This window comes from Cherax quadricarinatus, chromosome 85, assembly GCF_038502225.1.
Source record: "Cherax quadricarinatus isolate ZL_2023a chromosome 85, ASM3850222v1, whole genome shotgun sequence".
In the NCBI taxonomy this organism is placed as follows: domain Eukaryota; kingdom Metazoa; phylum Arthropoda; class Malacostraca; order Decapoda; family Parastacidae; genus Cherax; species Cherax quadricarinatus.
The window spans coordinates 15,404,700-15,476,788 of record NC_091376.1 but is presented as its reverse complement, the minus strand read 5'-3'; the positions used below and the strand labels follow the sequence as shown (position 1 = coordinate 15,476,788).

Below are 72,089 nucleotides of genomic sequence, written 5' to 3'. Positions count from 1 at the left end.
ACACGTACATTGCTTCAAAACAACGATGAGGAGACAACTCAAGAATCCAACTCCGGGTTCTACACCATTCCATATCCGGGATGAACTAAATATTTCGTTAAGGAGGAAACGCTTCAGAACTTAAAAAACACAAATAAAAATGCTCTTTCCAAGAAATTGCTTAAATCTCTGTACCATAAACCACAACACCAATAAACATCTCATGAAATTCCTGGAAGCAATGCTTGTTACCATAAATTTCCAACACTCTTAACACTGGTAATTCTCAGGCTGCCTGATGGCTGCCGTGTCTTAACTCACCACACACAACAGGCCAAGTATCTGCACACAAGTGCCTGACAAGTATTAACTATCTTGCAGTGAGGAATAGATTTTTATATTGGATCACAGTTCGTCTTATGTAGGAAACTATAAGTATTTATATTCGAAATACGAAATCAGATCTAAAAGAATCTTTTTCATCTCGTTTCTGAGACCATTTCACCAGTCTTATACTGTGTGATACATCCTACCAGTTTTATACTGTGTGATACATCCTACCAGTCTTATACTGTGTGATACATCCTACCAGTCTTATACTGTCTGATACATCCTACCAGTCTTATACTGTGTGATACATCCTACCAGTCTTATACTGTGTGATACATCCTACCAGTCTTATACTGTGTGATACATCCTACCAGTCTTATACTGTGTGATACATCCTACCAGTCTTATACTGTGTTATACATCCTACCAGTCTTATACTGTGTGATACATCCTACTAGTCATATACTGTGTGATACATCCTACCAGACTTACCCTGTGTGATACATCCTATTAGTCTTATACTGTGTGATACATCCTACTAGTCTTATACTGTGTGATACATCCTACCAGTCTTATATTGTGTGATACATCCTACCAGTCTTATACTGTGTGATACATCCTACCAGTCTTATACTGTGTGATACATCCTACCAGTCTTATACTGTGTGATACATCCTACCAGTCTTATACTGTGTTATACATCCTACCAGTCTTATACTGTGTGATACATCCTACCAGTCTTATACTGTGTTATACATCCTACCAGTCTTATACTGTGTGATACATCCTACTAGTCATATACTGTGTGATACATCCTACCAGACTTACCCTGTGTGATACATCCTATTAGTCTTATACTGTGTGATACATCCTACTAGTCTTCTACTGTGTGATACATCCTACCAGTCTTATACTGTGTGATACATCCTATCAGTCTTATACTGTGTGATACATCCTACTAATCATATACTGTGTGATACATCCTACCAGTCTTATACTGTGTGATACATCCTACCAGTCTTATGCTGTGTGTTACATCCTATCAGTCTTATACTGTGTGATACATCCTATCAGTCTTATACTGTGTGATACATCCTACTAATCATATACTGTGTCATGCATCCTACCAGTCTTATAATGTGTGATACATACCACTAGTGTACTTACCGTATTCTCCGGCATATAAGGCGCGCTTTTTTCCCACAAAATTCTTGAAAATCATCCTGCGCCTTATATGCTCAAGGTCAGGGTCAAGAGCCCTTGAATGTGATTACTAATTTACCCTCATACTTCTGTCTTGCGCCTTATATGCCGGAAAGCACGTTATATCCAGGAGTGATGCACAGTTGTCTTCTTCAGTGAAATATAAACACATATGCAGTATAATGTGATCCTTTATTGACTACGTTTCGCCCACACAGTGGGCGAAACGTAGTCAATAAAGGATCACATTATACTGCATGTGTGTTTATATTTCATTGTGTCGGTATTTTATACCATTTATTTCCACCTTGTCTTCTTCAGGTATTTCTTCAATTCAGCTGATAGTGTGAGGCAATGTCAGACGATAAATCCTTCTGCCGACTATTGTAAAGGTCTCTGCAGCCCGTGTGTCATCCAGTGTGAGACTCCAGGTCAGGATGGTCACGTTATCTTACAAGCATTCTAATATGTTTTTATTTCGTTATCTGTCTCTGTCTGTATGTCTCTCTCTCTCTCTCTCTCTCTCTCTCTCTCTCTCTCTCTCTCTCTCTCTCTCTCTCTCTCTCTCTCTCTCTCTCTCTCTCTCTCTCTCTCTCTCTCTCTCACTCTTTTTTACACAGGGTTTGACAAGGTTAAGGATCCCTAGCATTATTGACAAGCTATTTACAGGTTAAGGATCCCTAACTTTATTTACAAGCTGAGAGCTGTTACCTACATCAGCTTATTTGAAAGCAGTTTTACTGTTATAAGACATACAATTAGGGAAAACAATGATGTTGGAGTCATTAGTGGGCCAGCTGAGGGCCATCTGTGGGCTAGCATTTTCATTTGATCAACTGACTTTATCTCGTTGACATCATTATGTTCTACGAATGTGTCCCATACTCGAGTCATCCTGGGTATATATGATCTCAGGTGCAGTGATATTCTGGAGAAGGGTACAGCCAGAGTGAAGTTGCTGCTTTCTGCCCGTCTTGTGGCATAAAAGCTTGTTTCTCGCTGTCCTCGAAGTGGATCCAAGTGTGGTACTTTGACAATATTGGCCTTGTACATAACAGTAAGGCCACCCACATCCCTCCTGTGTTGAAGGCTCTGCTGAAATAAAAGGTCTATCCAGGATGGGTCCAGGCGAGAGATGAGACGTCTTGCTCTGTTCTCTACTCTGTCAAGCAGTCGCAGATGAGAGGGGGGGGGGCAGGCAAACCAAGAAAGTGGAGCATACTCAAAGTGTGTGCGTACTTGTGCCTCGTACAGAATCTTGCAACCCCTACTGTCAAGCAGATGCGAGATACGGTGAAGTGCTGTAAGCTTCCTGGCTGCCTTGTTTGCAAGATTTATAACATGGTTCTTCATGGTTAGTTTGGAGTCAAATTTCACCCCTCAAATATCAACTTCTTCTCCAGGTGCCAACACCCTCCCATTCATCCTTACTACTGCACCAGCATTACCATAATTGTGCCTAGAGACCATCATCATTTGCGTTTTCTCAGGTGCAAATGTTTCTTGCCATCTATTTTCCCAAGCTGATATAGCTCTTAGCTGGTGATTGATGTAGCTTAGAGCAGCATTTCTTCTCTTGGATAGGTGAATCTCAGTGTGCAGTCGTCTGCATATGCATGGGATTCTGGGATGAGATGAAGAAGGTCGTTGAAGTAGACATTCCATAAGAATGGTCCCAGCACACTTCTTGTGGAGCACTTGCCCCAATAGGATGTCTTGCTGATTCCGTTCCATTGAGAACTACACTTAGAGATCTACCATGAAGGTAATCACTGAGGAGACATAGCGTAGAGCCTGCAATTCCCAGAGCTTGCAGTTTTGCTAAGAGGCCCTGGTGCCACACCCGGTCGAAAGCGCCAGCAATGTCCAGTGCTACCACACAGCTGACTTTGGATTCATCCAGTGACTGGTGCCACTTAGTGGAGACGTTTAACAACAGATCAGCAGCAGAGTAGCCTTTCTCTCTCTCTCTCTCTCTCTCTCTCTCTCTCTCTCTCTCTCTCTCTCTCTCTCTCTCTCTCTCTCTCTCTCTCTCTCTCTCTCTCTCTCTCTCTCTCGCTCTCTCTCTCTCTCTCTCTCTCTCTCTCTCTCTCTCTCTCTCTGTCTCTCTCTTGCGCTCTCTCTCTCTCTGTTTCTCTATCTATCTATCTGTGGAAAATAATGTATTTTCCAGAAAAAATATTGTATTTTTTATGTCAATTAGTGTAACATACTATATTTAATAAAAATTTATGTCATAAAAAATGGGTAGCCCGCACCTGCGCAGAAGGGACTCGCCATTGTTGTTTGAATTGGACACAAACGTTAGTGAATACTGGGAAGAATTTTCGTGCTCTAGAGGTAAATTTGGGCTGACACCTCTCAAATAGGAGATGAAATTGTTGGATGTGCATTCCTGCGTAAATTGAAACATCATACGACTGGACAAGACAGCTTCAGGAGCCTCAGATAAGCTATCTAGATTTGTGTTATAATTCTGGCCAGTATTTTCATAAATTTAGTTAGTGAGGTTTTCTGAGTATGATACACCTTGATCTCCAGTCAAATTGGTGAGTGATTTTAAGATATTCTCCTTCTGTTATGTAAATTGTATATATATAATCAATTATTAATTTTAATGGTATAAACCTTGGTAATAAATACCGACAAGTTGGTTTAGAAAGACACTTAAGCAAACACTATGACATATTTATTAGAAAACGTTTCGGTCCTGGGACCTTGATCACTTCTAGAAGTGATCAAGGTCCCAGGACCGAAACGTTTTCTAATAAATATGTCATAGTGTTTGCTTACGTGTCTTTCTAAACCAGTAATTTTAATATACAGTCCACAAATTTATATATTTACCAGAATTCCTGGTGATGTATATTTCATTTATAATTAATAGGTCTAGAGCAACTTGTGGATATGACAGTGGTAGGTATCGAAGGGGGACATTTTTTGTGACCTAGGTGTCCCAAATTCTTACTTCTCTATGTAACTCTGATAAATAATAATTATCTTTGTTATTTACTGGTATGTACATTATGAGTTACATACAGATAAATGTAATTTTCCACACTATCTCTCTCTCTCTCTCTCTCTCTCTCTCTCTCTCTCTCTCTCTCTCTCTCTCTCTCTCTCTCTTTTACACAGGGTTTGACAAGGTAAAGGATCCCTAGCTTTATTGACAAGCTATTTACAGGTTAAGGATTCCTAACTTTATTGGCAAGCTAAGAGCTGTTACCTACATCAGCTCATTTGAAAGCATTTTTATTGTTAATAGACATACAAGTAGGGAACAGGATGAAGTTGGAGCCATCTGTGGGCCAGCATTTTCATTTGATCAACTGACTTTATCTCGTTGACATCATTATGCTGTACGAATGTGTTCCATACTCGAGTCATCCTGGGTATGTATGATCTCAGATGGAGTGATGTTCTGGAGAAGGGTACAGCCAGAGTGAAGTTGCTGCTTTCTGCCCGTCTTGTGGCATAAAAGCTTGTTTTACGCTGTCCTCGAAGTGGATCCAAGTGTGGCATTTTGACAATATTGGCCTTGTACATAAAAGTAAGGCAACCCACATCCCTCCTATGTTGAAGGCTCTGCTGAAATGACAGATCTAAACAGGATGGGTCCAGGTGAGAGATGAGACGTCTTGCTCTGTTCTCTACTCTGTCAAGCAGTTGCAGATGAGAGGGGGGGCAGGCAAACCAAGAAAGTGGAGCATACTCAAGGTGTGAGCGTACTTGCGCCTCGTACAGGATCTTGCAACCCCTACTGTCAAGCAGATGCGAGATACAGTGAAGTGCTTTAAGCTTCCTGGCTGCTTTATTTGCAAGATTTACAACATGGTTCTTCATGGTTAATTTGGAGTTAAATTTCATCCCAAGGATATCAACTTCTTCTCCAGGTGCCAACACCCTCCCATTCATTCCTACTACTGCACCAGCATTACCGTCATGGTGCCTAGAGACGATCATCATTTGCGTTTTCTCAGGTGCAAATGTTACTTGCCATCTATTTCCCCAAGCTGATATAGCTCTCAGCTGGTGATTGATGTAACTTAGAGCAGCTGGCATTTCTTCTCTTGGATAAGTGAATGTCAGTGTACAGTCGTCTGCATATGCATGTGATTCTGGGATGAGATGAAGAAGGTCGTTGAAGTAGACATTCCATAACAATGGACCCAGCACGCTTCCTTGTGGAACACTTGCCCCAATAGGATGTCTTGCTGATTCCGTTCCATTGAGAACTACACTTAAAGATCTAGCATGAAGGTAATCACTGAGGAGACATAGCGTAGAGCCTGCAATTCCCAGTGCTTGAAGTTTTGCTAAGAGGCCCTGGTGCCACACCCGGTCGAAAGCACCAGCAATGTCCAGTGCTACCACACAGCTGACTTTGGTTTCATCCAGTGACTGGTGCCACTTAGTGGAGAGGTTTAACAACAGATCAGCAGCAGAGTAACCTTTCCTGAAGCCATATTGACGATATGGCTGTCTGTCTCTGTCTCTCTCTCTCTCGCTTTAATAGATAAGATAAGATTTCGTTCGGATTTTTAACCCCGGAGGGTTAGCCACCCAGGATAACCCAAGAAAGTCAGTGCGTCATCGAGGACTGTCTAACTTATTTCCATTGGGGTCCTTAATCTTGTCCCCCTGGATGCGACACACACCAGTCGACTAACACCCAGGTACCTATTTGCTGCTAGGTGAACAGGACAACAGGTGTAAGGAAACGTGTCGAATGTTTCCACTCGCCGGGAATCGAACCCGGGCCCTCCGTGTGTGAAGCGGGAGCTTTTGCCACCAGGCCACCGGGCCACCCCGGTGTTCCCTCTGTACTTACTATTTTTAATAATAATAATCATGATAATAATAATAATATTAATAATAATAATAATAATAATAATAATGAATAACAGGAATAATAATAATCATCATCATCTTAAGATTAAATGATTATACAAAATTCTGCAGTAATTTGAATGCCTATAAAATGTTCAATATTTCTGGTTCTTTTTGAAAATAAATAAATAAATAGGCAACTAATGTGAGAGAATTATTTCCATAACGTGTGCCTTTTTTTCATTACCATAACTGCATACATTTTCTGTGTATTCCAGGCACGTTAATTCCGTCAACACTGGATTGTAGCAAATATGAAATCTGCCTTGAAACAGGTCCTCTGGAAGTAGAATGTCCGACTGGTACTCCGTATTTCAACTTCGAGACGGGAACGTGTTCTGATGACCCTACTGTTTGCTACGAAACTTGTGACCCCTGTGACGTGTACTGCGTGGCTGATGGCAGGATTCCTAATCCACACAACTGTCATGGCTACTTGTACTGCAACCCTCCTGATGTGGCTTTATTTCTTTGCCCCGAAAACGAAGTCTTTAACACACAATCTCTCATCTGTGAGAACACCACAGACACCTGTGACAACCTCTGTACAGACACCACTGGCGCTTATGATGATTCTTGGGACTCGTTTTTGGAATAAGTTTGAGTATGTTTGATATGTGAATAAATCTATCAGCGTTTATAGGTTTTACAAAAAAAATCATTTTATTAAAAGCCTCATATGGGGTAATTATCTCACAGGAAAACATGCATCCTTTATCCTGATGTCATTGAGATTAGAGTGAAAAGTAAAGTGTATGTGATAACGAGTGACTCACTGGCACCAACAAGTCTGAGCAAATTCCTCTGGTTAACACTTGGCGCTATTGGTCGAAATGTGGCTCCACTGGTCAAGACGTGATATATCTGTTCGAAACATCCTATAAGTGATCACTGGAGAATACGTGAAACTACTGTTCGAACCGTGTAACAGAACTACGAGGGGAAAAACGATGCTGCATATCTAGTACGCTCTTAAGAAGTAAGGGGGCCATCGGGGAAAAAATTGTAGCTCTTTTGTTTACCGTCCGATTTCCTCCAGTTTTGGTGCACAAGACAAAGTGTTTTCACACAGTTTAAAAAATATTTGTCAAAAATATACTTCAAACAACAACTGAGAAAACGCTGAAAAAGGACTGATTTACTGAAAATGCCCTTTGGGGGCGATTTATGCCTATATGGGACGACGTAAGGTTGTTTGGACACTTGGTGCCGAGAGAACAATGCTTATACGAATTTTATAAGCTACCTGTCCTCTAAAATAACTTATCTTTATTTCACAAAAAAAAATAAAGTTTGTTAGTTCTTGGAATGTTGCAAGAAATCTGCCCTTTACTCCCACATAACTCCCAAAGTATTTGGAATATTTCCAAAAATTGAGCGAAGGAAACTAGAGAAATCATTATTCTACAATTTCTGTGAATATTATTCCATTTAATTAAATAATAAAGGAAGAATTATTGATATTAGGTGAATAAGTTACTTCCGAGATATTGGCCTGGGACGCCGGCCGGCCCGCCGTCTCGATTTTTTTTTTTTTTTTGTTGTTTGTTTTTCGCGAAAATCGCCTTTGTTTGGGTGTATTTCTTAGTAAACTGATGTTCTAGTGCAGTTATCCTCTTCAAAATACCGTTTTCTCTTACTCAGAGACCAAAGAATACGACATGGAGACGACATGAGAGGATTCACTAATTTTTATGGAAATATTCCCGATGGTCTCTCGCCATATTATGGCTCATTTTATTCAGTCTAGAGTATATAACATGTTTTTATGTTATTTATAGTGTTTATTATATCATATTAGATCAATTCTGATAGATAAATAAGCCGTAGAGCTGATTTCTCCTGGCACTCTCTGGAGCGGGAACACTGCCGAGAGTTCCCATATGGTTCCTGGTTGGCTCTAAGTCTACGGATAAGCTCCGCCTACTGTTTTATGATGCCACATAGTCAGTTATTATATTAGAAAGACTAATGCAAGAAAAAGACATAAAAAACAAGGAAAAAAATCCAAAAAATATACGGGCTGTGAGCAGACTCGCTACCCACATCACCGTCACCATACCTGATATAAATTACTATAGTTTCTTGTAGAAACGTCGAAGAACATTGATTCTGGTACCATTGTGTTGCCAAAGAATTAAGCTATTTTCGGTATAAATAACTCAATTTCCATAATTTTTCGATTTTTTTTGAGAGCGTGCGGAAAATTGCCTGACTACCTCCTTAGGCCCTGTATATTAGCAAATATGAACGAGGTTGTATTCTGTGTTTGTTGGGGGGATTTTGTTATTGGCATCAGTAGTTGTAATTCTGGAGGGCCATGGGTGGCCACTGGCTGCGCCTCCAGTCCAACAAGGCTCCAAGGTGATGGACTATTTTTGTTATTTCCTTCCATTTTCTTTTTCCGTTTCCTGCCACTAAAAAATCACCTGGAGTTGGGTTGTCGTAGCTACTATTGTTTGTCTTGTGGGGTCTGTGCCTCCTGGTCCCTTTTAGATGGTATGCAGGGCAGTCGATGTTGCAACACTGCTTCTGGAGGACCGAGGAGTGACACATTTTTGGGTGAAAGAAAGTACAGGAAGAAGAATGACACACTCCTTTAGACAGGAGGTCGCTACATCTTTTGGGATGCTCAAAGTTGTATGTCCCATTTTTTTTCCTGCTATTCCATGCTTACAGATGCCCCAAGCATAATATTTGCCCAAATTCACCTTCGGTTGAGAATTGTTGGGAGGTGTGTTGTCAATTTCTGCAGGTTCTGGGACTGCACTATAATCCTCCATATCCAAGCCAGGGCCACCCCGTCCTGGATTCCATCTACATTCCTCAGTAGAGGAAGGAGGAGACTCCTCTCCTACATCTGTACTGTGGGCCACGGTCTTGTGCAATGATGGTTGTATATTTACGATTTTAGTGGTGGTTGTGGTAGGGTCCCTAGTAGAGTCTGGGCTATCAATAAGGCTGGGGGCTGGGACTGAGTCAGCACTGGGGCTGGAGGCTGAGCCTGGGCCAGCACCAGCACTGTGGGTATTAGTGCTATGACTGGGGGATGGATCTGGTTTAGCACCATGTGGGTGACTAGATAGTTTCGAGTCATCTGTTGTGGTATGGACATTCTGCACTTTTTGATACACTATCTCTTGCTCCCATGTTTTATATATTTTTGGTAGACTATCCAAGAGGTCATCTTTGTTTTCTTGATTATTTTTATCATTTATTACTCTCCTAAGTACCTTTCTGATACCTGCCCAAAGTTCTACATCTTTATTGCACAACCAGAAGCACCTTGCTAGTTCGAGGTCATTTTTTGAGGCTGTATTTAGTCTAGTACAAGAGATATGTTTGGAAGAGCATAGGTTGCATGTGATTCTGAATTTCCTTCCAAGGATTTTTTTACATGTCCCACAGATATGCTGTGCTGACATCCTGTCTGTATCCTACTATACTGTATGCCACGGAAGAAATCTGATTTCCATTTTGCCTTTCTCTTGCTGGTGCCAGTAATATGCAAGATGTATTTATACGATGTATTTATACATCATATATCATACATCCTACAGCATCTGATTCCTGTCATGATCACTGCTATTCATCTTATCCTGGGCTTCACTTTACCTTTCAGCTCTGCACTCAGGTGTGGTGTTATGTGATCAATGGATGGATATGTGGGATGTAATTAGTATAGAGACTTATTACACATTAAAAACTTTTATGATGTATGACATCATATATCATACATCCCACAGCATCGTATTTCTGTCATGTTCACTGCTGTTTATCTTGTCCTGGGCAGTTATATGTAGTGGTGGTGGCTGGGTTTTGGTGATGAAAGGTGGTCAGGAGTATGGGTGCCAGGAGGGGGTGAGAACCATCCCCGCTGGGTGGGGTGTCGGGGGGGGAGGGTGGCGATAGGATTTGGTGGTGGTTTATCCTTTTCCACTATCCAGTCACTGCATGTTCACTGTTTCCCTGCACATCGATCCACTATCTCTTATTTTATTAGTTCTACTATGGCTTAATACTCATCCAGTTTGCATCCCCACTTTGCTTGGTTTGGTGATGAGGTGGGTCCGTGGTATGGATGCTAGCAGGGGGGAACCACCCCCGCTGGTTGGGGTACGATGGGTCGGCGGGGGGAGAGGTGAGGGGATGAGTGGGGTGACCGTAAACTTGCACAGTTTGTTCCCATATAATTACACCATAGCTTACACTAGCACTCGGATTTAAAAGATTTAAAAGGATTTCTCTCATCCACAATTTAGTACACTATATCACTGCCTATTCAAATCCTTTTTCCTCGGTTAGGCCTCATTTAGACTATGCTGCTCACTTCTGGTCACCATATTACAGAATGGAAATACATGCTCTGGAAAACGTACAGAGGAGGATGACAAAGTTGATCCCATGTATCAGAAATCTTCCCTATGAGGATAGACTGAAGGCCTTGAATCTGCACTCTCTTGATAGGCATAGAATTACGGGGGATGTGATTGAGGTGTATAAATGGAAAACAGGAATAAATAAAGGGTATGTAAATAGAGGGCTGAAAATTTCCATCCAAGACAGGACTCGCAGCAATGGTTTCAAGTTGGAAAAATTCAGATTCAGGAAGGATATAGGAAAGTACTGGTTTGGTAATAGAGTTGTGGATGAGTGGAACAAACTCCCGAGTACAGTTATTCAGGCTAAAACGTTGTGTAGTTTTAAAAATAGGTTAGATAAATACATGAGTGGGTGTGGGTGGGTGTGAGTTGGACCTAACTAGCTTGAGCTGCTGGGTCTGGTACTGTGTTCAAATGCTTGAGTGGAGGTTACCTGACTGGGTGGGTCATTGGGTTAATCCGGGGTGGGTGGGTCATTGGACTATTCCAGGGGGGGGGGACACGGACCAGCTCCGCATTTATCAGTAGGCCTGTTGCAGTGTTCCTTTTTTCTTATGTTCTTATTACGTTCTTATAACCCCAAAGACCTTTTCACTATCTGTTTTGGCTAAGTTCTAAGTTATTTAACTTATAAGTGCTGGGATTATGGACACTCCCGAGCTTCGGATCCTTGCATTTATCTACAATGAACTGTACCTGCCACTTTTCTGACCAGGATTTGAGTTTGTCTAAATCCTCCTGAATTTCCATAACAAATACGTTTGAATTAATTATCCTACCTATCTTTGTGTCATCGGCGAATTTGCTCATATCACTAGCAATTCCCTCATCAAGGTCATTGATATATATTTTTATTATCATTATTATTATTATTATTCTTATTATTATTATTCCTTCCACTACTGACTGATACACTCTTGAAGTCATTCTGTTTCGCTCCATTCTCTCTACATGTCCGAACCACCTCAACAACCCTTCCTCAGCCCTCTGGACAACAGTTTTGGTAATCCCGCACCTCTTCCTAACTTCTAAACTAGAATTCTCTGCATTATATTCACACACACATTGCCCTCAGACATGACATCTCCACTGCCTCCAGCCTTCTCCTCGCTGCAACATTCATCACCCATCCTTCACACCCATATAAGAGCGTTGATAAAACTATACTCTCATACATTCCCCTCTTTGCCTCCAAGGACAAAGTTCTTTGTCTCCTCAGACTCCTAAGTGCACCACTCACCCTTTTCCCCTCATCAATTCTATGATTCACCTCATCTTTCATAGACCCATATATATTTATATAATAAATATATATATATATATATATATATATATATATATATATATATATATATATATATATATATATATATATATATATATATATATATATATATATATGTATATATATATATATATATATATATATGTATATATATATTTTTTTTTTTCAACAAACCGGCCGTATCCCACCAAGGTAGGGTGGCCCAAAAAGAAAAACGAAAGTTTCTCTTTTTAAATTTAATAATTTATACGGGAGAAAGGGTTACTAGCCCCTTGCTCCCGGCATTTTAGTCGCCTCTTACAACACGCATGGCTTACGGAGGAAGAATTCTGTTCCACTTCCCCATGTAGATAAGAGAAAATAAACAAGAACAAGAACTAGAAAGAAAATAAAAGAAAACCCAGAGGGGTGTGTATATATATGCTTGTACATGTATGTGTAGTGTGACCTAAGTGTAAGTAGAAGTAGCAAGATATACCTGAAATCTTGCATGTTCATGAGACAGAAAAAAGGACACCAGAAATCCTACCATCATGTAAAACAATTACAGGCTTTTGTTTTGCACTCGCTTGGCAGGACGGTAGTACCTCCCTGGGTGGTTGCTGTCTACCAACCTACTACCTAGGATGTATATATATATATATATATTTATATGTATATATATATATTTATATGTATATATATATATATATATATTTATATGTATATATATATATATATTTATATGTATATATATATATATATATGTTGGTTTAGAAAGACACGTAAGCAAACACTATAACATATTTATTAGAAAACGTTTTGGTCCTGGGACCTTGATCAAGGTCCCAGGACCGAAACGTTTTCTAATAAATATGTTATAGTGTTTGCTTACGTGTCTTTCTAAACCAACTTGTCGGTATTTATTACCAAGGTTTATACCATATATATATATATATATATATATATATATATATATATATATATATATATATATATATATATATATATATATATATATATATATATATATATATATTTATATATATGTCGTGCCGAATAGGCAGAACTTGCGATCTTGGCTTATATAGCAACGCTCATCTTGCCATATAGGACAAGCGAAAACCTGTGTATGCAATAATTTCGCCAAAATCATTCTGAACCTAACGAAAAAAATATATTTCACTGTGTTTGTTTAGTATTAAATTATTGTAAACAAATCTAAAATATATTTAGTTACGTTAAGCTAAAATAAATTGTTCTTGTTATAATAAGGTTAGGTAAGTTTTCTAAGATTCTTCTGGTGCAAAATTAAAATTTTTTACATTAACATTAATGAAAAAAATATATCTTTAAACGTATAAGAGAAAATTCGAGAAAGGACTTAATTTTAAATGAGTTCTTGCTAATTGACCAGTTTTACATATTCGGCACGACATATATATATATATATATATATATATATATATATATATATATATATATATATATATATATATATATATATATATATATATATATATATATATATATATATATATATATATATATATATATATATATGTATATATATGTACCTACATTGCAGCAGGTTTACTAGGCGTGTCTCTCATGGTACTCTTACCAAGGTCTGGTAAGCTCAGTCCTCCCAGATACATTCTGTCTCCAAGTGTTGTTATTAAATACTCGCCACCACGTGTAGCCTTTCCCAGACAACCGAGTGTTCTAGCTTCCTATCACTCACACAACAATTCCCAGGCCTCTGCCTTCTGAAGAAACATATCTGACAAAAATGTTAAGGGGTGGGGCTTAATTTTGTAATGTAAATGGTACCAGTCATTGATGTAAGTGACAGGTGGGAAGACTGACAGCTGGGAGAAAGCACATAGTGTTATAAGACAGCGACAGCAACGAACATTATGACTATACTAGCCACCGACTTCCACCATGCGGGTCGTGGCAATTGTCTCAGCACTTCTCCTGCTGGTATGGAATACTTTACCTTAGTTAGTATGTATATCTATCCATCTATCTATCTGTATATATATATATATATATATATATATATATATATATATATATATATATATATATATATATATATATATATATATATATATATATAAATATATATATATATATATATATATATATACATATATATATATATATATATATATATATATATATATATATATATATATATATATATATATATATATATATATATATATATATATATATATATGTCGTGCCAAATATGTAAAACTGGTCAATTAGCAAGAACTCATTTAAAATTAAGTCCTTTCTAAAAAAAAATTCTTATACGTTTAAAGATATATTTTTTCATTAATGTTAATGTAAAAATTTATAAATTTGCACCAAAAGAATCTTAGAAAACTTACCTAACCTTATTATAACAAGAGTAATTTATTTTAGCCTAACCCAACTAAATATATTTTAGATTTGTTTACAATAATTTAATACTAAGCAAACACAGTGAAATATATTTTTTTCGTTAGGTTAAGAATGATTTTGGCGAAAATATTCCATACACAAATTTTCGCTTGTCCTATATGGCAAGATGAGCATTGCTATTTAAGCCAAGATGGCAAGTTCTGCCTATTCGGCACGACATATATATATATATATATTTTTTTTTTTATAAGTACCACCTCTATAGCTGGAATGGGGACCCTCATCCTCAGAGAAGACAATAAACGTACCTCAGGGAAAACTCAAGGTTCTCCCCGGAGCTGTTTGAATATTTTCTTCTCCTACCACCCCTATATATTTTTTATTCTATGTGAACATTTATTAATAAACAAAATACATTTACAGAAAAAAACATAAACATGAATACAATGGCACAATGTATCAAAGATCATGAATTTCCTCCAGCTCCTCCGAGGCTGGACGTGAGCCAAGTATGCAGCAAGCATTTTCCCTCTGGATGGCTAGGCTGAGGCGCTGCAACATGAAAGTGGCTGCCCTTGGGTCCCTGGTGGTGTCGATGAGTCTGGAACCCAATTCTTTAAGGAAACGTGTGGCATTTTTTCTCCATGATCCCAAGGTCTCTGATCCCACTGGGACAAATTGATACTGTTGGCTAATGTCCCTGTACTTGCTGATCTTGTACTCCTCCCTGTGGTCAGCAGCTCCTCCCTGTTGCCCCACACTGTGATGGATATAGGTGTCAGCCAGTGTGGACACACAGGTATAGTCCCATGCTAAGAGCTTGCCATTCTTCCAATGATAGATGGTGATCCCGTCGGGGCGGTTTGCTGGGTTGTGGGTATTGTTTGCTGCAAGTGATTGTGGCTCCCTCTCGGCAGGGCATCCAGCTGTAGCAAGGGTTCTCTTAATGATGTCGTTGACCTCATTGTGTCTTGCATGCCAGCCCTTGGTTTTGGAACAGTTAAGACCATGTAGACCGTATTGGTCTGCTTGCACTTCGCCGCAAATACACATATATTCTGTGTGAATTGGGGCAGCAAGGCGCAGAGCCACTGCAATACGGAGGGTCTTAGGGTCGAGTCGCGTTCCCATTGCCGATATGGGAACTGTTTGGAGGAAGTCCCCGGAGTGAGGTGCACTCATAGCCTGGAGACAGGCAATCTCCCTATCTGATGTTGCAGCCCTGAGCATGTTGGCAAGTGCCTTTTCAGCAATTGGGCCATCCCAGCTTGACTGTTTGTGAGCCAGTGCTGCACTAGGGTTTGGTGCTGGAGCAGCAAGAGTCTCCCATTCGGTGATGGCACTGGGTCTTCTATTCCTGCTGAGTCACTGAGGGTGTCAGGAAGAATTTGTCTTATCAACTCATTTGATGCAATGGAAGACGATAGGAAAGCTGGTAGAGCAATCTGGGAGGATCTGCGTACTCCTAGCCCTCCAAGCCTGACCGGAAGTGAGGCTTGCAACCACTATCCATCGTCAAGGGAAAGATTCAATACACTCTCTAGCATGGCCTTCAGGAGAGAGTCATATTCCTTGAGTTTTGGACTGCTGAAGGCTGGGGAGCATCTCAGAAAATAGGTAAGTTTTGGGATTGACAGGCACCTGGTGAGTAGGTAGAAGGCATCGTGTGTGTCGATGTCTTTCATCCTGCTTTCCATCGTCCGGAGGTCTGAGACTTTTTTTCCTAGGATCAGATCGATGGCATTGGACCCAAGAGGAGCACCGAGGAGAGTGCTATTGGCTGGATCAATGGCTCGTGCTCCTGGTAAAACGGCACTAATATTCTGGATCATCTGTTGATTGGTAGAAACTACTTCACATTTGGTGGAGTTTAAAGAAAGGCCCAGGCTTTCTCCCATGTCTTTAATTTTACTGATGTCCTCTAGGAGAGATTCTCTTGTGCCGGCTAAGGTACCGTCGTCCAGGAACCAGATATTGAGCTCGCTGGAGAGTGCCTCCGTGACTTCCTTGATGACCAAACAAAATAGAAAGGGGGCGAGAGGGTCCGCCTGTTGCACGCCCTCACACGAGTCAATTTCATGGTCCCCAAACAATAGTTTGGAAGTCACACTATAACACGATTCTATGAAGGGATAAAGGGAAGGGAAGTTTCTATAAACTGCTTGGAGAGCAGCATCCCTTCTGACTGAGTTGAAAGCATTGGCAAAGTCCAATTTGACCAAGGCTTTTTCATAGGACATGTTTTTGATATATACTCGAGCTGCGTGGGCAGCTGCTTCACAGCCCTGTTGAACGCCGAAACCGAGCTGAGTTGGTTTCAGCATTGCAGCAGCCTCTTGACTCACCCTTCTTACTGCAGCCTTGGCGACTAGGCGCCGAAGGGTGTTACCCACTGCAATGGGCCTGATTCCCCCATCCTTTTTCCTGAGGGCACACAATGAGGCACCAAAGAAAAAGGGTCTGATGGCCTCTGGGACACCGCCAGCCAGGCACAGGTTGGAAAATTTGGTGAGTTCAGACAGCAGCCTCTCTGAAACCTCACCAAGTGCTGGATTGAGTATTTGTTTTAAGTTTGAGGCCTTAAACCGGTGAAACCTCCTGCTGAACCCTGTGGAAATGACATAGCAGCTTTATACACATCAGCATCCTGTAAGGTTAGATGTTCTTCGCCTGCTGCAATGTCAGGGAGGTCAATGTTGGTACTGGGAGCCCTGGGTGGATGTTTGTCCTTCAGAGCTTGCTCCGTGCTGACGTCCTTGGGAGCGATGGTATCCTCACTGGTTATAAGTCTCAGAGCTCCAATAGCATTACCCTCTTCTATTTTTTTGCTAATTTGGGCTCTGATTTTTGAGGTGTCGGGTGTCCTGTTGTTGGCATTTGACCGGCGGGTGTTTGTCGCCCTAGGGGGGAGACGGACGAGGTTGTCATCCCTTGGGAATGCATTTATTGCCCTAATAACATGTGTTGCTAGTGACTTGTCCCTCCTTGGTGGGACAGTCAAACAGGCATTGCCAAAAAGCAGCTAGTTGTGCCAGGATCTATTGTTTGAAGGAGCATCGTTGACTTTCTTCAGAAGGTCAGTGAATTTGCTAGCAGCTTGAGGGCGAGCTGCTTTGGGGATGTGTGTCAGAGTCCTGGTGGATGTTAATTTGATTGCAGATTTGAGGTCCTCTGTAGAGGTGAAGTCACGGTAGCTGTCAGCCCTGTCTGCTGGGGGAGGCTGTTGGTTGTTCTCATTTGGAGCTCTCCTGGAGCCTAGACATCCATTGTGTGCACGGATGTTGCCAGATGTGGGATTGAGTGCACATTCCCTGTGGCACACCCGGCAGATGCCTCGTGAACGACAGCTTTGGCTCTGTCGTGAAGATTCCTGGGAACCCGCGACTACTTGTGACATTGCTGATATCGTGGGGGTGAGAGGGCGCCAGCTGTGGGGTGACGGGTGAAGGGCAGCATGGATGCATGGGATTCGCAAGAGCAGGCGAAATATGCACAAACACTGATCTCTGGCTGAAGGAGACTCGAACCTATGAACCTTGGAACAAGGTACGCAGTGCTATACCAAATTCACCACACTTGGAGACCAGCTTGCGCTAGACTTTGATCCAAGGCAGCCAGCTTTCAGGGAGAAGGCTTACAGCTTTTCATCTCATCCCCTGCATGCATCAGCCTTACTAGAGATTTTAACAATGCAAGGAATTCGCAAGAGCAGGTGAAATATACACAAACTCTGATCTCTGGCCGAAGGAGACTCGAACCTACGAACCTTGGAACAAGGTACGCAGTGCTATACCAAACTCACCACACTGGACCATTGTTAAAATCTCTAGTAAGGCTGATGCATGCAGGGAGTGAGATGAAAAGCTGTAAGCCTTCTCCCTGAAAGCTGGCTGCCTTGGATCAAAGTCTAGCGCAAGCTGGACTCCAAGGTATTGGTCCAGTGTGGTGAGTTTGGTATAGCACTGCGTACCTTGTTCCAAGGTACGTAGGTTCGAGTCTCCTTCAGCCAGAGATCAGTATATATATATATATATATATATATATATATATATATATATATATATATATATATATATATATATATATATATATATACTCCTAGTTGGTAGACAGCAACCACCCAGGGAGGTACTACCGTCCTGCCAAGTGAGTGTAAAACGAAAACCTGTATTTGTTTTACAAGATGGTAGGATTGCTGGTGTCTTATGTCTGTCTCATAAACATGCAAGATTTCAGGTACGTCTTGCTACTTCTACTTAAAGTTAGGTCACACTACACATACATGTACAAGCATATATATACACACCCCTCTGGGTTTTCTTCCATTTTCTTTCTAGTTCTTGTTCTTGTTCATTTCCTCTTATCTACATGGGGAAATGGAACAGACTTCTTCCGTAAGCCATGCGTGTTGTAAGAGGCGACTAAAATGCCGGGAGCAAGGGGCTAGTAACCCCTTCTCCCGTATATATTACTAAATTTAAAAGGAGAAACTGTAGTTTTTTTCTTTTGGGCCACCCCGCCTCTGTGGGATACGGCTGGTACGTTCAAAGAAGAATATATATATATATATATATATATATATATATATATATATATATATATATATATATATATATATATATGTCGTGCCGAATATATATATATATATATATATATATATATATATATATATATATATATATATATATATATATATATATATATATATATATATAGTGTGTGTGTGTCTGTCTGTCTGTCTGCCTGTCTGTCTGTCTGTCTGTCTGTACCTGTGTATGTTTGCTTACCTATTTTACTTACCTATTAGTAGTTGCAGGGGTCGATTCATAGCTTCTGGCCCCGAATCTTCACTGATCGTTACTAAGCTTACTCTTCCCCTGCTCCACGAGCTTTATCGTATCTTTTCTTAAAGCTATGTATGGATCCTTCCTCCACTACATCACTTCCCAGAGTATTCCACTTCCTGAAAACTCTGTGACTAAAGAAATACTTCCTAACATTCATGTGGTTCATCTGAGTCTTCAACTTCCAGTTGTGACCCACTGTTGTTGTGTCCCATCTCTGAAACATCTTTTAACTACCCCTATATGTAGTTGTCAAGTCCTACCTATCCCTCCTGTCCTCCTTTGTCTTCAGGTCGCTTGACATGCCCCTTACCGCCGGGACTAGTCCTGTTGCAAACCTTTACACCTTCTCTAATTTTTTGACGTGCTTGACCAAGTGTGGATACGGATACACAGATACACAGCTCTTCAAACTGCCGCCATGGAGAGAGGACGTCTGCGTTCCTGCTCTGAGCACTGAGACCCAAGTTTTTTCTTGGGTTATCCTGAGTAATTCTCGACCAGAGCTGAGAGGAAAGCTTGCTTGCAAGAGGGTAAGGCGGTGACCAGCGTGCTTGTTCTTCTCTCTCCTCCCCATCCCCTCATCCTTCCCCTTCCTCCCCTCACCCAAACATTTACACTGGCCCACACACTAACACTCTGCTTAGGCTGCTATCCTTCTGACTTTTCCCTCTTCTTCCTTTCCGGCAACTTCGCCTTCGGCGAGTTAACACAAGGTATTTTGACCATCCGGTAGCCCGTGTGATTTTTTTTAAATCCGCCTCATCTTTGCCTTGGGCCCTTTCCCCTCACACCTCGAGGGTAGGCTATCACAGGGGCTGACCTTCATAGGTCAGCTGACTCAGGGTGGTTAGGATGACATAAGGAAAGTTGTTTTTTTTTTTTTACTGTGATCTTTGTGTTTGATGCACCTTCCCGGGCGTCATGACGAGAATGAGGGCATAAATTCGGGTCACTGACAACGTGAAATCTACGAAAAAAATACTTGAACGTATTTGTACTAATTCCACGGTTGCACCAGTTGACGTCTTTCAAACCCACTCTGGTGCAGTATTTCTCCTCTCCTCTGAAGAGGACCTGCTTCAACTACTCAAGACAAATGTTCTTGAAAAATTACATAGTGTAGGTGTCATCCCAATTCCGCCTGAGAGTTACCAGGCGCAACGCACTGTTTTTATTGCGAGAATCAATAGCTTCATGAGCGGCTGCACAACTGAGGAACTTGTACATAAGAACATAAGAAAGGAAGAACACTGCAACAGACCTACTGACCCATGCGGAACATGCGGAACAGGTCCATGTCCCCCCCCCCCGGATTAGACCAATGACCCCCCCACCGGATTAGCCTAATAACGCACCAAGTCTGGTCACCTCCACTCAAGCATGGAGCACAGCACCAGACCCAGCAGCACAAGCTAGCCAGGTCCAACTCACACCCACCCACACCCACTCATGTATTTATCTAACCTATTTTTAAAAATACACAACGTTTCAGCCTGAACAAACTCGGGAGTTTGTTCCACTCATCCACAACTCTATTACCAAACCAGTGCTTTCCTATATCCTTCCTGAATCTGAATTTTTCCAACTTGAAACCATTGCTGCGAGTCCTGTCTTGGCTGGAAATTTTCAGCACGCTATTTACAGCCCCTTTATTTATTCCTGTTTTCTATTTATACACCTCGATCATATCCCCCCTAATTCTACGTCTTTCGAGAGAGTGCAGATTCAGGGCCTCAGTCTATCCTCATAGGGAAGATTTCTGATACATGGGATCATCTTTGTCATCCTCCTCTGTACGTTTTCCATAGCATTTATATCCATTCTGTAATACGGTGACCAGAACTGAACAGCATAGTCTAAATGAGGCCTAACCATGGATATATAGAGTTGAAGAACAACCTGAGTAATTCTATTATTTATACTTCTAGATATGAAGCCAAGAATTCTGTTAGCTTTATTGCGAACACTAATGCACTGTTGTTTTGGTTTTAGATTACTGCTAACCAGAACTCCTAAATCCTTTTCGCAATCAGTAGTATTAAGATCTACATTATTTAGTTTATATGTGGCATGGTTATTTAACTGTCCAACATTTAGAACTTTGCATTTGTCAATATAAAACTGCATCTGCCACTTCTCTGACCATTGCATCAGTCTATTCAAATCATCCTAGAGTGCTCTAGTGTTCTCATTAGAATGAATTGGACGGCCTATTTTGGTGTCATCAGCAAATTTGCTTATGTCACTATTTATTCCGTCATCTATGTCGTTTATGTAAATTGTGAACAACAACGGGCCCAACATTGACCCCTGAGGAACACCGCTTGTGACGTGCCCCATTCTGATTTCTCCCCATTAATGCAAACTCTCTGCTGTCTATTTGTCAGCCATGCTTCTACCCAGGAAAAAATTTCTCCTCCTATTCCGTGTGCCTTAAGTTTCCTCAATAGTCTCTGGTGTGGAACTCTATCGAAAGCCTTACTGAAGTCCATATACACAATATCATATTCATTACCATGATCTACCATCTCTAACACCTTAGTGAAAAAAATTAATAAATTCGTAAGACAGGAACGCCCCTTTGTAAAACCGTGTTGAGATTCATTAATCAATCTGTGCCTGTCAAGATGGCTACGAATTGCTTCGGCAATTATTGATTCCATAAATTTTCCCACTATGGAGGTAAGGCTTATTGGTCTATAGTTCGAAGCCAAGGACCTGTCACCTGCCTTGTAAATAGGTATTACATTTGCCACTTTCCGCTTAAAAGATTAGCCAAAGGTATGCTAAGTTCCTCTTTACATTCCTTTAACACCCTTGCAAACAGTTCATCAGGACCTGGGGATTTGTTAGGTTTTAGTTTCTCTATTTGTCTGAGGACCATGTCACTAGTTACCACAATCGTACATAGTTTATTATCCTGTTCTACATAATCTATTATTTCAGGAATATTGCTAGTATTTTAATGGATGAAAACTGAGAGGAAGTAGGTATTGAGAATTTCACACATATCCTTATTGTCGTAGGGGTTCTTAAAGAAGATTTGAGGGTTGAAGGTAGACACACTTGTTGGATGGTAATGCTATATTGTCAGACTGTGGTATTGGGAGATGGAGCCCAGCCTGCCTTGTCCTGCCTATGTCTACACGTCAACTGAGAGGGAGGCAGAGGTACGAACGTATACATGCGCATCCCGTGACGTCACATAAACAGTCACTCGGCCTAAAAGGGATCTTCTATATAAAGCACATGGATGGTACTATGATATGCTATACAACACATATAAGGGGGATCAGCAACTATGCTGACATCTCGGTCATGTTACGTATGTCGTCTCGACATACACTACTATACTATAGGCTGAACAGGCAGGTGGTTCTGGGCTGATTCTATACAATAACAAAGACATATAACTTAGAACTAATGGATGGTATCATAATGGATGTTAACATAATGAGTTTTACATAATGTATGCTAATGTAATCACTTTTAACGTAATGCATTACGACTTATAAGAACAATTCATTGTACAATATGGATGGAATTGATCGATCGATCTGTATTCATGCACTCTACGGATTCTGAGGAAGAATAAATAAATATATATACAAGATGAAATTAACAGCAAAGGCATCTCGTGCGCACTCAGATCATTACTGTCAAATTCTCAGAATACGGAGGGAACGTGAACATGAAAACAAAAAATTCTGAAAAACTAATCAGTTAATAACAAACGGTTGACAATTTCTTTCATCTCGGACATCTAGTTATACAGGCTATGTACATTTAAACCCAATTCTGCGAGGGTGAGGTTTACATATGCAGAATGGTTATCATCTCTGGGAGGATCAAATTCCTCTGCAATGGCTAACACATGCCTTAACTGAGGGAGATCTAAACGAGTATCTACAAAAGATACTTGTGGGTTTCTCATTACTTGTCGAGTACATAAGGAGTAACGACATTCAGGTTGAATATCTGACTGAGTATCTGAGGTAGAGGGTACAGAGTTAAGAGGATTTTCAGCATCTGTCACATTAGTCTGGGTAGCAATATCATCAACATCACATACTATTTTCATATGATCTAAATGCGATTCTTTGTACTTACCAGTACTAATTTCTCTAACTTTATACTTATTACCAGAGATATGTTCTACAACTCGATAAAGTCCGACAAACTTTTGATCGAGCTTAGGCATTTCGGATGTTTTGTTAAAATTTGTCAGCATTACTCTTGAATCTACTTTAACTTTTGATGGCTTAGCACGGCTATTAGTTACTCTAGTAAATTCTGCTGTTGATTTATGAAGTGTTTCACGGATTCTTCTAAAAACACTTTGAGCTAAGCTGGTACGAGTTGCTACGAAATCATCAGGGTTGTAATTGGGTTTCGGAGTGGAATATAACAACTCATAGGATAAACGCTTGTCTACACCATACAATGCATAATGTGGAGTATCACCTATGGAAGCATTGTAAGCAGAATTTATGGCACATTGGACATCTTGTATAACTTCATCCCAAGTTTCACTATTGGGGTTGATAGTGGCTCTCAGGACATCAAGTACTTTCTTATTGGTTCGTTCAGCTAACCCATTGCTGGCAGGATGATGAGGAACAATGGTGGATTTGGAGATCTTGTACAAAGTACACAAATTTTCAAGAATCTCATTACAGAATTTAGGTCTTAGGGGTGGTATGCCTGCAGATATTGCGTTCTTTAAACACTTTAGCTACTGTCTCGGCAGTCTTATCTGCAATAGGAACTAACTCACAATATCTGGTGAAATGGTCTACCATAACACACAGATGTTTGTTGCCTTGGAGGGAACACTTAAAATTGGTTAACAAATCAAGGGCAACTTTTTCCCACGGTTCGCTAGTGGTTGGGTACACTTGGATTGGATTAGGACCATTGACATTTCCTTTATGTTGCATACAAACACTACATTTCTTAACATACTCTGAAATGTCAGTTGCCATACGTGGCCAAAAGTACTTCATTCTGGCTTGTTTCACAGAACGATCCATACCAGGGTGTGCAACACCTGGTGCATAGTGAACTAGCTGTAGAGCTAACGTTCACTAGTGACTGTGGAATTACTAACTGGTACACCCTTTTGCTTGGAGTACTCAACTCGATTGTTCGATACAGTAATTCTTGGCTTATTACAGAGTCACTAATGGGTGCTGGTGGCTACACAGTCAGAATAAGATCTTCCTGGAGCAGGAATCGAATCACCAGAACACAAGGGATCGGCTCTTTCTTACTGGAGGAATGAACAAACTCGGTGGAGTGGATGACTCTCCCCGGTTGAAAAAATAACGCTATAACACGCAATATGAGCAAGGGAGAACGAATCTACTATGGGGAATCAGCAACTATGCTGACATTATCACTGTCAGTGATCTTACCAGAGTTACTCTTAAGTGGGCCAATCTTGTCCCTAATCTTACTTCTGTATACCTGAAAGAATCCTTTAGGGTTAATCTTTGAATCCCTTGCGACCTTAGCCTCATAATCCCTTTTTGCTTTTCTTATTCCTTTCTTTATTTCTCTCTTTAACTGAATATATTGATTTCTTAACTGCCCATCCCCTCTTTTGATACGCCTATACATGCCTCTCTTTTGACCAATGAGATGTTTTAATCTATTGTTCATCCATTTGGGATCATTTTTGTTAGATCTACTTTCCCTACTCGGAACAAAAGTTGTCTGAGCAGCTAGAACTATGCTCTGAAAAACGGCATATTGGCAACCAAGATCACCTACCTGACCCATAGTCAGGACATCCCAATTTAGCCCACCCAGGTAATTTTTCAGTCCCATGAAGTCGACCAAGCGAAAATCTGGGACAGAGATTTGATCGCAGTTATCTGGGTAATTCCATGATATATTGAAACTAAGTGATTTGTGATCACTTTCCCCAAGCTCATCAGTAACCTCAAGATTATTAATTAGTGAATCTTTGTTGGCAAGAACCAAGTCAAGCAGATTGTTTCCTCTAGTTGATTCTGTCACAACCTGTTCTAAAAAGCAATCCTGAACCGTATCAAGAAAGTCACTAGACTCAAGATTTTCTGTCATACTGTTCCAATCAATTTGTCTAAAGTTAAAATCTCCCATTATCACAACATTTTCCTATCCAGATGCCTTATGAATTTCGTCCCATAACAGCTTATTGCACTCCCTATCAAGGTTTGGGGGCCTATAAATCACACCCAAAATTAATTTGTCACGTCCCTCGAGAAACTGTAGCCAAACAGATTCTGTGTTCGATGTTTCTAATCTTATATCATGTCTAAGACAACAATTTAAATTTTCTCTGACAAACATCGCCACTCCACCACCCTTCCTGTTGACCCTATCAGTGTGGAATAGTTTATAACCTTGTATGTTGCATTCAGAAGGCATTTCTCTATCTTTCAGGTTGAACCCGGTCTCTGTTTTACCAATAATATCTATATTACCTACACTTGCAAGTAATCTTAGCTCATCTATCTTATTTCTTAGACTCCTACTATTTGTATAGTAAACCTTAAGGGAGCTAGTCACTTGTTGCCCTCCACTATCTCTCTTTGTTTGTTGGTCACTTGATTTGCCATTACTAGCAACTTTATTTCGAATATTGTCTTTTAAACATATCCCTGAGGTATCTGGTAATAACTGCTGTTTTTAACCCTAATGCTGCAGCCTGATTGTTTCCCACAAACACCCATACCTCTATAATCTATCAGTTTAAATTCCTAGACAAGTCATTAATTACCCTCTCAATTGAATTGGCTAATGCAACCACTCCATCCCCAGAGAGATGAACCCCATCCCTTGCATACATATCACGTTGGCCAAAGAATAGGTCCCAGTTATCAATGAATGGGATTGCAAGTTTCTTGCAATACCTGTCTAGCCAGCAATTTATACCAATTGCCCTAGACATTCATTCATTCCCCACTCCCTTTCTAGGCAAGATGCTACATATGACTGGGATCCCTCCCTTAGACCTGGCTACTTCTATGGCTTACCTGTACTTATCCAGCAGCTCCTCTCTCCTGCCCTTCCTGATGTCATTACCCCCAGCACTAAGACAGATAATGGGCTTGTTCCCATTACCTGCCATAATATTATCCAACCTGCTGACTATGTCACCAACACCAGCTCCAGGAAGACACACTCTCTGTCTGACCTTTCTGTCTCTGTTACAAAATGCACGGTCCATATATCTTACCTGAGAATCGTCTACTATTAAAATATTCTTACTTTGATTAGCAGGGGAATCAATGGTACCTTCAACCTCACTAACTGCTGAAGTACACTCGTCTTGGAAAACAGAGAATCGATTTCCTACCTTCACATCTTCTCTATTAACTCTCCTCATTTTCCTTCTTCCTGAACTGTGAACCACTTGCCACTTAAAGCGGCTGCCACTATCACTGCTGGTGACCATTCCTTCCTTACCAGCTAATCCTTCTCACACTCGCTCCCAAACTCATCTATGCGAAGCTTCACCTTCCTATTTTCCTCCTGAAGAAGTAGAATCTCCTTCAAAAATTACTTTGAGGGGCTGTTTCCTTCTCCTTGTGAACCACCCAATTCTCCAAAAATTTGTGACCTGGGTCATGTCACCCTCGCCTATTGCCTTCATGATACCTTCAATCACTTCTTTCTCCTCCGGTTTTCTTTCATCATAAGTTTCTCCTTCGGCTTCCTGGAGCCCATAGACAAAAACTGATCTCTCCCTTTCTTCCTCCCACCTCCTCGGAGGTGTTTTAATTCCTTCTCTTGGAGTCTTCCTTCCTTCAATCCCTTCCCTAGCTGAGGCCCCAATACTCATTGGTCTATCTTTCCTGTTCATCTGTTCCTGGCCCCTGCAGAAGTCTGGTAGAAGTCCTGCATATATCCTAGCTCCTTCAATGTCTTTAGACCTCTCATTTGTTCCTAGTGTGCTCCTTGTCTTTGCCTTGACACCATGTGGGTCTGACAGAACCTTTGCATACAGCATAGTTTCCTTGCTCCCTCCAGTCCCCTTGTCTGTGTCTGTTACAGGAGTTCCTGATGTTATGTCTGGACTGTTATTTTTGTTTTTAGGCTGTTTCAGATTTCTCAGTTCCTCTTCTAAGCACTGTATCTTGACTTCTGCTACTGCGGCATGTTGCTCCCACTTTCTGCTCTCTGCAGCTATCCTCTCTTCCATCCTCCTTCCAAGCTCTTCTAGCTTCCTTCCCCAGTCTTCCTCCCTTTTATGAGCTCTGCCTCCCAGTCATCCTTCCCAGCTTTATCTGCCAGACCCTTGGCTCTCGGCCTTGTTCTTGGTTGTCCCATTGTATCACAGAAGGAAGCTTATTTATTTTCAGAGTGAGTATTTGTGTGAGGATGGGTGTTGTTGGGAAGGGAAGAGGGATGGAGGAAGGACAGGGGGGAGAAGGATATGGGATGGGAGGGGGGGCAGCATCAATGAGAGTTTTAGGGGTTACAAGAGGGTATAGGGAGGGAGGAGAAAGGGAGTGTGGGAGAGGCTAGTGTTTGTGTGATGATGGGTGTTGTAGGGAGGGGAAGGGGTAGGGAAGTAGGGCAATGGGGAGAGAGGTATGGAGTGGGAGGGGGGCAGCATCAAGGAGAGTTTTAGGGGTTACTGGAGGGTGTAGGGAGGGAGGAGAAAGGGAGAGAGAGAGTGGGGAGAAAGAAGACTGGTGAGAGGGAAGATGGATGGAAGGTGAGGATGAGTAGAGAGTGTGTGTGTATGTGTGTATGTGTGTGTATGTGTGTGTGTCTCTCTATTGTACTTCCTAGTGCTCACTCTTTGGTGGTTTTGTGTGTGTGCCTGTGTGTGTATATGTGTGCATATGTGTGTGTGTTTGTGTGTGTGGGGGTGGGGGAGATGTGAGGGGGAGAGATGGTTAGAGGGGGGGACAGAGTGATGGAGAGGTGGAGAGTGGGACAGGATATCTAGTGGGTGGATAGGTTGGGGTGTATGGTTATAAAGTGACCATTTACATGGCTGTGTATGTGCGTATGTATGCACAGTCAGTTGTGTATGCTCAGAAGCCTTTGTGTATGTGTACTGTTGTTGTCTATCGGCGTGTGTGTGTGTGTGCCTAGAAATAATGCTTATCATTTCTATGTATCCATACTACTAATAAAATACCAATAATAATACTAGTAATTCTAAAACTTAGCCTCTCTCAGCTTCTACAAGTGCCTAACACTTATGCTAGTGTGTGTGTGTGTGTGTGCGTGTGTGTGTGTGTGTGTGTGTGTGTGTGTTTGGTGGTTAACCCTCGCTAGCTACCCACCTCCCTCTTCTTACACCATCATCAATTCTATCCCCACCTTGTCTATGCTGTTTCTTCTCTAATTCTGGTAATAGCTTGCAGGAGTGAGTGACCAGTATCTTACAGTGTGCAGAGTGCAGAAATCTGACAACATGCAACCACAATAAGTGAGAGGAACTTGCGCTAGCAGTGGGGCGGTCGACAAGCTGCCGGTTGTGTGTATGTGTGTGTGTGTGTGTGTGTGTGTGTGTGTGTGTGTGTGTGTGTGTGTGTGCGTGTGTGTGTGTGCATGTGTGTGTGTTTGTATCATACCTCATCTTAAAGCTATGTATGAATCCTGCCTCCACTACCTCACTTGCTAGGCTATTCTACTTCCTGACTACTCTATGACTGAAGAAATACTTCCTAACATTCCTTTGACTCATCTGGGCCTTCAACTTCCAATTGAGACCCCTTATTTCTGTGTCCCCTCTTTGGAACATCCTGTTTCTGTCCACCTTGACTATTCCACACAGTATCTTGTAAGTCGTTATCATGTCTCCCCTAACCCTCCTGTCTTCCAGTGTTGTCAGGCCGATTTCCATTAACCTTTTTTCATAGGACATTTCCCTTAGCTCTGGAACTAACCTTGTGGCAAACCTTTGCACTTTCTGTAATTTCTCGATGGACTTGATCAAGTGTGGGTTCCAAACAGGTGCTGCATACTCCAGTATGGGCCTGACATACGCGGTGTACAGTGTCTTGAACGATTCCTTACTAAGGTATCAGAACGCTATTCTCAGGTTTGCCAGGCGCCCATATGCTACAGCAATTACCTGGTTGATGTGTGCTTCGGGAGACATGCTCGGTGTTATACTCACCCCAAGATCTTTCTCCTTGAGCAAGGTTTACAGTCTTTGGACACCTAGCCTATACCCAGTCTGCGGTCTTCTTTGCCCTTCCCCGATCTTCATGACTTTGCATTTGGCGGGTTTAAATTCAAGAAGCCAGTTGCTGGACCAGGTGTCCAGCTTGTCCAGGTCTCTTTGAAGTCCTACCTGATCCTCCTCTGATTTAATTCTCCTCATTAACTTCACATTATGTGCTAACAGGGACACTTCTGAGTCTAAACCTTCCATCATGTCATTCACATATACCAGAAATAGCACTGGTCCTAGGACCGACCCCTGCGAGACCCGGCTCGTCACAGGTGCCCACTGTAATATCTCATCACATACCATTACTCGTTGTTGCCTCCTTGTCAGGTATTCTCTGATCCATTGCAGTGCCCTTCCTGTTAAAGCGCCTGATCCTCTAGCTTCTGTACTAATCTCTTGTGAGAAACTGCGTGAAAGGCCTTGTTGCAGTCCAAGAACCTGTGTGTGTGTGTGTGTGTGTGTGTGTACTCACCTAGTTGTACTCACCTAGTTGAGGTTGCGGGGGTCGAGTCCGAGCTCCTGGCCCCGCCTCTTCACTGATCGCTACTAGGTCACTCTCCCTGAGCCGTGAGCTTTATCGTACCTCTGCTTAAAGCTATGTATGGATCCTGCCTCCACTACATCGCTTCCCAAACTATTCCACTTACTGACTACTCTGTGGCTGAAGAAATACTTCCTAACATCCCTGTGATTCATCTGTGTCTTTAGCTTCCAACTGTGTCCCCTTGTTACTGTGTCCAATCTCTGGAACATCCTGTTTTTGTCCACCTTGTCAATTCCTCTCAGTATTTTGTATGTCGTTATCATGTCCCCCCTATCTCTCCTGTCCTCCAGTGTCGTCAGGTTGATTTCCCTTAACCTCTCCTCGTAGGACATACCTCTTAGCTCTGGGACTAGTCTTGTTGCAAACCTTTGCACTTTCTCTAGTTTCTTTACGTGCTTGGCTAGGTGTGGGTTCCAAACTGGTGCCGCATACTCCAATATGGGCCTAACGTATACGGTGTACAGGGTCCTGAACGATTCCTTATTAAGATGTCGGAATGCTGTTCTGAGGTTTGCTAGGCGCCCATATGCTGCAGCAGTTATTTGGTTGATGTGCGCTTCAGGAGATGTGCCTGGTGTTATACTCACCCCAAGATCTTTTTCCTTGAGTGAGGTTTGTAGTCTCTGACCCCCTAGACTGTACTCCGTTTGCGGCCTTCTTTGCCCTTCCCCAATCTTCATGACTTTGCACTTGGTGGGATTGAACTCCAGGAGCCAATTGCTGGACCAGTTCTGCAGCCTGTCCAGATCCCTTTGTAGTTCTGCCTGGTCTTCGATCGAGTGTATTCTTCTCATCAACTTCACGTCATCTGCAAACAGGGACACCTCAGAGTCTATTCCTTCCGTCATGTCGTTCACAAATACCAGAAACAGCACTGGTCCTAGGACTGACCCCTGCGGGACCCCGCTGGTCACAGGTGCCCACTCTGACACCTCGCCACGTACCATGACTCGCTGCTGTCTTCCTGACAAGTATTCCCTGATCCATTGTAGTGCCTTCCCTGTTATCCCTGCTTGGTCCTCCAGTTTTTGCACCAATTTCTTGTGTGGAACTGTGTCAAACGCCTTCTTGCAGTCCAAGAAAATGCAATCCACCCACCCCTCTCTCTCTTGTCTTACTGCTGTCACCATGTCATAGAACTCCAGTAGGTTTGTGACACAGGATTTCCCGTCCCTGAAACCATGCTGGCTGCTGTTGATGAGATCATTCCTTTCTAGGTGTTCCACCACTCTTCTCCTGATAATCTTCTCCATGATTTTGCATACTATACATGTCAGTGACACTGGTCTGTAGTTTAATGCTTCATGTCTGTCTCCTTTTTTAAAGATTGGGACTACATTTGCTGTCTTCCATGCCTCAGGCAATCTCCCTGTTTCGATAGATGTATTGAATATTGTTGTTAGGGGTACACATAGCGCCTCTGCTCCCTCTCTCAATACCCATGGGGAGATGTTATCTGGCCCCATTGCCTTTGAGGTATCTAGCTCACTCAGAAGCCTCTTCACTTCTTCCTCGGTTGTGTGCACTGTGTCCAGCACTTGGTGGTGTGCCCCACCTCTCCGTCTTTCTGGAGTCCCTTCTGTCTCCTCTGTGAACACTTCTTTGAATCTCTTGTTGAGTTCTTCACATACTTCCCGGTCATTTCCTGTTGTCTCTCCTCCTTCCTTCCTTAGCCTGATTACCTGGTCCTTGACTGTTGTTTTCCTCCTGATGTGGCTGTACAACAGTTTCGGGTCAGATTTGGCTTTCGCTGCTATGTCATTTTCATATTGTCTTTCAGCCTCCCTTCTTATCTGTGCATATTCATTTCTGGCTCTACGACTGTTCTCCTTATTCTCCTGGGTCCTTTGCCTTCTATATTTCTTCCATTCCCTAGCACACTTGGTTTTTGCCTCCTTGCATCTTTGAGTGAACCATGGGCTCATCCTGGCTTTTTCATTATTCCTGTTACCCTTGGGTACAAACCTCTCCTCAGCCTCCTTGCACATTGTGACTACATATTCCATCATCTCATTAACTGGTTTCCCTGCCAGTTCTCTGTCCCACTGAACCTCATTCAGGAAGTTCCTCATTCCTGTGTAGTCCCCTTTCCTGTAGTTTGGTTTCATTCGTCCTGGCCTTCCTGCTTCCCCCTCCACTTGTAGCTCTACTGTGTATTCGAAGCTCAAAACCACATGATCGCTGGCACAAGGGCCAAACATTCCTTTTCTATGCAGGAGTATCTCGTTTCTGCGGGAAGGAGTTTCCGGCTTAGGAAGCATACAGGGAAGGGAGTACCATCATGGTATTGTAGTAACACTGCACCTAAGCCAGTATTGGAGGCATTAGTTCTTAAACAAAATGTTTTATTAATATCTGGAATCTTACGTACAGGGTCTTTCAAAAAGATATTTTTAATCTCATTAAACTTTTCCCGAGCTACGTCGGAAAGTTCAAGAGGTTCCTTCACAGACTTTTTAAGGAAGTCGGATAAGATGCCTTTAAGGTCAGTAAGGTTCGGGATAAACTGTGCATAAAAATTTACAGAACCAGGAAAGCTACGCATGAGCTTCTTGGTTTTAGGGAATTTAAATTATAATAAAGCTTTGATCTTACTGGGGAGAGGCTGCAGAGAGTTATTAGAAAGTATCAGTCCAAGATATATAATCTTGTTATACCCAAGGAAGCATTTCTTCGGCTTGGCAGTGAGGCCATGTGAGAGTAACCTATGCAAAACTGATGTTAATGTTTGGATATGTTCGCCCCACGTGGATGTCATTACGTAAATGTTATCAAAATAAACTGAAACATTTGGCATATTACCCAAGACCTTTCTCATCAGTCTAACGCAGGTAGCACAGGCAGTTACCAAACCGAAGGGCATAGTTCTATATTGCATCAGTCCTTGGTGTGTAGGAAAAGCGGTGTACTGCTTAGAAGAAGGATCTAACATTACTTGATGATATGCCTGTGCAATATCAATCTCTGAAAAGAAGGAAGAGTCATAAAATTTGTGTAGATCGCTATCTATTAAGGGCATAGGCTCAGCATCCCACCGAGTTATAGCATTAAGGCCTCTGAAGTCAATAGCAAGTCTATATGAATTATCCTCCTTCTTAACCATGACTACTGGTGAACAATATGAAGATACTGAAGGTTCAATGATCTTTAGTTTTAATAATTTGTCTACCTCTTGGTCAAATGCATCCCTAAGGTGAACTGGAACTGGGTATAATTTCCGTTTGATAGGATTGTCCGTCAATAAGTCAATCTTATGGACTACCGTGGAGGTAACACCTGGAATATCAGTAAAGACGTCTGAAAAGTTACTCACACATTGAAGTAGTTCATGTCTCTTATGGTCATCCAAAGATTCATTAATATTAATGTTGGTTGCTCCCGAGTGGTCAAGAGTCACCAAGTCATGTAGTTCTTCATCATAGTCTAAGTTAGAGGTGTCAATTACACACACCTTACTTTCTTCAGTTGTCGTATCAAGTTCGTGTGGAAAAACTAAGTCAAAGTTATTAAGTCAGTTAACCGAATTTCTTCGGTAATATTTCTTAAGGATGTTGATATGATAAAGCTTAGGTTTCCCCTTGACTTCTATGAGGTAGTCAACTTTCCCACAAATTTTTAATACTTTCCATGCTACTAATTTATTTGACTTGATCGGCAAAAGTACAAGAACTTCATCCCCTACTTTAAAACTTCTCCTCTGACTTTTGGAATCAAAATAGGTTTTGTACTGGTCCATTGACAAACTTAAGTTTTTCAAAACTATGTCAAAGGTCTCCTCAAGTTTGGATCTAAGGTCAAGGAGAAACTGGTAAGAAGACTGAACCTCAGCATTTACCTCCTCATTAGTCCATAAGTCATGAAGGATGGACAATGGGCCTCTGGCCTGTCTACCATAGAGAAGTTCAAAAGGTGAAAACCCCAAAGAGTCACTGGGAACTTCCCTCATGGCAAACAAAGCACAGGGTAGGTAACGATGCCACTCCTTAGGTTTAAGGGAGCAAAGTTTCCTTAAAATGGACTTGAGAATCGAATGCTGGCGCTCAATCCTCCCATTACAGCTGGGATGATAGGGTGTGGTGAAGAGAGGCTTCACTCCCAGAAGTTGGTATAGATGTTGCATTAAGTCAGATGTGAATTGTGTCCCACGGTCAGACAAAATTTCTCTAGGGATGCCTACTCTGGAGAAGATGGACAAAAGGGCTTCAGCCACCTCTGTAGTAGTTATGGTCTTTAAGGGAACGGCTTCAGGGAAGCTCGAAGCATAATCAACTAATGTTAATATATATCTATGACCCCCAGATGAAAGTGGAGATAAAGGACCAACGATGTCAATAGCTACTCTTTCAAAAGTACCGTAAAGACTGGCATTTTGACCATAGGTACTCGCCTGGTACCTCGGGAGGATGACAGTTGGCAAACTTTACACAATCTACAATAGGTAGTGACATCTGAGGACATTTTTGGCCAAAAATAGGTTTCCCTAATTTTATTTAAGGTTTTATGATGCGAGAAATGTCCGGCCACTGGCAGGTCATGAGCCATTTTAAGAACAGTCTCTCTGCATTGACTTGGAACAACTAAGATGGAATAGTCTGTCTCATCTGAATTTAATTTGAATACTGACTTGTACAAAATACCTTTTATATATTCAAATTTATATGAAAAGTTTTTTCTTTGGATAACTTGATTTTGTTTAGCGGCATTATGGCAATTCTGAAGAGAAGGGCAATTACGTTGTAAATTGACAAAGGAGTCCTTCGATATATCTAAAGGCTTAAAGTCAGGGAAAATCAAAGGATGGACAGTAGGAGAAGCCTAGGCTTTGGTCTGAGCCCTAGTCAAGACATTTATAGTATCGGAGGTGATCTCTTCACTTTCATCTAATAAGTGAACCGGTGATCCTACTACCTCGCTTTCGAGAGTAGCATCACTGGTTTTTAATCCCACATGAATCTCACGAGACATTGTCTCATCTGAACTTTCGAGGGGCTTCTCTGACTCTACAGAAAGAGGATCTGAAAAGCTTATGTCCACCTTTGGTGATGAAAGGTCAACCTCAGAAGGAAGAATGGCACCTTTTACATTACCTATTAGTACGGAGCAAGAAGTGATGGGAGCAAGTATGGCTTCAGACCAACCTGTGAACCATTTAGACCTAATGTAACAACGGATGGTAGGAAAAGTGTCCGTACGGTCGAAATAGTCTGAAAGTATAGCAGAGGAATGAGTTTCTTTAAGGCGAGATTTTTCGAGCTCGCGATCCTTTTCTCTCTCTATTAACTCATGTTCTCTAGCTATTTCCTCAACTTCTCTATCCTTTGCTCTTTCCTCAAGTTCTCTTAATTTAACCTGTTCCTCACATATCTTAGCTTGTTCCTCACGTATTTTAGCTTGTTCCTCACGTTCTGTATCCTTTGCTCTTTCCTCAAGTTCTCTAAATTTAACTTGTTCTTCACATACTCTAGCTCTCTCCTCACGATCAAGTCTATCACGCTCCTTTTTGTCTTCTCTCTCTCTTTCTGTCTTTCTTGGATTTCTCTGTCAATTCTCTCTCTCTCCTTTTTCTCTTCTCTTTCCCTTTCTAACCGTCTTTCTTCTCTCTCAATTCTCTCTCTTTCAAGTCTTTCTTGGATCTTAGCACTAATGAAAGATTCTAAATTTTTCCCTGTTATTCCTAACTTACTTCCAGCGTTCATCCAAAACTGGTATTCCTCCATATTTGCAAGAATAACTTAAACTACCAGGGGAAAATGAAAGGGGTATTAACGAAAACGGAGGGTTCAATTCCAGCTCCACTCAAACTGTAAATAAATCAGAGGGCTCGATCGCTACTTCAATTAAACAATATTTATTAATTAAAATGAAGGGTTCTAGGCCAGCTCCGAGCAAACAGTAAGTAGAATGGGGTCACTTGACCATCCAGTCTTCTCACCAACAAATCAAGAGTGTCCAACGACAGTTCCCTTGATAAAATAAAGAGCTCAATGAAACAAATTGTCACTGGAAAATCTCGGGTCCCTAGAGTCTAATCCTCCAAAGTGTTTCAAGCCTGAACAAAAAGGTGGCAGAATTAAATATTATATCCTGCCTGACTTGACTTACAATAAATTGAGACTATAACAATCACCAAATCTTTTAAATACCTGTACTGTAGTACTACAATAGAGAATGATTACTCATGGCTGGTGGTAACCGTCTGTGGTATGCGGCGTTGAAGTTCCAATGGTAGATTCGAGATGGAGTTGAATCTTGATTCAGTCGAGTTGATCCTGGCAAGGTCGCCACTTGTGAAGGCTTACTCAGCCCTGTAACAACTTCAGACAGTATTACCAAAGCTGGCTCCTCCTCAGGAAAATTAATGTATAGAAAAAGAATGAAAACTGACAAACATAAACACTTTATTACTTAGAAAATATAAAATATAAAACACTTAAATATGAAATATTGATCCTACATTATAGAAAATTAAAAATGAAAAATATAAATGATAACTGAATTCAACGCTAATATAAAACTTGAGTGTCTGGTGTTGGTGACACTGCGTGTTGTTGAAATCGTAGCCGTTGCCGATGATGTGGGGGGGAATTCGCAGGTGTTGATGACAACCCACGGGCTCGTTCTTCACAGATTTTCTAGCCATCAATAATCCGTCCAGATGACAGGAAAGCAGGTTTTTTCCCACTCCAATGATGAGGGGTTATATCCTGTTACTTCATACAGGTGCACAGGTAATTAAATCCAAAAAGGGGAAGTCTCAGGACGTTAGTCCATCTCCATCAATTCTACTCGTTGATTGGCAGGTGACCCTCTCTGTCATCCAAGCTGGAAAGATAGACAGGTTACCCGCTGCTTAAGAAATCACTCTCCATGATAAGTACAATACCTAAAAGATGTGGTGATTATTACAACAGTCAACTTAGAGCAAGATTGAAAGAACTAAGAACATAAGAACATAAGAATGTAGGAACACTGCAGAAGGCCTACTGGCCCATACGAGGCAGGTCCTTATCAAAACGACATCTACCTAAAGCTACTCAGGAAACAACTCCCGCACCCCCCAACACCAATCAAACCCAGCCCCTCCCACTCATATATTTGTCCAGTCTCTTCTTAAAGCTACCCAAGGTCCTAGCCTCTATCACCCCACTGGGAAGACTGTTCCACGCATCTACAACTCTGTTAGAAAACCAGTACTTACCTATGTCCTTTCTAAATCTAAATTTATCCAACTTAAATCCATTATTCCTGGTTCTTACCTGGTTCGACACCCTCAGTACTTTATTAATGTCTCCCTTGTTTATGCCCGTCATCCACTTATACACTTCAATGATATCTCCCCTCATTCTACGCCTCTCCAGAGAGTGGAGATTTAAGGCTTTAAGTCTATCTTCATACGGGAGGTTCCTTACACAGTAAATCATTTTAGTCATTCTTCTCTGTATGTTCTCTAATGAGTCTATGTCCATCCTGTAGTAAGGGGACCAAAACTGAGCAGCATAATCTAAATGAGGCCTCACTAGTGATGTATAGAGCTGTAAAATAACTTTTGGACTTCTGTTACTTATACTTCTTGAGATAAATCCGAGTAATCTGTTGGCCTTGTTGCGCACACTGAGGCACTGCTGTCTTGGCTTTAGATTTCTGCTTACCATGACTCCCAAGTCTTTTTCACATTCTGTATGACCAAGCTCTACTTCACCTAGATTATAGCTTCGAGGGTTATTTTCATTACCAAGGGCAAGTACCTTACACTTATCCACATTAAACTTCATCTGCCATTTCTCAGACCAAGACATTAATTTGTTCAAATCGTCCTGGAGTTCATTGATATCCTCCTCAGAGTGAATTATACGGCCTATCTTTGTATCATCAGCAAACTTACTCATGTCACTAGTAATCCCTTCATCAAGGTCATTAATGTAAATTATGAACAAGAGAGGGCCTAAAACTGATCCTTGTGGAACGCCACTAGTGACTAATCCCCATTCAGATTTCACTCCATTAATGGTAACTCTCTGCTTTCTATTGGTAAGCCATGCCTCAATCCATGCTAGAACTTTACCTCCTATACTTTGAGCTGCCACTTTTCTTAAGAGTCTCTTGTGAGGTACTCTGTCGAAGGCTTTACTAAAATCCAAATAAACAATATCATATTCCTTATCACTGTCAACTGCCTCAAATGTTCTATTGAAGAACGTCAGTAAGTTTGTCAGGCAGGAACGACCTCTCGTGAATCCATGCTGAGATTCATTTATCAAGTTATGCTCTTCAAGGTGACTTCTGATAATGTCAGCTATAATTGATTCTAATAACTTGCCCAGTATAGATGTCAGGCTTATTGGACGGTAATTGGAAGGAGTGGACTTATCCCCTGATTTGAATATAGGAACCACATTAGCCATCTTCCACATCTCTGGCACAACACTGGTAAGGATGGACGCATTGAATACACTCGTTAATGGCTGACTAAGCTCCATCTTGCATTCCTTAAGTACCCTTGAAAACAACTCATCGGGTCCCGGGGACTTATTTTGTTTCAGTTTGTCTATCTGTTTAATAACCATGTCCCTCGTGACAGTAATATTAGTTAACTTAAATTCATCAGGAACTAAATAATTGTTAATTACTGGAATCTCATTTACATCTTCCTGTGTAAAAACTGACAAAAAATAGTCATTAAATAAGGAACACATTTCCAGTTCATTATCCGTCAGCTGTCCATTCCCAGATTTCAGAGGTCCTACTTTTTCCTTCACCTTCGTCCTATACACTTGAAAGAACCCCTTTGGATTAGTCTTTGATTCATTAGCAACTCTAATTTCATAGTCACGTTTAGCCTTTCTAATCGCCTTTTTTACTTCTCTTTTAAGCTGAACATATTGGTCAGTAAGGTTAACCTCTCCTCTTCTGATGTGCCTATAAATTCCCCTTTTCTCCCCTAATAGATGCTTTAGCCTCCTGTTAACCCATTTGGGATCGTTATTATTAGACCTTATTTCTCTCTGGGGAATGTATATACTCTGGGCACTGTGTACATCATTAAGAAAACAATCATAAAAGCAGATCCCTTCATATTCATAAGTATGATTATCGTCAATAAAATCATTAGCTAGATAACCCCAATCAAGATTAGACAGATGTTCCCTAAGTCCATTATAATCGGCAGAACGAAAATCGGGGATTTTTACTGTATTATCATTATTCTTGCATTCCCAATTAATGCTAAAGGTGATGGATTTGTGATCACTTGCGCCAAGCTCTTCAGTGATCTCCAGATTATTCACGAGTGTTTCCTTATTTGACAAGACTAGGTCTAGCAAATTATTACCCCTGGTAGGTTCAGTTACACTCTGTTTCAGAAAACAGTCCTGAACTGTTTCCATGAAGTCACTGGACTCTAGATTACCTGTCAAAGAATTCCAGTCAATTTGGCTAAAGTTAAAGTCCCCTACTATGACTACGTTACTGTGTCCAGAAGCCCTAACAATTTCGTCCCAAAGAAGTCTCCCTCTATCGTGATCCAAGCCTGGAGGTCGGTATATTACACCTAGAATTAGTTTTTCTTGACCCTCCACGAACTCTACCCAAACAGACTCTGTTACTGCTCCATCTATTTTTATACCTTTTTTTATGCAACAATTAATATTTTCTCGAAAATACAATGCAACTCCTCCCCCCTTCCCTTTACATCTATCCACATTGAATAACTTAAATCCCTGAATATTACACTCAGCAGTCATATCCCGACTCTTTAAATCATACCACGTTTCAGTTAATGCAATGATATCAAAGTTCCCAGCACATGCTACCAAACGTAGTTCATTAATTTTATTTCTTGCACTTCGACTGTTAGCATAAAATACCATCATATGTTTTTTCTTCTGCACATTTTTCCTATTCATCTTTGTTTTTACACAATTTCTGAAATTATCATTACCCAGAGTTACTCCATGACAGTTACTATTAAGATTCTTAATATGAGAGCATAAGTCAATATATCCATATTCATTATTAATCATTTCAAAACCCATACCTCTAACTAATCCTAGTTTAAAGTCCTAACAACCCCCTCAACTGAGTTAGCAAGAAAACCCACACCTGCTCTGGATAAGTGAACCCCATCCCTGGCATACATGTCATTTCGGCCATAGAAGTTGTCCCAGTTGTCAATGAATGGTACTGCATTATCCTTACAGTGTTTATCCAGCCAACAATTAATACCAATTGCTCTGGACAACCATTCATTACCAACACCTCTTCTTGGCAAAATGCCACATATAACAGGGCGCCCCCCCTTCTTCCTAATCATGTCTATAGCTGTCCTGAACTTTCTAACTAAATCCTCACTTCTACGCTTGCCTACATCATTGCCTCCAGCACTGAGGCAAATAATAGGATTGATCCCATTACCGTTCATGATGTTGTCAAGCCGGCTAACAATGTCCTCCATCCCAGCCCCAGGAAAGCATACCCTTTGTCTCCTACTCCTGTCCTTCAAGCAGAATGCCCTATCCATGTATCTAACCTGGCTATCCCCAACAACAACAATATTCTTACCTTCCTTGTTGTCGTTCATCGTGACGATCCCAGTAGTAGACTCACATTCGTCGGGTAGCACCGAGAATGCGTTGGAGGTTTCCACGGGAGTTTCCACAGCAGTCTCTTTCTTCTTCATCGTTTCTGGCTTTCCATTCGTCTTCTTGATCGTCAACTTCGTCGTCCCCTGCTGTCCAACCACTGACCACGATCCCTTCTTGACCTGAGGACTCGAAACAGGAGGACTACTACGAATCCTCTTGTTTTCCTCGGTCAATCGCCGTATCTCCATCTTCGCTGCCCTCAATTCTTCCTTAAGTTGCTGGTAAAGTTGCTCGATGGAGGGCATCTTGGTTCAGTCCACGGGAGCAAACAAGACACTTCACAGAGTTAAGTACAGGTCAGCACTCAAAGTACAGGTCACCACTCAAGAGCACACAAACAGGTCTTCACTGAGCTAAGTACACGTCACCACTGAGCTAAGTACACGTCACCACTAAGTTTATTATTGGTCAAAAGTGAAGCTTTCAACCAATAAATCCACTAGAATACAAGGCAGGCATGTACTTACAGCAGTGCTGGGAGCTGTGAGTCTAGTGATTACTGTTTGGACCGGAACCCCACACGTCACCTTTCGGGGGGGGGAAGGAGGGGAAGGGATAGTGGGAGATAGACTGACCCTACCTTAACAAGCAGCCAGCAATCAAACTATCACTTTCGGCGTGGGGGGAAAAAGGCAGGAATAGTGTGAGCTTGACTTACCCTACCTTAACAAGTAGCCGGCAATGAAGCTATTGTTACTATATACTCCCTCGCCCGGTGGCCCGGTGGCCTGGTGGCTAAAGCTCCCGCTTCACACACGGAGGGCCCGGGTTCGATTCCCGGCGGGTGGAAACATTTCGACACGTTTCCTTACACCTGTTGTCCTGTTCACCTAGCAGCAAATAGGTACCCGGGTGTTAGTCGACTGGTGTGGGTCGCATCCTGGGGGACAAGATTAAGGACCCCAATGGAAATAAGTTAGACAGTCCTCGATGACGCACTGACTTTCTTGGGTTATCCTGGGTGGCTAACCCTCCGGGGTTAAAAATCCGAACGAAATCTTATCTTATCTTATCTTATCCTATCCATTGAACTTTTCACTCACACACTGCTTAAAGCTATGTATGGATTCTGCCTCCACTACATCGCTTACCAAACTATTCCACTTCCTGAATACTCTGTGGCTGAAGAAATACCTCCTAACATCCGTGTGTGTGTGTGTGTGTGTGTGTGTGTGTGTGTGTGTGTGTGTGTGTGTGTGTGTGTGTGTGTGTGTGTGGATGTGTGTGGATGTGTGTGTTTGTGTGTGTGTGTGTGTGTGTGTGTGTGTATGTGTGTGTGTGTGTGTTTGTTTGTGTGTATGTGTGTGTGTGGATGTGTGTGGATGTGTGTGGATGTGTGTGTGTGTGTGGATGTGTGTGTGTGTGGATGTATGTGTGTGTGTGTGTGTGTGTGTGTGTGTGTACTCACCTAGTTGAGGTTGCAGGGGTCGAGTCCAAGCTCCTGGCCCCGCCTCTTCACTGGTCGCTACTAGGTCACTCTCCCTGAACCGTGAGCTTAAGTATGGATTCTGCCTCCACTACATCGCTTACCAAACTATTCCACTTCCTGACTACTCTGTGGCTGAAGAAATACCTCCTAACATCCGTGTGTGTGTGTGTGTGTACTCACCTAGTTGAGGTTGCGGGGGTCGAGTCTGAGCTCCTGGCCCCGCCTCTTCACTGATCGCTACTAGGTCACTCTCCCTGAGCCGTGAGCTTTATCATACCTCTGCTTAAAGCTATGTATGGATCCTGCCTCCACTACATCGCTTCCCAAACTATTCCACTTACTGACTACTCTGTGGCTGAAGAAATACTTCCTAACATCCCTGTGATTCATCTGTGTCTTCAGCTTCCAACTGTGCCCCCTTGTTACTGTGTCCAATCTCTGGAACATCCTGTCTTTGTCCACCTTGTCAATTCCTCTCAGTATTTTGTATGTCGTTATCATGTCCCCCCTATCTCTCCTGTCCTCCAGTGTCGTCAGGTTGATTTCCCTTAACCTCTCCTCGTAGGACATACCTCTTAGCTCTGGGACTAGTCTTGTTGCAGACCTTTGCACTTTCTCTAGTTTCTTCACGTGCTTGGCTAGGTGTGGGTTCCAAACTGGTGCCGCATACTCCAATATGGGCCTAACGTACACGGTGTACAGGGTCCTGAATGATTCCTTATTAAGATGTCGGAATGCTGTTCTGAGGTTTGCTAGGCGCCCATATGCTGCAGCAGTTATTTGGTTGATGTGCGCTTCAGGAGATGTGCCTGGTGTTATACTCACCCCAAGATCTTTTTCCTTGAGTGAGGTTTGTAGTCTCTGACCCCCTAGACTGTACTCCGTCTGCGGCCTTCTTTGCCCTTCCCCAATCTTCATGACTTTGCACTTGGTGGGATTGAACTCCAGGAGCCAATTGCTGGACCAGGTCTGCAGCCTGTCCAGATCCCTTTGTAGTTCTGCCTGGTCTTCGATCGAGTGAATTCTTCTCATCAACTTCACGTCATCTGCAAACAGGGACACCTCAGAGTCTATTCCTTCCGTCATGTCGTTCACAAATACCAGAAACAGCACTGGTCCTAGGACTGACCCCTGCGGGACCCCGCTGGTCACAGGTGCCCACTCTGACACCTCGCCACGTACCATGACTCGCTGCTGTCTTCCTGACAAGTATTCCCTGATCCATTGTAGTGCCTTCCCTGTTATCCCTGCTTGGTCCTCCAGTTTTTGCACCAATCTCTTGTGTGGAACTGTGTCAAACGCCTTCTTGCAGTCCAAGAAAATGCAATACACCCACCCCTCTCTCACTTGTCTTACTGCTGTCACCATGTCATAGAACTCCAGTAGGTTTGTGACACAGGATTTCCCGTCCCTGAAACCATGTTGGCTGCTGTTGATGAGATCATTCCTTTCTAGGTGTTCCACCACTCTTCTCCTGATAATCTTCTCCATGATTTTCCATACTATACATGTCAGTGACACTGGTCTGTAGTTTAATGCTTCATGTCTGTCTCCTTTTTTAAAGATTGGGACTACATTTGCTGTCTTCCATGCCTCAGGCAATCTCCCTGTTTCGATGGATGTATTGAATATTGTTGTTAGGGGTACACATAGCGCCTCTGCTCCCTCTCTCAATACCCATGGGGAGATGTTATCTGGCCCCATTGCCTTTGAGGTATCTAGCTCACTCAGAAGCCTCTTCACTTCTTCCTCGGTTGTGTGCACTGTGTCCAGCACTTGGTGGTGTGCCCCACCTCTCCGTCTTTCTGGAGTCCCTTCTGTCTCCTCTGTGAACACTTCTTTGAATCTCTTGTTGAGTTCTTCACATACTTCACGGTCATTTCTTGTTGTCTCTCCTCCTTCCTTCCTTAGCCTGATTACCTGGTCCTTGACTGTTGTTTTCCTCCTGATGTGGCTGTACAACAGTTTCGGGTCAGATTTGGCTTTCGCTGCTATGTCATTTTCATATTGTCTTTGGGCCTCCCTTCTTATCTGTGCATATTCGTTTCTGGCTCTACGACTGTTCTCCTTATTCTCCTGGGTCCTTTGCCTTCTATATTTCTTCCATTCCCTAGCACACTTGGTTTTTACCTCCCTGCACCTTTGGGTAAACCATGGGCTCATCCTGGCTTTTCCATTATTCCTGTTACCCTTGGGTACAAACCTCTCCTCAGCCTCCTTGCATTTTGTTGCTACATATTCCATCATCTCATTAACTGGCTTCCCTGCCAGTTCTCTGTCCCACTGAACCCCGTTCAGGTAGTTCCTCATTCCTGTGTAGTCCCCTTTCTTGTAGTTTGGCTTCATTCGTCCTGGCCTTCCTGCTTCTCCCTCCACTTGTAGCTCTACTGTGTATTCGAAGCTTAAAACCACATGGTCACTGGCCCCAAGGGGTCTTTCATATGTGATGTCCTCGATATCTGCACTACTCAAGGTGAATACTAAGTCCAGCCTTGCTGGTTCATCCTCTCCTCTCTCTCTTGTAGTGTCCCTTACGTGTTGGCACATGAAGTTTTCCAGTACCACCTCCATCATCTTAGCCCTCCATGTATCTTGGCCCCCATGCGGGTCCAAGTTCTCCCAATCGATCTCCTTGTGGTTAAAGTCACCCATGATCAGGAGCTTTGCCCTGCATGCATGAGCTCTTCTAGCCACTCTAGCCAGTGTGTCAACCATCGCTCTATTGCTCTCGTCGTACTCTTGCCTTGGCCTCCTGCTGTTCTGTGGTGGGTTATACATCACTGCTATTACCACCTTGGGACCTCCAGAGTGAAGTGTTCCCGCTATGTAATCACTTTCTTCTCCGCTGTCTCCTCTCTCCAGCTCATCAAAATTCCAGCGATTTTTGATCAGCAATGCCACTCCTCCACCCCCCCCTGTTCCCTCTGTCTTTCCTCAGGATTTGGTATCCCGTTGGAAAGATGGCATCTGTTATCATACCTGTAAGCTTGGTTTCTGTGAGAGCTATGATGTCCGGTGATGCTTCTTTGACTCTTTCATGCCACTCCTCCCACTTATTTGTTATTCCATCAGCGTTTGTGTACCATACCTTCAGTTTCCTTTCCAACACTGTGGTTTGGGGGGCCTGTGAGGGTGGGAGACCTGGTGGCATACTGTGGGACTCTATAGCTCGGTGTTGGGTGGAGGCTGTGGGTATGGATTGTAGTGTGTGTTGGGATGGTGTGATAGGTTGTATGGTTCTGAGAATAGTTGTGTGTGTGCTTGCCCTTGCTGTTCTGTTCTGCTCTGACTGACCTCTGCTGGTTCCATCCTTGTCTCTTTTCCTAGCTCCTTTCGCTTTTTTGTCCTCTCCCTCAGCTGCTGTCATTCTGATTTTGTTCTGTCTCTGTCTAGGAACACCCTCTTGTACTCTTCCGAGTATTTCAATCGTGGTTTCTCTTGGAGGATCCTGTTCCGCACTGTTTCCGTCCTGAGAATCAGCTTGATTGGTCGTGTGTATGTGTGTGTGTGTGTGTGTGTGTGTGTGTGTGTGTGTGTGTGTGTGTGTGTGTGTGTGTGTGTGTGTTTGTGTTTGTGTGTATGTGTGTGTGTGTGGATGTGTGTGGATGTGTGTGGATTTGTGTGGATTGTGTGTGTGTGGATGTGTGTGTGTGTGTGGATGTGTGTGTGTGTGTGTGTGTGTGTGTGTGTGTGTGTGTGTGTGTGTATGTGTGTGTGTGTGTGTGTGTGTGTGTGTGTGTGTGTGTGTGTGTGTGTTTACTCACCTAGTTGAGGTTGCAGGGGTCGAGTCCAAGCTCCTGGCCCCGCCTCTTCACTGGTCGCTACTAGGTCACTCTCCCTGAACCGTGAGCTTTATCATACCACTGCTTAAGGCTATGTATGGATTCTGCCTCCACTACATCGCTTACCAAACTATTCCACTTACTGACTACTCTGTGGCTGAAGAAATACCTCCTAACATCCGTGTGTGTTTGTGTGTGTGTGTGTGTGTGTGTGTGTGTGTGTGTGTGTGTGTGTGTGTGTATGTGTGTGTGTGTGTGTGTGTGTGTGTGTGTGTGTGTGTGTGTGTGTGTGTGAGTGTACTCACCTAGTTGAGGTTGCAGGGGTCGAGTCCAAGCTCCTGGCCCCACAAAATGCCGTAGCAGAGCGTGGTTCGACATTTTGTGTCTGTGTGTGTGTGCGTGTGCGTGTGTGTGTGTGTATGTGTGTGTATGTGTGTATGCACTCACTTAATTGTGGTTTCAGGTATCGATTCATAGCTCCTGGCCCCGTGTCTTCTCTGGTCGTCACTATGTCCACTCTCTCCCTGCTCCATGAAGTTTATCATAGCTCTTCTTAAAGCTACATATGGTACCTGCCTCTACTACCTCACTTTCCACTACCTCACTCTATGGCTGAAGAAATACTTCCTAACATCCCTGTGATTCATCTGAGTCTTCAACTTCCAACTCTGTCCCCTTGTTGCTGTGTCACATCTCTGGAACATCCTGTCTCTGTCCATCTTCTCGATTTCTCTCAGTATTTCATATGTCGTCATAATATTTCCCCTATCTCTACTGTTCTCCAGTGCAGTCAGGTCAATTTTCCTTAACCTCTCCTCATAGAACCTACTCTTTAGCTCCGGGACTAGTCTTGTTGCAAACTCTTGCACTTTCTGTAGTTTCCTTATGTGCTTGGCTAGGTGTGGGTTCCAAACTTATGCTGCATACTCCAACATGGGCCTAACATACACAGTGTATAGGGCCCTGAACGATTCCTTATAAGATGTCAGAATGCTGTTTTTAGGTTTGCTAGGTGCCCATATGCTGCAGCAGTTATTTGGTTGATGTGTGCCTTAGGAGATGTGCCCGGTGTTATACTCACCCCAAGATCCTTTTCCTTGAGTGAGGTTTGTAGTCTTCGGCCCCCTAGTCTGTACTCCATCCGCAATCTTCTTTGCTCTTCCCCAGTCTTCATGACTTTGCACTTGATGGGGTTTTACTCCAGGAGCCAGTTGCTGTTGCCAATTGGATTCTTCTCATCAACTTCACATCATCTGCAAACAGGGGCACTTTGGAGTCTATTCCTTCCATCATGTCGTTCACAAATACCAGAAACAGCACCGGTTCTAGGACTGACTCCTGTGAAAACCCACTCGTCACAGGCATCCTCTCTGACACCTCGCCACCTACCATTACTCACTGCAGTCTTCCTGACGGGTATTCCCTGATCCATTGCAGTACCTTCCCTGTTATCTTTGCCTGGTCCTCCAGCTTTTGCACTTATATCTTGTGTGGAACTGTCAAAAGTCTTCATACCGTCCAAGAAAATACAGTCTACCAACCTCTCTCTTTCTTGTCTTACTGCTGTCACCCTGTCATAGAACTCCAGTAGGTTTGTGACACAGGATTTCCCGTCCCTCAAACTGTTCTTTTCTAGGTACTTCACTACTCTTCTCCTGATAATCTTCTCCATGACTTTGCACACTATACATGTCAGTGACACTGGTCTGTAGTTTAATGATTCGTGTCTGTCTCCTTTTTTAAATATTAGGGCTACATTTACTGTCTTCCATACCTCAGGTAGTCGCCCTGTTTTGATAGATGTTGTTAACGGTACATATAACACCTCAGCTTCCTCTCTCAGGACCCATGGAGAGATGTTATCCAGCCCCAGCACCTTTGAGGTACCTAGCTCGCTTAGCAGCCCCTTCACTTCTTCCTCAGTTGTATGAATTGTGTCCAACACTCTATGGTGTACCCCCACCTCTCCGCCTTTCTGGCATCTCTTCTGTCTCCTCTGTGAACACTTCTTTGAATCTCATGATGAGCTCCTCACATACGTTGTGGTGGTGATCTCTCCTCCATCCATCCTCAGCCTGATTACCTGGTCCTTGATTGTTGTTTTCCTCCTGATGTGGCTGTACAACAGCTTCAGGTCAGATATGGCTTTCACTGCTATGTCATTTTCATATTGTTGTTGGGCCTCCCTTTTTACCTGTGCATATTCATTTCTTGTGGTATAATTTATCTCACCATTTATGGTTAAGTAAATTTGTAGAACAAAGTAACTTTGCATCAGTAAAGAGGATACTTAGCTTTGTTGCTGTCTCTGCTTATCGCAGCCTCTGACGATAGCAGCCTCTGACGATAGCAGCCTCTGACGATAGCAGCCTCCGGTGATAGACAGTTGTTCTACAACCACGTGGCTGAAGGGGAAAGGTATGATGAGTATAATTACCCCTAGGGGGCGTTGTATCATTATTTCATTAAATAACTGAATACTGACTGGATCCTTATACTCAGTTGTGTTGGGCTAAAAAGCCCACACCTTACTGCCGACTATGGGATGATTTTGAACCTCTTGTGACACAAGAACTGCGCAGTTCCATGCATGACAAGCAACTTCAAAACCTACTTTGCTCTTGTAGCATGAGCTATGGTGTTGTATGCAGCATATTCGACAGGTATTGGTGACTTGATAGAAACTGAAGTGTCTTCGGATGTCCATGTCTTCCACAGTCTAGGAATATGCACACTGGTACACTCTGTTCTACAGTATTTGTCCTTTTCACAATGATATTACAGGAAGCTGATCACATTTCTCTGTAATTGTTCTGCTGTGTCCGTTGAGATTTTTTATGCACAAAAACATGCGGATCAGTGTTCTTTGTTCATTATCCCAGCGTTAATGTTTCCCCTGCTGGGTTTAAAGTAATCTGATGGCTGAACTCAGCAAATTTCCCTTCCTTGCCAAACTTCCACCATGAAGCAATGCAGAATGCTTGATTCTTGCTGCCTGGGCACAGACAATTATGTACATCTTTAACATGGTAATAAAGTGGGTGCAAGATTTTCTCTTATTAATCCACACTATGGTTGCAACACTGGTCAGCCATGACATGACTTACTGGCACATGCTAGTACTGCATCTGGAATCAATTAAAGTGTTGATGCAAAAGCAAGACGCCATTGCCCTTTCTGAGAGGGTCGAACCCCTCCTGGAGAAAATTTTTCCACATTTCTGGCTCTACGACTTCTCTCCTTATTCTCCTGGATCCTTTGCCTTATACACTTCTTCCATTCTCTAGCATGCTTGGTTTTGGCCTCTCGACACCTATGGGTGAACCAAAGGCTTATCCTGGCTTTCCCATTATTTCTGTTACCTTTGGATACAAACTTCTCCTCAGCTTCCTCGCATATTGATGTCACATATCAAATCATCCAGGACGATTTCTCCTTTTCAAGTACATCTCTATTCTCTGAAATTTTACTCTCTCAGTCATGTCCTCCTCATTTATTTCTTTGATGATGTTTTCAATATCCATTTTTACTTCCTGCCATCTTTCATTGTGCATTCTCCCCTCAAGCTCCTGAAGCCCATGAATAAGCATTGACCTCTCTCTCCTCCTCCCATTGCTTTTCCTGTTTGTACATAGCCATTGTTTCCCTTATTTTTTCCTGTAGCTTTTCGTGGCATGGTCGTGCCTCTGCATGGGACCTATCCCCCTCTCCATCTTCTATCCTTGCTCCTAACTGCTCTGTCCCTTCATTCCTTGACCCTGCTTGGTGGTCAGAGAGGGCCTTAGCATAAGTCATGTCTCTTTCATTTCCGTTGGGCTCCTCATTCAGTAGGGGTGTACCTACTTCAGTCCTATGTCTCCACTGGGCAATAGCCCTGTAACTCACTTCAGCCTATTTACCTCATATTCTAGGGCCCTTATCCTGGTTTCTGCAGCTCCAGCTTAAGACTCCCATTTCTTCCTCACTGCCTCCATCATCCTCTCAATTTTCACAGAAAGCTCACGTAGTTTGCTCTCTCACTCTTGGTCCATCCTTTTAAATTGTTCTTTCATCCATTCTTCCTTACCAGAACCATTTTCGTCTGATCCCTTGAGCCTTTGACTTCCTTTCTGAGCCACCATTTTATTTTATCTTTTTTTCATTTTGCAATGTTTGAGTGTGTGTGCTGCTTGTGTGTGGGGGGGGGGAGTTGTAAGGGGAGAGTGAGATAGGGACAGTGATAGAGAGGTGGAGAGAGAGTGGGAAGGGGAGAAGAGGGAGAGACACACAGACCGTCAGACAGGTTAGGTGTTGTGATGTGGGTGTATACTGCTTGTGTGCATGTGTGTGGCGGGGAGTTGTAAGGGGGGAGAGATGGGGAGAACGAGGGAGGCAGGGAAAGTGATGGTGGTGGAGAAAGAGTAGAAATGGGGGGTAGAGGGAGAGAAAGGGTGAAAGGTAGGGAAGAAGGAAAAGAGAGGGAATGGGGGAGGGAAGGAGAGGAATAGGAAAAGGACAGGGGAAAAAGAGAGAGAGAGAGAGAGAGAGAGAGAGAGAGAGAGAGAGAGAGAGAGAGAGAGAGAGAGAGAGAGAGAGAGAGAGAGAGAGAGAGAGAGAGAGAGAGAACGAGAGAAAGAGAGGGAGAGAGAAAAAGAGATGGAGAGAGAGACAGATAAACAGAGAGAGACAGAGGGAGAGAGAGTGTGAGAGAGAGAGGAGCGAGTGCAGGGAAGTGTATGGAAATGAGTGAGTAGGTGCTATCTAGTCACCGTGAAGGGAGGGAGGAGGGAAAAGCGAGAGAGGGAAGGCTAGGGGGGAGAGAGGGAAGAGGAGGAGGATGGGGAAGAGGAGGAGGGAAGGACGAGGAGAAGGAGTAGAAAGAGGAGGAGAAGGACGATTAGGAGGAGGAAGAGGAGGAGGAGGAAGAAGAGGGAGTGGAGTAATAGGTGGAGAAGGAGGAAGAGGAGAAGAGGATGAGAAGTAGGAGATGGAAGAGGAGGAAGAGAAGGAGAAGGATGAGGAGGAGGAGGAGGGAGAGGAGAAATAGGCAAAGGAGGAAGAGGAGGAGGAGGAACAGGTGGAAGAGGAGGAAGAGGAGGAGATATAGAGGAGGAGAAGGAGGAAGACTAATGGTCAGTAGGCTGTATGTTTGTTTTACTGTCAGTTATGTATGCCTAAGCACCTGTGCACTTGTCGGCCTACATGTGGTAACCCAAACTCTCCTACTAGCTCTTCTTCCCTCTTAAGTGCTGTATGTATGATATTAGCTCTCCAGAGTAGGGTTTGTGACCCACAGCTACTACTGATGCAGGGCCAAACATTGGTGTCAACACTGATAATTCAACATGCAACCACAAAAAGATCATTTGTATATCACGCCTGGCAGGGGTGTCATCTAGGATCCCTGCTGTGTTGTGGCTGCACGATGATTCTCGTTGTGACAGCACTCCTGGCTCTGGTTCCCCTTCAGTTTCTTCTTCTCTTTAATTGTTCTATTCACCGGAGTCCAAAGAAAACTGGATATTTTCCTTCGATTTTTTCCTCTTCTTTCCCCCCTTACTTTATGATTGTTTTATTATTCACTAACTGATTTATCGATATTCCCCTCACTGGCTTGCAGGGGTCGAGTCACAGCTCTTAGCCCTACACGTGTGTGTGTGTGCTGTCACATAAGAGGAGGACAATTCAATTAATAATAAAGAATAAGGGAGTAAGACAAGAAAAGGGAGAGAGTACGCATGAGAGGTGAGTCGACTGGTATGAGAGGAGGAAATGCGAGGTCACTGGTAACTACACCATCACCTCTCATTAACTCTACACTACTCATCCTCTCAGTACTTTAAATAAAATAATAAAATAAGAACAAGAAATAACTGGGACAGTAAATGTTACTATTCCACTCAGTTTTATTTCTAAGTTTTTGTACAGTAATATAATCTGGAACAGGAAAACAGGATTGGATTTAGATAAATGGGGATTGTACATAAACAGTGAGACAAAAGTGAATATATCTTACAATACATGTGCAGTAGGGCGGTTCATCTGAGGAACTCACTAGCCACGGGTCTCAAGACCCACACTGAAGACAGATATCTTCCCAGAGCTCCCAGCTCTCTCCAGAGCTCTCTACTCCCAGCTAGAGCAGACCTAAAGTCTCCCCCAGAGCCTCTAGCCCCTCGCCCAGAGCTCTTAACGCAGGCAAGGGCTCTGCCTGAATTTCCTCTCTAGCTGTTTCCTAGAGCTTATGTGGTCCTTAAAGTACCCATCCTAAACTCTAGGTTTTGGGGTTCACCCCCATGAGGTGCACACCACATGTTTTCACACCAGAGTCACTAACCACTCCTGACTGTCACCATCAAGAACAAAAGACCTGAGGCCGAGACGGCGCCAGGTGTCTTGCTACATTTCTAACACTTCCCTTCCAAGGTGACAATTTACACTAGTTGGTTAGGTCTACCTTTGACCTCACAAGCACAGTTGACCTACATCACAGGGTGTGTGTGTGTGTGTGTGTACTCACCTAGTTCTCACCTAATTGTGGTTACAGGGGTCGAGTCACAGCTCCTGGCCCTTCCCCTTCGCTGGACGCTACTAGGTCACTCTTCCTGCTCCAGGAGCTTTATTATACCTCTCCTTAAAGCTATGTATTGGTCCTGCCTCCACTACATCACTTCCTAGACTATTGCACTTTCTGACAACTCTGTCACTGGAGAAATATTTCCTAAGATCCCTGTGATTCACCTGGGTCTTCAGCTTCCAACAATGACCCCTTGTTGCTGTGTCCACATCCTGTCTCTGTCCACCGTGTCGATTCCTCTCAGTATTTTGTATGTCGCTATCCTATCCCCCCTACCTCTCCTATTCTCCAATGTCCTCAGATCGATTTCCCTTAACCTCTCCTCGTAGGGTATACCCCTTAGCTCCGGGATCATTCTAGTTGCAAACCTTTACACTTTCTATAGCTTCCTTACATGCTTGGCTAGGTGTGGGTTCCAAACTGGTGCTGCATACTCCAATAAGGGCCTAACGTACACAGTCTACAGGGCCCTGAACGATTCCCTAAGATGTCAGAATTCTGTTCTTAGGTTTGCTAGGCGCCCGTAAGCTGCAGCAGTTATTTGGTTGATGTGCATCTCAGGAGATGTGCCTGGTGTTATACTCACCCCAAGGTCCTTCTCCTTGAGTAAGGTTTGTAGTCCTTAGCCCCTAAAAACAACAGACATAGCCCCACTCAACAAGGGGGGCAGTAAAGCAATAGCAAAGAACTACAGACCGATAGCACTAACATCCCATATCATAAAAATCTTTGAAAGGGTCCTAAGAAGCAAGATCACCACCCATCTAGAAACCCATCAGTTACACAACCCAGGGCAACATGGGTTTAGAACAGGTCGCTCCTGTCTGTCTCAACTATTGGATCACTACGACAAGGTCCTAGATGCACTAGAAGACAAAAAGAATGCAGATGTAATATATACAGACTTTGCAAAAGCCTTCGACAAGTGTGACCATGGCGTAATAGCGCACAAAATACGTGCTAAAGGAATAACAGGAAAAGTTGGTAGATGGATCTATAATTTCCTCACTAACAGAACACAGAGAGTAGTAGTCAACAGAGTAAAGTCCGAGGCAGCTACGGTGAAAAGCTCTGTTCCACAAGGCACAGTACTCGCTCCCATCTTGTTCCTCATCCTCATATCTGACATAGACAAGGATGTCAGCCACAGCACCGTATCTTCCTTTGCAGATGACACCCGAATCTGCATGACAGTGTCTTCCATTGCAGACACTGCAAGGCTCCAGGCGGACATCAACCAAATCTTTCAGTGGGCTGCAGAAAACAATATGAAGTTCAACGATGAGAAATTTCAATTACTCAGATATGGTAAACACGAGGAAATTAAATCCTCATCAGAGTACAGAACAAATTCTGGCCACAAAATAGAGCGACACACCAACGTCAAAGACCTGGGAGTGATCATGTCGGAGGATCTCACCTTCAAGGACCATAACATTGTATCAATCGCATCTGCTAAAAAAATGACAGGAGGGATAATGATAACCTTCAAAACTAGGGAGGCCAAGCCCATGATGACACTCTTCAGGTCACTTGTTCTATCTAGGCTGGAATATTGCTGCACACTAACAGCACCTTTCAAGGCAGGTGAAATTGCTGACCTAGAAAATGTACAGAGAACCTTCATGGCGCGCATAACGGAGATAAAACACCTCAATTACTGGGAGCGCTTGAGGTTCCTGAACCTGTATTCCCTGGAACGCAGGTGGGAGAGATACATGATTATATACACCTGGAAAATCCTAGAGGGATTAGTACCGAACCTGCACACGAAAATCACTCACTACGAAAGCAAAAGACTTGGCAGACGATGCAACATCCCCCCAATGAAAAGCAGGGGTGTCACTAGCACGTTAAGAGACCATACAATAAGTGTCAGGGGCCCGGTACTGTTCAACTGCCTCCCAGCATACATAAGGGGGATTACCAACAGACCCCTGGCAGTCTTCAAGCTGGCACTGGACAAGCACCTAAAGTCGGTACCTGACCAGCCGGGCTGTGGCTCGTACGTTGGTTTGCGTGCAGCCAGCAGTACAGCCTGGTTGATCAGGCTCTGATCCACCAGGAGGCCTGGTCACAGACCGGGCCGCGGGGGCGTTGACCCCCGGAACTCTCTCCAGGTAAACTCCAGGTAGACTGTACTCCATCTGCGAATTTCTTTGCCCTTCTTCGATCTTCATGACTTGGCATTTGGTGGGGTTGAACTCCAGGAGCCAGTTGCTGGACCAGACCTGCAGCCTGTCAGATCCCTTTATAGTTCTGCCTGGTCCTCGTGCGTGTGTGTGTGTGTGTGGGGAGAGAGAGAGAGAGAGAGAGAGAGAGAGAGAGAGAGAGAGAGAGAATGTACCAAAGGTACACTCAACACTACCCATGTATTTGAAAGTTAGTCACTGTCATGCTAGGCTGCTGCTCCACTTTTCTGAAGTGTTTGATATTTTCTCTCACTGTTCATAATTAATATATATGTGAGTAATTACTATTATATTTCTTACAGGTTCACCTGAGATCTTTTAAAAACACCCATAGATACACTCGTCACTGCCCTTACAGTTTAAAATTAGTTCTAATTATTTAGTTATCCTAATAGTTTACTAAATATACTGTCAGGGTTACCGCTACTTATCCCTTGGCACTCAAAGGTAGGGAGAGTGATGCTACATGTCCAGCCGGACGACACACTAAAAACAATCACAACGACCAAATTTCTCCCACATACGCAGTAGTATCTGACGTCTCGTAGTCAAAAGGCAAGTTGTAACTCTCGTGGTGACTTCTGACAATGTCATACGATGTCTATGTCACTTATTTTCTTTTCTTTTATCACACATTCCAGTTTTGTCACTGATCCAATCCCATCATTAGGCCCGGTGGCCCATATCCTGGCCCATATCGTGGTGACGTCCGGGTTCGATTCCCGGCGAAGGTTGAAACATTGGGCGTGTTTCCTTACACCGGTTGTCTATGTTCACCCATTAGGACAAAATGGGTACCTGGGTGTTAGTCGACAAGTGTGGGTCGCATCCAGGGACAAACTTGACCTAATTTGCCCGAAATGTTGTCCATAACAAAGGGCTTTCTATATAGTAGTATGTCATTGATGTTAACTATGGTCTGTATACCTTGTACATGTACTTGTAAAAACAAAGATATTATTATTATTATTATTATTATTATTATTATTATTATTATTATTATTATTATTATTATTATTATTATTCACACTTTTTCTTTATTATTATGGTCATAACATGGAGTTTATTATACTAATTGTTTTATCTTTTTTTCCAAATCGCTCATTAACAACTTGATCACTACACTACAGCCATCGTGCGTCTTCACTGGTCACAACCTTGACCTGTTGTTAATAACTTTTCTACATAAACTGTGACAAAACACTGCTGCCTCCAGCACTGACTCGCTGCTCGCTGCCGCTCACTCAAGCATCACTTGTGTCAACACAGCTGCCTATAGCACTGACTTGCTGCTCGTTGCCCCTCAAGCATCACTTGTGTCAACACTACTGCCTGTAGCACTATATGTGAGTGTGGGTGAAGTGTTTTTGTGTCTACCTCCACCTTCCAAGTATACATGTGTCTCGTTCCCTGTTTTCCCAGGCAGTCCGGGCGTCATCACAGCTGTGTGTACCTGACTGCACAGGCAGGAAAGAGGGAGACCTGGTTAAAAACCCAACCAATTGTCTTCAGTATTATGTCTGTAGCGACCCAGATGGAGACGGTGTCCTCCCCATAGAGCCGTCTGTCTTACCCCTCCAGTGCGAAGAAGGGTGAGTCCAATTATACTTTTCTATGTGTTTATATATGTAGAATTACGCGCTGGTCAGCATGATAGTAGAGTGCTATATGACCCTAACGGGTTTACAGTTTCTCATGAACAAAATAAAATATCAGAATTGTATTTATTCAACTCTGTATATATCCCTCAATGTATATAGTTATAAATATGGTACACATAAACAATGGTATAAACCTTGGTAATAAATACCGACAAGTTGGTTTAGAAAGACACGTAAGCAAACACTATAACATATTTATTAGAAAACGTTTCGGTCCTGGGACCTTGATCACTTCTCAAGGTCCCAGGACCGAAACGTTTTCTAATAAATATGTTATAGTGTTTGCTTACGTGTCTTTCTAAACCACACATAAACAATACATTCGTTGCATATGTCTACAAACATATCCATCTCTCACTGTATATAACAACACGTATATAACAACACTTACAACATTCATTTCTCAATCATTCAAGAAATTTTATTTTGAAATCACAACACCATATAGATTACAGTTCCCTTTCAAAGTGATTAAATTGCATATAAAGATATTACTTACCTGTGATTATGTTACATAAACAGGTGTGTATCAAGATAATTATGGTATTCATTACCGACAAGGAGATAAGTAAGAAATTTGTACAATAGTTAAGTATCTTTATTCCGAAACTTTTCGCCTACACAGTAGGCTTCTTCAGTCGAACACAGAGGTGGCTGGTTATGGAGAGAGAAGCTGCAGTGGAAAGGGACTGACCACCTCTTCAAGGTTGATGGATTGATCTCGTCTTTATCTCTCCACTGTTTCTATTGTCACCATAATAGTTGCATCTGTATTCCACTGATGAAGTCTACTGCATAGACGACATATTTTACTTAGCCACAGGTGAGTCTCTCGGTGTATATACGCATATAAGTATCTCCCAATTCATTTAGCGTGACTTTCATGGGTTATCCCAGGTTCTCTACACGCATGCTGCCGTGTATGATAATCTATGTAACTGTATTTGTGTATACCTGAATAAACTTACTTACCTATTTAAACCAAACTTTCCCAGGACCTTCCCCCTCTCCCAAGGACACTCCCATTCAAGCAAAAAATCTATTAACAAATGCACAAATATGGAAAATATTTCTTAGAATTTGTTTAGCTAGGTTATGTTAGGTTAGGTCCAGTTAGGTTCAGTTAGGTTAAATTGCTAAAAGTAACACGTACATTGCTAGCATTGCTTCCAACACCATGAAAATCGATAAAACGACGAGGAACACAACTCAGGAATCCAACTCCGGCATCTACGTCATATTATATCCGGGATGAGATAAATATTTCGTTATGTGAGAAACGTTTTAGAACTTAAAAAAAAAAAAACACGATTAAAAATACTCTTTCAAAGAAATTGCTTAAATGTCTGTACCACCATACACCACAGCACCAATAAACATTTCATGAAATTCCTAGAAGCAATGCTTGTTACCACAAATTTCCATCACTACCACCAACACCATCGCTCATGGCACTGATAATTCTCAATCTGCCTGATGACTGCCGTTTCTTAACTCCCCAAAACAAAATATCATTCCTACGAGCCCTCCTAGGGCAGGGAAGGTACCAGAGCCAGAGGTTGCTACCACCTGCAGCTCACAAGACTGCCATTCACACGAGCCCCCCTGGGACGGGGAAGATGGCAGACCAGAGGTCTAGCTTCTCCCTACGAGCCCCATGAGGGCGGGGAATGTGGCTAGGCCTGGAGACAGCTGGTCCCAGAAGATGAGGAGGTACTTATACCTCCTCCCATAGTAGACATAGATCTCAGACACTCCCAAGACAAGGAGCCAAGGCCGGGTCACAATCTGGAAAAGACCCGGGCCGGGAGAGTACCGGCGAATCAACAAAATTTAACTCGTCACGGACAACAGACAAAGTATCTACACACAAGTGAATGACAAATAATAACTAACTAGAAATGAGAAGTTGATTTTCATATTGGATTGCAGATCAGCATATATAGGAAACTATAAGTATTTATAATCTATGCACAAAACTAGATCTAAAAGTATGTCTTTCATCTGATTTTTTAGAGCATTTCACCAGTTTTATTCTGTGTGATACATCCTACCAGTCTTACACTGTGTGATACATCCTACCAGTCTTATACTGTGTGATACATCCTACCAGTCTTACACTGTGTGATACATCCTACCAGTCTTACACTGTGTGATACATCCTACCAGTCTTATACTGTGTGATACATCCTACCAGTCTTACACTGTGTGATACATCCTACCAGTCTTACACTGTGTGATACATCCTACCAGTCTTACACTGTGTGATACATCCTACCAGTCTTACACTGTGTGATACATCCTACCAGTCTTACACTGTGTGATACATCCTAACAGTCTTACACTGTGTGATACATCCTACCAGTCTTACACTGTGTGATACATCCTACTAGTCTTACACTGTGTGATACATCCTACCAGTCTTATACTGTGTGATACATCCTACCAGTTCTATACTGTGTGATACATCCTACCAGTCCTATACTGCGTGATACATCCTACCAGTCCTATACTGTGTGATACATCCTACCAGTCTTACACTGTGTGATACATCCTACCAGTCTTATACTGTGTGATACATCCTACCAATCCTATACTGTGTGATACATCCTACCAGTCCTATACTGTGTGATACATCTTACCAGTCCTATACTGAGTTATACATCCTACCAGTCCTATACAGTGTGATACATCCTACCAGTCTTACACTGTGTGATACATCCTACCAGTCTTACACTGTGTGATACATCCTACCAGTCTTATACTGTGTGATACATCCTACCAATCCTATACTGTGTGATACATCCTACCAGTCCTATACTGTGTGATACATCTTACCAGTCCTATACTGAGTTATACATCCTACCAGTCCTATACGGTGTGATACATCCTACTAGTCTTACACTGTGTGATACATCCTACCAGTCTTATACTGTGTGATACATCCTACCAGTCCTATACTGTGTGATACATCCTACCAGTCATATACTGTGTGATACATCCTACAAGTCCTATACTGTGTGATACATCCTACCAGTCTCACAATGTGTGATACATAATACCAGTCCTATACTGTGTGATACATCCTACCACTCATATACTGTGTGATACATCCTACCAGTCTTACACTGTGTGATACATCCTACCAGTCTTACACTGTGTTTACCTGGAGTTTACCTGGAGAGAGTTTCGGGGGTCAACGCCCCCGCGGCCCGGTCTGTGACCAGGCCTCCTGGTGGATCAGCGCCTGATCAACCAGGCTGTTGCTGCTGGCTGCACGCAAACCAACGTACGAGCCACAGCCCAGCTGATCAGGAACTGACTTTAGGTGCTTGTCCAGTGCCTGCTTGAAGACTGCCAGGGGTCTGTTGGTAATCCCCCTTATGTGTGCTGGGAGGCAGTTGAACAGTCTCGGGCCCCTGACACTTATTGTATGGTCTCTTAACGTGCTAGTGACACCCCTGCTTTTCATTGGGGGGATGGTGCATCGTCTGCCAAGTCTTTTGCTTTCGTAGTGAGTGATTTTCGTGTGCAAGTTCGGTACTAGTCCCTCTAGGATTTTCCAGGTGTATATAATCATGTATCTCTCCCTCCTGCGTTCCAGGGAATACAGGTTCAGAAACCTCAAGCGCTCCCAGTAATTGAGGTGTTTTATCTCCGTTATGCGCGCCGTGAAAGTTCTCTGTACATTTTCTAGGTCGGCAATTTCACCTGCCTTGAAAGGTGCTGTTAGAGTGCAGCAATATTCCAGCCTAGATAGAACAAGTGACCTGAAGAGTGTCATCATGGGCTTGGCCTCCCTAGTTTTGAAGGTTCTCATTATCCATCCTGTCATTTTTCTAGCAGATGCGATTGATACAATGTTATGGTCCTTGAAGGTGAGATCCTCCGACATAATCACTCCCAGGTCTTTGACGTTGGTGTTACGCTCTATTTCGTGGCCAGAATTTGTTTTGTACTCTGATGAAGATTTAATTTCCTCATGTTTACCATATCTGAGTAATTGAAATTTCTCATCGTTGAACTTCATATTGTTTTCTGCAGCCCACTGAAAGATTTGGTTGATGTCCGCCTGGAGCCTTGCAGTGTCTGCAATGGAAGACACTGTCATGCAGATTCGGGTGTCATCTGCAAAGGAAGACACGGTGCTGTGGCTGACATCCTTGTCTATGTCGGATATGAGGATGAGAAACAAGATGGGAGCTAGTACTGTGCCTTGTGGAACAGAGCTTTTCACCGTAGCTGCCTCGGACTTTACTCTGTTGACGACTACTCTCTGTGTTCTGTTAGTGAGGAAATTATAGATCCATCGACCGACTTTTCCTGTTATTCCTTTAGCGCGCATTTTGTGCGCTATTACGCCATGGTCACACTTGTCGAAGGCTTTTGCAAAGTCTGTATATATTACATCTGCATTCTTTTTGTCTTCTAGTGCATTTAGGACCTTGTCGTAGTGATCCAGTAGCTGAGACAGACAGGAGCGACCTGTTCTAAACCCATGTTGCCCTGGGTTGTGTAACTGATGGGTTTCTAGATGGGTGGTGATCTTGCTTCTTAGGACCCTTTCAAAGATTTTTATGATATGGGATGTTAGTGCTATTGGTCTGTAGTTCTTTGCTGTTGCTTTACTGCCCCCTTTGTGGAGTGGGGCTATGTCTGTTGTTTTTAGTAACTGAGGGACGACCCCCGTGTCCATGCTCCCTCTCCATAGGATGGAAAAGGCTCGTGATAGGGGCTTCTTGCAGTTCTTGATGAACACAGAGTTCCATGAGTCTGGCCCTGGGGCAGAGTGCATGGGCATGTCATTTATCGCCTGTTCGAAGTCATTTGGCGTCAGGATAACATCGGATAGGCTTGTGTTAATCAAATTTTGTGGCTCTCTCATAAAAAATTCATTTTGATCTTCGACTCTCAGTCTGGTTAGCGGCTTGCTAAAAACTGAGTCATATTGGGACTTGAGTAGCTCACTCATTTCCTTGCTGTCATCTGTGTAGGACCCATCTTGTTTAAGTAGGGGCCCAATACTGGGCGTTGTTCTCGATTTTGATTTGGCATAGGAGAAGAAATACTTTGGGTTTCTTTCGATTTCATTTATAGCTTTTAGTTCTTCCCGCGATTCCTGACTCCTAAAGGATTCTTTTAGCTTAAGTTCGATGCTTGCTATTTCTCTGACCAGTGTCTCCCTGCGCATTTCAGATATATTGACCTCTTTTAGCCGCTCTGTTATTCTTTTCCGTCGCCTGTAAAGGGAGCGCCTGTCTCTTTCTATTTTACATCTACTCCTCCTTTTTCTTAGAGGAATAAGCCTTGTGCATACATCGAGTGCCACCGAGTTAATCTGTTCTAGGCATAAGTTTGGGTCTGTGTTGCTTAGTATATCTTCCCAGCTTATATCGGTTAGGACTTGGTTTACTTGGTCCCACTTTATGTTTTTGTTATTGAAGTTGAATTTGGTGAATGCTCCCTCGTGACTAGTCTCATTTTGTCGGTCTGGGGCTCCTCGCATACATGTCTGAACCTCAATTATGTTGTGATCTGAGTATATTGTTTTTGATATGGTGACATTTCTTATCAGATCATCATTGTTAGTGAATATGAGGTCTAGTGTATTCTCCAGTCTAGTAGGCTCTATTATTTGCTGGTTTAAATTGAATTTTGTGCAGAGATTTAAAAGCTCGTGTGAGTGTGAGTTTTCATCAGAGCTGCCTCCTGGTGTTATTACTGCAACAATATTATTTGCTATATTCCTCCATTTTAGGTGCCTTAAGTTGAAATCCCCCAGGAGCAAGATGTTGGGTGCAGGAGCTGGAAGATTTTCCAGACAGTGGTCAATTTTTAACAGCTGTTCCTGGAATTGCTGGGATGTTGCATCCGGAGGCTTGTAGACTACCACAATGACTAGGTTTTGGTTCTCGACCTTTACTGCTAAAACTTCCACTACGTCATTTGAGGCATTAAGCAGTTCTGTGCAAACAAGTGACTCTGCAATGTACAGGCCAACCCCGCCTTTTGCCTGTTCACTCTGTCACATCTGTATAGGTTGTAACCTGGGATCCATATTTCATTGTCCAAGTGATCCTTTATGTGGGTCTCAGTGAAAGCCGCGAACATTGCCTTTGCCTCTGCAAGCAGTCCACGGATGAAAGGTATTTTGTTGTTTGTTGCTGGCTTTAGACCCTGTATATTTGCAAAGAAGAATGTTATCGGACTGGTGGTATTGTTGGTACTGGGGGGGGATTTTTTTTCCGGCATTAGTATCTGTATCTGTGTGATACATCCTACCAGTCTTACACTGTGTGATACATCCTACCAGTCTTACACTGTGTGATACATCCTACCAGTCCTATACTGTGTGATACATCCTACCAGTCTTATACTGTGTGATACATCCTACCAGTCCTATACTGTGTGATACATCCTACCAGTCCTATACTGTGTGATACATCCTACCAGTCCTATACTGTGTGATACATCCTACCAGTCTTACACTGTGTGATACATCCTACCAGTCTTATACTGTGTGATACATCCAACCAGTCCTATACTGTGTGATACATCATACCAGTTCTATACTGTGTGATACATCTTACCAGTCCTATACTGTGTTATGCATCCTATCAGTTCTATACGGTGTGATACATCCTACCAGTCTTACACTGTGTGATACATCCTACCAGTCCTATACTGTGTGATACATCCTACCAGTCCTATACTGTGTGATACATCCAACCAGTCTTACACTGTGTGATACATCCTACCAGTCCTATACTGTGTGATACATCCTACCAGTCTTATAATGTGTGATACATCCTACCAGTCCTATACTGTGTGATACATCCTACCAGTCCTATACTCTGTCATACATCCTACCAGTCATATACTGTGTGATACATCCTACCAGTCTTACACTGTGTGATATATCCTAACAGTCTTAAACTGTGTGATACATCCTACCAGTCCTATACTGTGTGATACATCCTACCGGTCCTATACTGTGTGATACATCCTTCCAGTATTATACTGTGTGATACATCCTACCAGTCTTACACTGTGTGATACATCCTACCAGTCTTACACTGTGTGATACATCCTACCAGTCCTATACTGTGTGATACATCCTACCAGTCCTATATTGTGTGATACATCCTACCAGTCTTATACTATGTGAGACATCCTACCAGTCTTATACTGTGTGATAAATCCTACCAGTCTTATACTGTGTGATACATCCTAACAGTCTTAAACTGTGTGATATATCCTACCAGACTTATACTGTGTGATACATCCTACCAGTCTTATATTTTGTGATACATTCTACCAGTCTTATACTGTGTGGTACATCCTACCAGTCTCATACTGTGTGATACATCCTACCAGTTTTATACTGTGTGATACATCCTACCAGTCTTATGCCGTGTAATGCATCCTACCACTCTCATGCTGTGTGATACATCCTACCAGTTTTATATTGTGTGATACATACTACCAGTCTTATTCGGTGTGATACATCGTATCAGTCTTATATTGTGTGATACATCCTACCAGTCTTACCCTGTGTGATACATCCTACCAATCTTATCCTGTGTGATACATTCTTTACTGTGTGATACATCCTACCAGTCTTATATTGTGTGATACATCCTACCTGTCTTATATTGAATGATACATCCTACCAGTCTTATACTATGTGACACATCTTACCAGTATTATACTGTGTGATACATCCTACCTGTCTTATATTGTGTGATGCATCCTACCTGTCTTATACTATATGATACATCCTGCCAGTCTTATACTGTGTGTCACACCCTACCAGTCTTATATTGTGTGATACATCCTACCAGTCTTATATTGTGTGATACATCCTACCAGTCTTATACTGTGTGATGCATCCTACCAATCTTATACTTTGTAATACATCCTACCAGTCTTATGAAATTAAGACACATGTGCAACATCTGGGTATCTTTGTTGTAGACGTTTCGCCTTCCAGTGGCATTATCAATACAAATTCCAGGACATAACTTGACAGTAGAACTATGTACAGAAGATGAGGTAATCAGTCCCTCAACCTTGGAGTAGGTGCGAAGAGCACCGTAGTCGTGAAGATTCATCTACGCGACTACGGTACTCTTCGCACCTACTCCAAGGTTGAGGGACTGATTAGGGTGCTCTTCGCACCTACTCCAAGGGTGAGGGACTGATTACCTCATCTTCTGTACATAGTTCTACTGTCAAGTTGTGTCCTGGAATTTATATTGATAAAGGCACTGGATGGCGAAACGTCTACAACAAAGATACCCAGATGTTGCACATGTGTCTTAATCTCATCTTGTCAGTATTGTATGCAATTCTTAAGCTACTAGTCTTATACTGTGTGATACATCCTACCAGTCTTACATTGTGTGATACATCCTACAAGTTTATATTGTGTGATACATCCTACCAGTCTTACCCTGTGTGATACATCCTACGAGTCTTATTCTGTGTGATACATCCTACCAGTCTTATTCTGTGTGATACATCCTACCAGTCTTACCCTGTGTGATACATTCTACCAGTCTTACATTGTGTGATACATCCTACAAGTTTTATATTGTGTGATACATCCTACCAGTCTTACCCTGTGTGATACATCCTTCGAGTCTTATATTGTGTGATACATCCTACCAGTCTTACCCTGTGTGATACATTCTACCAGTCTTATATTGTGTGATACATCCTACCAGTCTTATACTGTGTGATACATCCTACCAGTCTTATATTGTGTGATACATCCTACCAGTCTTACCCTGTGTGATACATTCTACCAGTCTTATATTATGTGATACATCCCCCAGTCTTACCCTGTGTGATATAATCTACCAGTCTTATATTGTGTGATACATCCTACCAGTCTTACCCTGTGTGATACATTCTACCAGTCTTATATTATGTGATACATCCCCCAGTCTTACCCTGTGTGATATAATCTACCAGTCTTATATTGTGTGATACATCCTACCAGTCTTACCCTGTGTGATACATTCTACCAGTCTTATATTATGTGATACATCCCCCAGTCTTACCCTGTGTGATATAATCTACCAGTCTTATATTGTGTGATACATCCTACCAGTCTTTCCCTGTGTGATACATTCTACCAGTCTTACTCTGTGTGATACATCCTACCAGTCTTATATTATGTGATACATCCTACCAGTCTTATATTATATGACACATTCTATCAGTCTTACCCTGTGTGATACATCCTACCAGTCTTATATTATGTGATACATCCTACCAGTCTTACCCTGTGTGATATATTCTACCAGTTTTACCCTGTGTGATACGTTCTACCAGTCACATCCGGTGTGATACATCCTACTCGTCTTATATTATGTGATACATCCTACCAGTCTTATCTTGTGTGATACATCCTACCAGCCTTGTACTGTGTGATACATCCTACAAGTCTTATATTGTGTGATACATCCTACCAGTCTTTACTGTGTGATACATCATACCAGTCTTGCATTGTGTGATACATTCCACCAATCTTTACTGTGTGATACATCCTACCAGTCTCATATTGTGTAATACATCCTACCTGTCTTATATTGAATGATACATCCTACCAGTCTTATACTGTGTGAAACATCTTACCAGTATTATACTGTGTGATACATCCTACCTGTCTTATATTGTGTGATGCTTCCTACCTGTCTTATACTATGTGATACATCCTGCCAGTCTTATACTGTGTGTTACACCCTACCAGTCTTATATTGTGTGATACATTCTACCAGTCTTATCCTCTGTGATACTTTCTGCTAGTCTTATATTATGTGATACATCCTACCAGTCTTACCCTGTGTGATACATCCTACCTGTCTTATATTATGTGATACATTCTACCAGTCTTATCCTCTGTGATACTTTCTGCTAGTCTTATATTATGTGATACATCCTACCAGTCTTACCCTGTGTGATACATCCTACCTGTCTTATATTATGTGATACATTCTACCAGTCTTAGCATGTGTGATGCATCCTACCAGTCTTATATTATGTGATGCATAATACCAGTCTTATATTTTGTGATACATCCTACCAGTCTTATCTTTTGTGATACATCCTACCAGCCTTGTACTGTGTGATACATCCTACCAGTCTTGTATTGTGTGATACATCCTACCAGCCTTGTACTGTGTGATACATCCTACCAGTCTTGTATTGTTTGATACATCCTACAAGTCTTATATTGTGTGATACATCCTACCAGCCTTATCCTCTGTGATTCATCCTTCCAGTCTTATATTGTGTGATCCATCCTACCAATCTTATCCTGTGTGATACATCCTACCAGTCTTGTACTGTGTGATACTACCTACCACTCTTATAATGCGTGATATATCCTAACAGTCTTATCCTGTGAGATACATCCTACCAGTCTTAACCTCTGTGATGCATCCTACCAATCTTACCCTGTGTGAAACATCCTATCAGTCGTGATACTACCTACCAGTCTTATACTGTGTGATACATCCTTCCAGCCATATATTGTGTGATACATGCTGCCAGTCTTATTTTGTGTGATACATCCTGCCAGTCTTATTTTGTGTGATACATCCTACCAGTCTTATACTGTGTGATACACTCTACCAGCCTTATATTACGTGATACATCCTACCAGTCTTTACTGTGTGATACATCCTACCAGCCTTATATTGTGTGACACATCCATCCAGTCTTATATTGTGTGATACATGCTACCAGTCTTTAATGTGTGATACATGCTACAAGTTATATTGTGTGATACATCCTATCAGTCTTTACTGTGTGATACATACCACCAAAAATCTTGAAAATCATCCTGCGCCTTATATGCCCAAGGTCAGGGTTAAGGGCTGACTTCTGGTTACACTTTAGTGTGAAGTAAGAGCGTAATTAACCCTTGAATATAATTAATGATTTACCTCTATACTTCTGTCGTGCGCCTTATATGAGGGAAAACACTGTATATCCGGGAGTGATGCACAGTTGTCTTCTTCAGGTATTTCTTCAATTCAGCTGAAAGTGTGAGGCAATGTCAGACGATAAATCCTTCTGCCGACTATTGTAAAGGTCTCTGCAGCCCGTGTGTCATCCAGTGTGAGACTCCAGGTCAGGATGGTCACGTTATCTTACAAGCATTCTAATATGTTTTTATTTCGTTATCTGTCTCTGTCTGTATGTATGTCTCTCTCTCTCTCTCTCTCGCTGTCGCTTTAATAGGTAACATTTCAGTGTTCCTTTGGTACTTGCTATTCTTAATAATAATAATAATAATAATAATAATAATAATAAATAAATCTAATAATAATAACAACAACAACAACAGCAACAACAGTAATAATGATAATAATAATAACAATAATAATAATAATAATAATAATAATAATAATGATAATAATAATAATTATATCTTAAGATTAAATTATTATAGAAAATTCTCCAGTAATTTGAATATCAATAAAATTTTCAATATTTCGGGTTCTCTTTGAAAATAAATAAATAGGCAATTAATATGAGCTAATTATTTCCATAACTGCATACATTTTCTGTGTATTCCAGGCACGTTAATTCCGTCAACACTGGATTGTAGCAAATATGAAATCTGCCTTGAAACAGGTCCTCAGGAAGTAGAATGTCCGACTGCTACTCCGTATTTCAACTTCGAGAATTATGGATGTACCGATGACCCGACTGTTTGCTACGACCTTTGTGACCCCTGTGACGTGTACTGCGTGGCTGAGGGCAGGATTCCTAATCCACACAACTGTCATGGCTACTTGTACTGCAACCCTCCTGATGTGGCTTTATTTCTTTGCCCCGAAAACGAGGTCTTTAACACACAATCTCTCATCTGTGAGAACACCACAGACACCTGTGACAACCTCTGTACAGACACCACTGGCGCTTATGATGGTTCTTTGGGGGCGTTTTTGGAATAAGTTTGAGTATGTTTGATATGTTAATAAATTTATCAGCGTTTATAGGTTTTACCAAAAAAAATATCATTTTATTAAAAGCCTCATATGGGGTAATTATCTCACAGGAAAATATGCAGAATTAATCCCGATGTCACTGAGATTAGAGAGAAAAGTAAAATATATGTGATAACGAGTGACTCACTGGCACCAACATGTCTGAGCAAACTCCTCTGGTTGACACTTGACGCTATTGGTCGAAATGTGACTCCACTGGTCAAGACGTGATATATCTGTTCGAGATGTTCTATCACTGATCACGGGAGAATACGGGACACTACTGTTCGAACCGTGACAGAGCTACTAGCTACATATATAGTACACTCCGAAGTCTCCACTAAGTGCTCAGTATTTAGATTTCTTACCATTGTCTCAGAGAACATGTAGTGACAGAGGAACATCAAAGATCATTACTTAACTCTCATAGTGGACCTTATTAAATACTGAAACTACAGCCGTAAACCTAGACTCACATATCACTACTGGATTCCCTGAGATACAACTTCAGCGAGTCAGACTTCAAGAAACAGTTCAATTAATCCTTACAGTGGTTCTCAGTTAACCTAAACAACCAACTTTACACAATTTGTACATAAAGTCACAGGGAAACTTTATGAAACTAAATGTATATTAGTCGCTGTATGATCTGAGATATGTATCCCCGTATTGCATAACCACAGTCCCTGTACTGCAATGCACGCGAATAGAATAGCACAGAGTGCGTTTAAGGTAATCAAAAATGGCTTTCAAAAGTCATATGGAAACTGATATTCCAATTTCTTAAAAAAAAATGACAATTTATGATCTACACGAACCAAACTTATTGGTTTTTCTTCTTGTTAAGATGCACCAACCTTGAAGCTAAAGTGAAGAGGTATGTATAAGGGGCACGTCAGTTCCCCTGTCTTCTAATAATATGTTATTTTTCACTATAGTCTACCTTATCCATAATTACTATCACATTTGCTTTGTTTCGTAAGGTGAAGTCCAGGATCTTTCCTTAATTCATGGTATAACTTAACAAATATTTTAGGACAATTGTGTAGCACAGACCTGTGCAACACAATTGTCATCAAAGAATTGTTAAGTTATACCAAGAATTGGTTAAGTTATACCATGAATTTGTTAAGTTATACCATGAATTTGTTAAGTTATACCATGAATTTTTTAAGTTATATCATGAATTTGTTAAGTTATACCATGAATTTGTTAAGTTATACCATGAAATTGTTAAGTTATACCATGAATTTGTTAAGTTATACCATGAATTTGTTAAGTTATACCATGAATTAAGGAAAGATCCTGAACTTCAACTTACGAAACAAACAAAGCAAATGTAAAAGTAATTATGGACAAGATATATTATAGTGGAAAAATAAATATGATATTAGGAGACAGAGAAAATGAGGTGCCTCTTAAGTTGTCTCAGAGAGATCAATGTCCTGAAATACACCAGCATATTAAGTTTGAAGCCGCCCAGAAGTGGCATTATCAAGCTATCAGCATTGATAAGTTGACGCTAATTCGATGCGACACTCAGAACTTATCGAATGAAAAGCAGTACATAAATTTTGATAATTTAAAAAAATGGGGCTATAGACCCCAAAAATAAGCTACCTTTATTTAAGCTCTAGGTACATAACAAACTTTTTTATAATGGTCTTGAGGATGTTATAGACACATCAAAGTACGTTAAGTTGATTTTACATAGGATAACCCAATAAAGTCAAACACTCAGACTTCTGATCACAGGAAATATATTCCCAGTATTTCAGAAAAAACAGTTTCATTGAAAAAAAATGGCACATTAAAACTTGTACATATGTTGGTAGAATTGCCGACAATATGTAAAGTAAAAGGACACAAGTGCAACTATTGTGACATTTTACTGTGGCAACGTTTCGCTCTCCAGGAACTTTGTCAAGCCTGCTTGACACATTAAAACTTACACAAATTTAAATGAAAAGAAAGTTTCCTCTGAAAAAATACATCAACACTAAAACTTAAAAACCGATAAGAAGTGTAGAAAATAATTTACCAATATTATGCTGTGTAAATAAACCTGATTAAAAGTGTATTTTTAAAAGAAGAGAATGGAGCCGACAGGGAGGCTCTGCGCCTGCGCAGAAGAGACTCGCCATTGTTGTTTGAATTGAACTCAAACGTTAGTGAATAATGGGAAGAATTTTTCGTGCTCTAGAGGTAAAATTGGGCTGACACCTCTCAAATAGGAGGCGAAATTGTTGGATGTGCATTCCTGCATAACCTGAGATATCAGGCGACTGGACAAGACAGCTTCAGGAACCTCAGATAAATCTGTTTATGTTTAACTCTGGCCAGTGTTATTTCATGTATAGACAGTCAGGTTTTCTGAGTATGATACACATTAATCTCCAGTCAAATTGGTGAGTGATATTAAGATATTCTACTTCTGTTATGTAAATTGTATATATATAATCAATTATTAATTTTAATATACAGTCCACAAATTTATATATTAACAAGAATTCCTGGTGTATGTACATTTCATTTGTAATTAATAGGTCTAGAGCAACTTGTGGATATGACAGTGGTAGGTATCGAAGGGGGACATTTTTTGTGACCTAGGTGTCCCAAATTCTTACTTGTCTATGTAACTCTGATAAATAATAATTCTCTTTGTTATCATTTACTGTTATGTACATAATGAGTTACATTCAGATAAATGTAATTTTCCACAAGAAAATGCAGTCACAAGTTATTGTTAAAAATACAAAATAAACACAGTTCAAACCCAAGAAACGTTTTACCGATTTCTTATGATGCATCATATATTTAGGACTGAATTATTTTAATCGGGAGAAAGCGCCCGAGGAATGTTAGGCATTCATATTCGCCTCAGCAAGGCGAGGATAAATCCAGTCACTTGGATCGAGAACTCTCACCAGCATCAAGGCATCTTGAGGAAGCATGATACATCTAAATAATGCAAAATATTACTATACCATATCAAGAATTAGTGGCAAAATAGAAACTACACTCTCCATTAACTATTCCAAAAAAAATTTTGAAATTATACAGCCCATCAGAAGAGGCTTTCCAAAAGTATCTTATAGAAACCAATTTAGAGAATGATTAATATAAAACTGAGCAGAGAACATCTGCACTTGTTAGTTACCACAAGATTCTCTACCTATTGATAGTTGACCAGTGTCCATAATTTGAAGATGATAACATAAATCATTCTGAAGTTATAAAGTCTTGAAGCAAGTTATTAGTAGTGGAGAAGACTGTAGCTACAGTGAGTCAAGACTGTAGCTACAGTGAGTCAAGACTGTAGCTACAGTGAGTCAAGACTGTAGCTACAGTGTCAAGACTGTAGCTACAGTGTGTCGAGACAGTAGCTACAGTGTCAAGACTGCAGCTACAGTGTCAAGACTGTAGCTACAGTGTGTCAAGACTGTAGCTACAGTGAGTCAAGACTGTAGCTATAGTGTCAAGACTGTAGCTACAGTGTGTCGAGACAGTAGCTACAGTGTCAAGACTGCAGCTACAGTGTCAAGACTGTAGCTACAGTGAGTCAAGACTGTAGCTACAGTGAGTCAAGACTGTAGCTACAGTGTCAAGACTGTAGCTACAGTGTGTCGAGACAGTAGCTACAGTGTCAAGACTGCAGCTACAGTGTCAAGACTGTAGCTACAGTGTGTCAAGACTGTAGCTACAGTGTCAAAACTGTAGCTACAGTGAGTCAAGACTGTAGCTACAGTGTCAAGACTGTAGCTACAGTGTCAAG

General features: G+C 42.0%; 2 protein-coding genes across 2 annotated transcripts in view; both read left to right on the top strand.

The window, feature by feature from the left end:
- Positions 1 to 7,166, top strand: part of LOC138851064 (uncharacterized) — a 20,163-nt gene extending 12,997 nt beyond the window's left edge. Inside the window, exons 3-4 of the mRNA XM_070103449.1 lie at positions 1,834 to 1,943; positions 6,621 to 7,166. Coding sequence (XP_069959550.1) covers positions 1,834 to 1,943; positions 6,621 to 7,000 — 490 coding nt within the window. The 3' untranslated portion in view covers positions 7,001 to 7,166. The remainder of the gene's footprint in view (positions 1 to 1,833; positions 1,944 to 6,620) is intronic.
- A 6,711-nt stretch (positions 7,167 to 13,877) lies between these two features.
- LOC128703258 (uncharacterized) lies at positions 13,878 to 71,098 on the top strand. The gene is made up of 4 exons (XM_070103448.1): positions 13,878 to 14,034; positions 56,068 to 56,237; positions 67,342 to 67,451; positions 67,902 to 71,098. Exons 1-4 carry the CDS (start codon positions 13,996 to 13,998, stop codon positions 68,279 to 68,281), a joined length of 699 nt encoding a protein of 232 aa, XP_069959549.1. The 5' UTR covers positions 13,878 to 13,995; the 3' UTR covers positions 68,282 to 71,098.
- The last annotated feature ends 991 nt before the right edge of the window (positions 71,099 to 72,089 follow it).

Bases quoted from the DNA above. Each gene is read 5' to 3' on its own strand.
- LOC128703258 (XM_070103448.1), top strand. From the start codon at position 13,996: ATGCGGGTCGTGGCAATTGTCTCAGCACTTCTCCTGCTG. The intron at 14,035-56,067 runs GTATGGAATACT...CTGTTTTCCCAG, and splicing joins TCTCAGCACTTCTCCTGCTG to GCAGTCCGGGCGTCATCACA. The intron at 67,452-67,901 runs GTCAGGATGGTC...TGTGTATTCCAG, and splicing joins CATCCAGTGTGAGACTCCAG to GCACGTTAATTCCGTCAACA.